The 72089-nt window shown below is 42.1% G+C and overlaps 1 protein-coding gene across 1 annotated transcript; it reads right to left on the minus strand.

Annotated features, from left to right (window-relative positions):
- Window positions 1-625: 625 nt before the first annotated feature.
- On the minus strand, window positions 626-48998 carry LOC121441358 (small muscular protein-like). Its single transcript, XM_041642485.1, has 5 exons — window positions 48631-48998; window positions 44709-44765; window positions 32322-32408; window positions 26520-26670; window positions 626-960 (listed from the first exon to the last, which is right to left on the minus strand). The coding sequence occupies exons 2-4, from the start codon at window positions 44745-44747 to the stop codon at window positions 26536-26538; spliced, it is 261 nt and encodes an 86-aa protein (XP_041498419.1). The 5' UTR covers window positions 44748-44765; window positions 48631-48998; the 3' UTR covers window positions 626-960; window positions 26520-26535.
- Between the last annotated feature and the right edge of the window lie 23091 nt (window positions 48999-72089).

The following is a 72089-nucleotide window of genomic DNA, read 5'->3' on the forward strand; positions in this document are numbered from 1 at the left end:
CTCTCTCTCTCTCTCTCTCTCTCTCTCTCTCTCTCTCAAGATGGGACCTTGATTTGTAGCCCAGGCTGGCTTTGACCCGGTCATCACACTGCCTTAGCCTGTACATGTTGGTATCACAAGCCTGTGTCTGGATGAGTCTCCATCTTGAAAAGATACATATTTTGCCTCCTTTGCCCAGCTATCGTCTGATCAACCCCTCTCTTTTAATCTCATCACTCAGCTTTACTTTACTGGGTATTAAAATGAACTCTGTTCCTTCTAGAATAGGAGATTTCTGAGCCCCCGTGGATCTAATATGCACTCACCATCCATGTCTTCCTCGGATGGGAGGTAGCAGCAGTACAAAATTACTCATGCAATATTTAAGCTCATATGCGATGATCAGTCAGCCATAGTGTTTCCCGTGGTGCCTAATAATTCTGAAGGCCCCACTTAGGCAATATGGAACTTGACTGCCTCGTACATCATATTTCTCTCCACTTTAGGGAACATGTAGCTATCTGAAGGTATGAAAATTCATTTAGTCTAGATTCATATTTTACATTTACTCAAATATTTATTTGAACTCATAAAAAGTTAATTGAGGTAATTTAAAAGGTGAAGAACTAAAAGACCTCTCAAATATTGACCAAGGGACTCTGAGAAGCAACTTCAAGGACTTAACATCCAGATCACTGCAGGCACATTGCCATAGCCCTGCACACAAGCACATCTCTCCTCAAAACCATGCTCCCCAGCTGCTGAATCCATGGGCTGATTTGCTCTGCAAGGTGCCAAAAATGTAGCTAAAGTGAGAAATGCAGCCAACTATAAGGAAGAAATATAAATGTACAAACAGGATATTTTTTTCTAGAGTCTTGGGAATTCAGAAGGTTCATAATCGTCATACGAATATATAAAATTTTTAAGGAGTGCATTTATTTTAATCCATTTTTTTCTCCTTAGTTCTTCACATCAACCCTGCAAAAGAAAAGGCAAACATATCATTAGGTTCTTTCCCTCCTTGATTTTATTAAAATATGACTAACAAACAGAAACTGTATATTTACAATGTGATGTGATGTTTTGATATATGCATACACCATGAAGTTATTAAATCAAGCTAATTAGCATCTATAACAACTCACACATTTTTTATGGTTAGAACACTGACAGTCTACTCTCAACAATTTCCAAATATGTACTACCTTATGAACAGAAGTCACCATACGGGACAACATTCCTGCATGTAGCTGACATTTTGTGCCTTCTCAACATTTTCACATGTCTTCAGCGCCATAGAAACCACCATTATATTTTCTCTGTTTGTGCAAACTCAATATTTAGATTTCACATACAAGTGAGGTCATATAGCAGCCTTCTTTCTCTGTCTAGCTTAGTTCACTTAATGCACTGGCCAAGTTCACTAATTTAGTTTTCATGTGATATTTTTAGGAACACCTTATATACCAAAATGATTAGCACAAGTTAAATGAGGTATAAGACCCCATTTTGACTTACAAATGCATCTCTCAATTCTAAGTATGCAATGTGAACTGCGGGAAAAGTATAGTATAGCCATCAACTTTGGTTCTAGCGATTTAAGTAACTGTGGACGAAATTAGGATGGTGCTCCTTGAAAGAATTAAAAATGCATGCAGAATTTAAAACTATGACTTGGCAAAACCTAGCCTGGTAGAAATTTCCATTCGTGAGTCTAATTCAGCCCTTTCTCTATCCATTTCCACTGTCATGTGACTATAGTTTCCTACAGTTGTAGGTAGGGTGGAAGCCCTAATGCCTGGGTTTGAACGTGTGATTTTCTTTGGCCAAGGAAATGAAACGGAAGTGTCTTTACATGTATTACATGATTTCGCTTGTTTGTTTGTTCCTCTGTTAATGCCATAGCATGAGTAAGCCCAGGCAAGCCTTTTGACCCCCTAAAGAATGAGAAACCTGTAGCAAAGAGCTAAAAGACTTGAAGACTCCTACGTGAGTAACAGCCAAGATCAGCTAAACACAAAACACATGAGCCAGAATGAAAACATCTTTTGTTTTCATCATTGGATTTGGAAGCCATTCATTATGCAGCGATAGCTAATAACACGGTGCCGTTTCTTTCCAAAGTTCTTCCTCAGCAAGTCTCACACATTATTGACACATTTGTTTCCCATTAGTCTTTAGTGCCATTCTTTGTGTGCCTTACTCATGTGAATGGGCAGATTGTTTCTAAGTAGAATAAATAGCTTTTTTATTACCAATGGCAGGATTTAAAAAAAAAATCTGCAGGCAAAGGTGACATGACTGCTGGTGCAAAAACTAAGACTTGGGTTCTCTCCGCAGCCCTTGCTTTCTTCTCCATTTCAAACGCTGGCAAGCCAAATGCTATATTTCTCCATCTCTCTCATAGCTAGTGGGAGTCGCAGAGCCCAGATATGGCCCGTGAGCCCTGAGGAGAAGTGTACAGCTGACATCTTTTGGAAAGCTTTGCTTCACAGTATGCATCTGTAGAGCTCACAGAGCCCTACGTGGCTCTGAACATTTGTAACATGGCCGGGATGTAGGCTGTACTGCTCTCCTTGCTGAGATGAAATGCAGAGAGCTTCCAAAAGCAAAGGGACCTTGCTCAAAGCCTCACCTCTTCTAAATGGAAAAAAAAAACGGATTTTAACTTAGGTGTCCAGACTCTGAGGCTCTTTCCAGTCTACTAACAAGGATGATTTGGATGGCTCTTTGAACTAGAGGGAAAAGCAGGAGGCCATTATGGTTGTAAACTGAAATGACCTCTTGAATTTCTAGAGAATTTGATGTTTGAATTGTAGTAAGACCACAACATGAGATCTACTCTCAACAAACATTTAAGTATAAAATATGTTATTGTTGGCTTGGGTAAAATGTATAGTAGATCCCTACAGATAATTCATCTTGTTTAACTGAAATTTTATATCCACTGGTGTGTAACCCCTTATTTCTTCCTGCCACCTGCCCCTAGCAAGAATCTTGGCTTTTATGGGTTTGACTAGTTAGGGATATCATATAAATGAAATCAGATAGTGTATGTCTTTCTGCGAGTAGTATGTTTCACTTTGTATAATGCTGCCCAGTTCATCCATGACCTTTAGTGCAGAATTTCTAGGCTGGATAGAATTGCCTTGTATATTAACAGTACATGTTATTTATCCATTGCACTGTTATATAGTTAAGGTTTTTTTTTTCTAACAGTTTTCAAAAGTCACCAAGAGTAAGTAAGATGCTGCATTTGTCCCTGTCCTGGGTTTCTAGATGAGATGGAGATCACTGACTGGCTGCCTCACGTCCCCACACTGGGCACCATGCCGGTCCTGTCTGTAACCATCCTCTCTCATACTTCAGCTCTCTGAGCTCACCAAATCACGCATGCACTGCTTCTGCAACATGGCAAGGCCATCAGACTTCTTATCCCTTGCTAACACATTGAGACTGTCACCCCACCTCTCCATTCTGCTCCGGGTGGCCCCTGAATAGGGTAAGTCTGCTGCTATGCCTCATCTTCATCCCCTTGCATTTCCCACTAGAATTCTCCTGTCATGGGCTAGAACTTTCTGAAGGATTTGCACATGCCCTATCCATTTCCATTTCCATCCGCTGGCCTCTCAACTGCACCTGACACAGAAGCCTCGGGACTGATGAATAGGGACCACTGGAGAAATGATAATTGAGTTGGAGTTACAGATAGCCTCACAGTCTCCAATGTGAGATGGCAGGAATGAGCAAGGGGTTGTAGATTTAATAAACCAAGACTGATGATTTGATGTGCTATGTCCCCACTGTGCTGTCAATTCTTCTCTAGACCCCAGACGGAGTCCCATCATGACTAGAGTGTGCTATATTCAATTTATTGCAGTGAGCGCTGTGTTGGGTGACATATGGCCAGCCTTTCTGGCTAAGTGAGAGTCCATAACAAGCTGACCTTGAAGCTAAGACATTCCTTGGACTTCTCTGAACAGCATAAAAGGGGTGGTGATCCATATCAAATTGTCACTGAGGCATATTCTGTGAAGTGTGATTTCTCTCTGAGAAATGTCCAGACAGTGAAGCACTGTCTACAGCCCAGAGTCGATACCATTTATATGACAGCCTTGATGCCGACTCTGAACACTCGGCATCTTCCTAGCTACGTGGAATCATGGCTTTCCTGGGAAATATTATTTAGATGGCCCTAGCCTTAAGGGAAGTAGACTCCTTCTCCTCAGCCACTGTGCCTAAGAGCCAAAGCAGTCTGCAAAACCCTGGTTAAAGAGGGGGATTCTGGGTCTGTGCCATAAGCCTGTATTTCAATGGAAAAAGACAAAGAACCGATGGTGATGCTACCGGTTTTGGTTACCTATTATGTGCTAGGCACTCCAGTTACTCCCCTCTATCTACAGATTGAGCCTGGTTGTTCCTAGAGGAGCCAGGCAGGAAGTAATAGGACGGTGGAAACACCCCAATTGCCTTAGAAATCACCCGGTAGCCCACCCTGTTCCCTTTCCCATAGAATTTAAGTGAGGCTGGGCACACAACTCTGCTCACGGATGAAGTCAAATATAATCTCCCCCGGACTTCAAAGCCCCAGAGGAGTGGAGTCTGTCTCGCTGGTCTCATGGGACTCACTGTGTGCTGAGAATCCCTGGCTGATACCAGAATACAAAAAGCCAGGAATCCAGAGCCCAGCACTCTGTTCTCTGAGTCAGGGCTCTAATTTAGAAATGGAATCAGTGGGAAGCTAGCCAGAGCTAAAACTGCCCTTGCTGTAAAGCACACTTGTTTGTTAGGGTGTTGGAATGCAAGTGTGTTGGGCAATCACCAGGGCCATGATGCTTCACCACCTAGAAAACAGTCGTCAGTGACTCTGCTGTGCCCTAGCCTCAGGACAGGAAGGTGAAATACCCCGATGAAAAGTCACTTGATAGCTAGCTACCCAACACTTCTCTCCCCTAAATTTGAAAAGCCAGACACCCATCCTCCAATTTCCCTTTGGCCAGGGCCCATTTTGGCTAGTATAAGAAATATACCAAAGACCTCCCCTGTGCCACTCTAAGTCCAGGCTGAGGATCATGTGATGTTTATGCCTCCCCATGACCCATTTATAGCTGTCTTACTCATAGTCACTGTGGTCCCACACACATCATAGGAGAAATGGAGTCCACTCAACACTTGTCTGCGTTTCTTCCTTTAGCCGCACACTCGGCGGGTGCTGCAGCAATTACTGCCTCCTATGGGGTGCCAAATCATACAGCCATAAACACGATGACACTCAGGAGTAGTAACACTCAGAGAAAGGCAGGGCCTTGTGCTCCAGTTTCATTTGCAATGGCCAACTACCCTCGGAGCACACCGGTTCAAGCCCTCGAGTTCACTAGAGGTTAGCAGAGTAAAGCAAGGTCCTGGCATCTGTGGAGTCTTCTAAAGTATGCAAGGCACTCGCACACATTGTCCTACGGAGGCATCATGATCACGCCGTGAGGTTGGTAGTGCAAGCTATAGCAACAGCACGGAAGAAACATCATAGACCCACAATGAGAGAAGAAGGCATGTGCCACTTAGAACTCTGTCCAGGCAACCCGAAGCCCCGTAATCTTTTAAAATCTGAAACAACGAATTCGTGATCCTAGAGAAGCTAAATAAGAAGGTGAACCAAAAGAATAACATATAGTTATCCTCCTGGATATTGGAAGTAGACAAGATTGCCGGACAGGGGTTGGGAGCACGGGGGTGGGGGTAGGGTGGGGATAAGGGGAGATGAGGAGAGAGAAGGGAGAAGGGGAGGATGGGGAGAGCCTGAGGGAATGGGATGGTTGGGATGGAGGAGGGGTGGATGTGGGAGCAGGGAATTAAATATCTTAATTAAGGGAGCCATTTTAGGATTGGCAAGAGACTTGAATCTGGAGGGGTTCCCAGGTGTCCAAGGAGATGTCCCCAGCTTGTTCCTTGGGCAGCAAAGGAGAGGGTGCCTGAACTGGCCTTATCCTATAACCACACTGATGAATATCTTGCATATCACCATAGAACCTTCATCTGGCGATGGACGGAGATAGAGACAGAGACCCACATTGGAGCATGAGACTGAGCTCCCAAGGTCCAAATGAAGAGCTGAAGGAGGGAGAACATGAGCAAGGAAGTCAGGACCGCGAGGGATGCGTCCACCCACTGAGATGGCGGGACTGATCTGATGGGAGATCACCAAGGACAGTTGTACTGGAACTGATGGAGCATGGGATCAAACCGGACTCAATGAATGTGGCTGACTGTGGAGGCTGATGGAGAAGCAAAGGACAATGGTGCTGGGTTTTGATTCTACTGCATGGATGGGCTTTGTGGGAGCCTAGTCTGTTTGGATGCTCACCTTCCTGGACCTGAGGGGAGCAGGGAGGACCTTGAACTTCCATAGGGTAGGGAATCCTGACTGCTCCTTGGACTGGAGAGGGAGGGAGAGTGGGGGGAGAGGAGAGAAGTGGGAGGAGGGGAGGAGGTGGAAATTTTCAATTAAAAAAAAGAAAGAAAGAAAATAAAATCTGAAACAAAATCCTAAGTCAAATTTTAGAAGTATTTTAAGTATGTGACAAAAACCTTCTCCACCAAAGCAGAGCTCAGTGACCTCTAGTGGGGGACAAAGTGGTAAGTTGAGGGGGCTGCAGTCTCAAGAAAGATTTTTTTTCCAAATGATGAAGAAAGCCTTGTATCCTATGTATGTCTTATCATCTTAGGCCTAGAGACAAAGGTGTTTATATCAAAAGTACTCAGAATGTTCTTACAGCTGCCAAGCAATGGTCTGTGGCAACTGTAGACTCGAGAAAAAGCCAAATGGATTGCCAATGTCTTGACATATAACCAGTGGAAAATACTTTTCAAAAATACAGCCTCCCTGCCTTTATTTAGTAGTGCACAGTTGAAAACCATGTTGTCCTAGAAATCACCTTAAAACTGAGGGACTGTACAGTGACAATGTGCATAACGAGCTGATCAAAGTCTCAGCATTCAAATAAAAAGTAGGGCTTGAAGGCAATGGGAATGGGGGAATGACTCATGTTTTTAAAAATAGAAAATTTAAATCAAAACTGGTTGAGTTGTAGCTAGTTAACAGCTAAGAATCCTTTCTCCTACACTAAATTATTTTTCAAAAAATGGGAATAAGTAACCAGTACAGATTATATAGGCTGCTGTACGTTCATCAGTGCAGTCTTGGAACAACAGGCACAAAGAAATGCATATGTTTGTATGGATAATAAAGAAACATATCTGCAGTGTATCAAGACTTTGACTAACAGGCCTGGGGAGATGGCTTCATGGTTAAGAGTGTTTGCTGCCCTTCCAGGGGACATAGGTTTGGTTGTGAGGACCTGAGTTGGGTTCTCAGCACCCATATCAGAAAGCCCTCAACTGCCTATTAACTGCAGCTCCAGAGGAATCCAGTGTCCTCTTCTGGCTTCTGCAGGCATGCTTGCACACACACACATGCATGCACATGCACGCACACACACATACTCACATACATCGAACTTTAAAATTTTTTACTTCAATATTCTTGTACTTGTTCTAATGAATACTAATATATTTAATGAATAAGTTTTTTGCCTTCTCATAGTTTAGCTGTGTTCTTAAAACAGTACAAATAAACAAATACCGAGTTAATGGTTTGATGGGGCCTTCTACTTGTTTATTCTCATGATACTTTTTGTTTTCTTGAGGTTAAAGGTTGAACACAGGGCCATGCACCGGATAAACACATCATCTGCCATTAACTTACACCCCTCCCTCTTGATAAGACTTTTCTTAATTTATGTATAATCTCCAAATTACAGTGGCTGGGTTTTAATGTACAATAGTATAAAATAGTTGTTTGCTTTTAGGCCTTTGAAAAACATTAAGAAGTCAATCCAATATTAAGCAAACTGGTACAACCACTTGAGGAAATATAAGAGATACAGTGATATGAATGAAGAAGAAACGGAAAAAATCTCTCAGAGATCCACCTGCCTCTACCGTCTGGCTGCTGGGGTTAAAGCATGTGCCACTATGCCCAACTTCACCAAAGTATTTTAAGTACATAATTTTATTAGTTAAAGGGTCAGAAAAATATGCTTATGGAAAGGAAAAGAATCGTATCTTAAAGGGTCTTACAGGCTGTTGTAAATCACTCCTAAACTGTGCTCATTTTTAAACTCAAAACAGGATATCAAAGAGCTGTACAGGAGAATCACCTGGAGATTTATTTGCAATCCCAAAGCCCAGATTGCCCTTGAGCAATTACATCAGCATCTCTAGGGGTGCAATCAGTAGTTTTTACAGTTTCCCAGGTACTCTGATGTGAAGCCAAGGTTGACAACCACAGGTCTAAAAGGGCTCCTCGCACTTCTATGTCCAGATGCCCTAGGGATCTTATTAAACTGAGGGTTTAGACTTTGTAAAGTCTGAGGGTGGAGCTTGAGTTTGTGTGTGTCCCCCACCTTCCTAGAAGACATACATAGCTGTTGTTCCATGGACCATCCTTGGAAATCAAAGGGGACTCGAGAAGTGATTCTCAACAGGGCTTGGTACCACAGACACATGACAATGTGTGAAGACGTATTTAGTGATTACAAACAGTAGGAAGGGGTGTCTGTGGCATAAGCAAGTGTCTTTGAGCAGAGTTCTCTGGCCCCAGAGTTAACAGGATGGAAGAAGAGAAACCCAGATCTAGAGAGAGCTGTTTCTGGTGAAAGACAATGCTTCCAAACTTGAGCCAGAACAGAACGTTTGGTCTCTGGTGTAATAAAAGCTTTCTTCTGGGAAGCACTGCCAGTAAAACCTGAGAGATTTTCTGATAAACTTAATGAGATTAAGAGTCCCTTCTGGGAAATTAGATTTACCTGCTCTGCCTTGTAACAGAGTTTAATGATCACTTGTACCTGGGCTCACAATGTTTACTAGTCCCATTTTTTTTCTTTTTCCAACATTTGAACAGGGTTTCTGAAGCCTCTTTAAGAAACTCTGAAATGAAGCTTTGATTAGTGCCTGTAATCAGTGCATCAGAGAAACTGCTTCAACATCCTTAGCCCAAACTGCCTCCCAGCTGAGTACCAAATGAGCTCCTGACTATAGATTTGGTCGTGTTTTCTGCGTATCTGTTATGGAGACCATGCCAAGCCTTCACATCCCAGCTCTCCTGCCTTCTACCTGTGCACCTTGGACAAGTTACCTAACCTTGTGAGCTCCAATTTTTTTAATGATAGAAAAATAATAGTGTCAAGTTCATATGACAGTCGTGAGGATAACGCATTAAAGCGTTTAGCAGATGGCCTCCCACCTAGTGCAAACTGTGCCAATCTTCTCAAAGACCCACACAAAGCTTATAAATCAGCACATCCTTCCTCTGTCTTCCAAGCAAGGCTTTCAATCTGTGTCATCTTATTTTCCTGCTTTTAGTGGTGCTTATGGTCGGGAGAGATCTAAATGTACTGAGAGGAGAATTGAAGGGAGGTAACGAGGGCTTGACAGCCGTCAAGATGACTCAGCTGTCCCGCAAACATGCTGTCCAGAGTTCAATCCCCAGAACCCACACGGTGGAAGGAGAGAATAGACTCCTGGAAGTTGTCCTTTGACCTCCACATGGATGTCATGGAATATGCATACACATACATCTGTGTGCGCATGCGCACACCGCCACCACCATCACAAGAGTAGAATAAGTGAAACCAAATCATATTTTCAAAAAGACATGAGTGAGCTAACATTCAGTTGAAGAAAGAAAATAATAGAAGGGCTTGGGGGCTCAGCAGAAAACTGGGTCTCTCAGAAAAAAAGCATTTCAATTCTAGATCTCCAGATGCCTTGGAAGGCTAAAGAAAATTCCTGCAGGTGATGGAAGCATTTCTTGGAGTAGTAAATACAAGACAGTTCCTAACTGACTAGATACTGGGGCATGCCATCAGAACTAAGACTGAGCTCTTTCCCTGCCACTTCAAAGTACTTCGAGGGCTAGGAGGGCTTTGTCTTGAAATAAAGTAGAAATGGACAGTTTCTTGGATGTCATAGCTTAATTTTGAACAGGGGAAACAGGCCTTGTGAGGGAGACAGAGCCATTCCTAATGATTTAATCCTTAATAAAACACTTCTATAAATGGAACTCGAGAGAAAAGGTAGCTTGTCAGAGGGCAAAGGAGCCAGCTCCATTAAACAAAATAGGTCAGGCAACGAGGAAGGTGTCGTGTCTCCTGACTAGATAATTTGATCAAGGATGACAGGCCTTGTCATTTTTGAACTGACTAAAAAATGAGAGTGGATATACAAGAGGTTGCTCGCGTGTCTCCTTTCTTAGAAGATATCTATATCTAACAGAGTCTTGGAAAGAACTGATAATATTTACCACAGCTTTGAATGCTGTCCTTAAAAACCTGTGTATATGTGGGTGTGAATGTGCTTGTATATGTTCAGAAATAAGTTTTCCAGGAAAAAAACCCGCTGTGCTTCTTGTAGAGAGTTCTTAGAGGAACCAGCATTTTGGTTTCACTGTTTTTGCTTATTGTTCTGATTTTAGCCCTCAGAAATCAAGAGAGAGGGTAAAATAATACTGCAAAGTAAGCAAGTTAAATAAGGTGAAGAAAAGTTAAAAATCTACCCCTCTCTTATGTAAAATTTAAGTTCATGTTTCTCTCTCTCCTCTCTCTCTCTCTCTTCTCTCTCTCTTCTCTCTCTTCTCTTTCTCCCTCTCTCTCTCTCCCCCCTCTCTCTCCTGCTCCCTAAAGATTCATATGTGTGATGAAATCATATCCCCTACTGTTCAGAGTCTGCACTTTGTTTGGATATGGTTTATAGTGCTGTCATCTGCTAGAAGCATTAGGGACAGCAGCTTCATGCTTAAAAATAATCTTTCCCACTGGGCAGTGGTGGCACATGCCTTTAATTCCAGCACTCAGGAGGCAGAGGTAAGCAGATCTCTGTGAGTTCGAGGCCAGCCTGGTCTACAAGAGTGAGTTAAAGAATAGGCTCCAGAGCTACAGAGAAATTCTGTCTCGAAAAACCAAAAAAAAAAATCTTTCCCATCTTCATAAAGATAAACAGAATTTAGTGTTTGAAATACATATATGAAGTAGTAAGCCAGACGTGATGATTCATGCCTATAATCCTGGGACTTAAGAGGCAGAAGAAGAGACAAAAGGATCAGCACAGTTAGAGACTGACCTGGTCGTCATAGCTGGCTTCAACATAAAACTCAGGACTATAGAGAGATACCCTATCATGAAAGGAGAAAGAAGAGGAGTGGGGAAGGAGAAAGGAGGAAAATGAAGAGGAAGAAGAAACAGGAGCCAGAAGGAGAATGGAGGAGGAGTAGAAGGAGGGAGGAGGAGGGGAGGAGAAAGGAGAAGAGAGTGGGGATAAGGATGAGGAAAAGGGACAAGGGGAGGATAAAGAGGAGGAGGAAGGGGAACAAGTAGTCCTTGGTGAAGTTGGCAGTGATTAAGGATTATATAGAGATAAAAACACAGCAAAGACATTACTGTGTGTATCTAAGATACGACAAACATCTATATGGCTTTGGGAAAACTTCTCTGGAACTCAGTTTTGTCACCTCTAAAAGGAAACACACCCCCAAATAGCCCCCAGTGATCTTTGCTCTTGGAGTTCACACCCCTATGAAGTTCCCTTCAACACAAAACAGGACTGACTTGTGAAAATCAATTATGCATTGCAAAACTGGCAGAGTGACTTGCAGCACTAGACCACAACAGACTTCCCATGCTTGGATCTCGTGCTCTGTGGCAAGCCAGCTGCCATGGCAGGAAAGTAGCCCAATGGGTGAGGTCCCCCAGCGAAGGCACCATAACCTACTGATAAACAATCATTGCCAGCTAGCCAGCAATGTGACTGAGCCACCCTGAAACCAGACCATCTGGTTCTGTCAAGACTTTGTTCCAGCTGATATCTTGACTATAGCATTTGAGGAGGAGCCAAGACTTGGAATCACTTACCTTAGCCCCTTCTGAATGAGGTAATAAGCATCGTTCTCAGAAGTTGCTATGTTGGGAGTTCCTTGTTGCACAGCAATAGCTAATATCGTTGGCTTAACTAAGTTCAGTTGTTATATTCGGTCACTGAATAGGTAATTCTTGATAAGAATCATGAAAAGCTAATGTTACATCTGAAGGTCAGAAGTATAATCCTAGTTGCAGGATAGAATCTAACGGCTTTGGGCACTTTTTGAAGGGATGGAAGAAAGAGACAGTCAAATTTTACAGAGCCACAATTCTGAGAACTGAAAAGTTTAACCTTATAAAAGCAAGCCAACCCAACTGGCTTTGTTAGAGGGAAATAAGTTTTGATAAGGCTTAAAGGTTGCCAGATTTGTGGTGAGACTCAAGTGATTCTCCAGAGTAAGGGACATGATCTGGAAAGCAGAAAGTATAGAGCAGACCTCAGCATAGGTCTGGTCTTGGGCTTTGGTTGGAAGAAGTGGCACTGGTGGTCTTCTGACCTGTGAGGCTGTGTGGATGGATACATGGATGGACATGTGACAGAATGCTGATGAAGCACAGCATGCTGTGGAACTCGGATGACTTCAGCTCCCTTTCAGCACAATCTGGCTATTGTTTGGACTCCTATGTCAATCTGGATGCCTCACTATCTTCCTCCGTGTCTTATCCCAAGAATAAGCCAGGCTCACCAATGAGTCACTGTGTACAAAGTTTACATCTATACCAGGAAAGCGTGGTTGTTTTTCACATTTGGAGACTTTCATCCCAACAGCCTTGGTATTTAGCCAAAGAAGCACTTTCCAAATCCAGAATGATCTCAGTCTGTTTGTCAGGAGAGAATGTGATAAACAACTTCTAACTCAGTTTTTCTCAGACAAGCATCAAAATCACCTTTTGATGACCAAGTCTACTTTTCCTTAAAGAAGTGGTTGGTAACCAGGCACATCCCCATGGCTCTAATGTGCAGTCAGTACCACAGATAAAGGCTCCGACTGTATCTAGCATTTTGCTCTGATGTGAAAATAATTAGAGTAAAAATAAGTGATTCTTGCCCAGAGCCCAAGCCTGGACAACTCAATTGCTCAGAAATCAGCTTCAGTCCTTAAGTCATAATATTTTTAAATAAACTATAAAGCTGGTTATCATTCGTCCAAGTAGCTGAGATCCTTTGGTTCTGTCTGCTCTTGGACATGAAAAGTGTTCAAATTTAGAACCTCTTTTATGTTTTGCTTCCACTAGTTGGACAGTCATAAAAGAATGTTTGAACAAAGATTATCACAGCCAACTCCTTTGTATTATTGTATACCTGGAACTCAACAAAGCCTTCGTTAGACACATTTTCACATAGGGCAGGGAGATGACTTAGTCATTATGGTGTCTGCTTCACAAGTCTGAGGGCCCAAGATGCCCAGTGCCCTCATAAAAGACTGGCATAGGTGTAACCCCAGCATTGAGGAAAGGAGAGAGCAGGTAGACCCTTCCAGCTCATTGTCCAGACAGCCTAGCTTCATGAATGAGCTCTGGGTCGAAGGTATTCGCACACTCCCATACAAACACCACACCTGCAAAATTAAAGAATTATTTTCACAGAGGTTTGCAAAACTGATTTCTCGTCTTCTCTGTCATTTTATCCAGGGATTTGTCTGTGTTGTTTCTTATATATCAATCTAGAACACTCTTGAGAATTTTAGAAAGAAGAGTCAGTGGCACACTGAGCCCTGGCTTGCCCACCTCTGATCTAGAACACTGTTTGTAGAAATTAAGATTGTATCTATGAGTCTAAGTGGCTGGCAGATACTATAACCCTATAACACTGGTAGAAGTCCTTATTATTTACATGAGGATTGTCTCTTGGGATATACAAAGTCTACTAAACCACATGGGGAGAAAAAGTGAAATCTGAAAAAAAAAGGGGGACTGTCCTATCTGCCACATGGAAAACCTGCTTAGGATATGATTGAGTGTTGCACAGCCTGGATCCCGGCTGCCCCACTGTCTAGATGTGCCGTGTTGGGAGAAAGCGTGTTCCTGCTCTGTGCCTGTTTTCTCATTTATACAATGCCATCCTTACACACATTTTTTTTAAATTTGAGTCTCACAGGTCCTTAGTGCCTGGTCACTCACTAGAAATACTATAACAAGAATTTGTGATCCCTGCTTTACTGAATTTCAGTGAAGAAGTCTGACTACGTCTCTTACTATGTATTTGAATCTTGGCTATAAAAGTGGGGTGGGTGAAGGGCCAGGCATGCTGCATATCAGTGGCTCTCAAAGTGGAATCCCCAAACCACCAGTAGCAGTAACAGCGGCCACCATGAAAACTTGTCGCAAAAACACTTTCTGGGACCCATTCCAGACCTACTGAATCAGGAATGCGGGGCGGGGGGTAGCCTGGAAGTCTGAGACTCGACAATCCATCCAGATGATTTTAACATTAAATGTTGAGGGACTGTTTGGGGAAAGGAAGGAGACTTATGTATGAGCAGAGGGCATCTGTGGGAAGGGAATAAGGAGAAAATGTGATCTAAGCACAATATTGAATATGTATGAAAATGTCATAAGGAAACCCATGATTTTGTGTGCTAAGTAAAAAAAAAGTCTTTAATTGAAAATCATAGTTCTCATCTCAGAGTTTTCTTCATACCCCAAGACCACTGCCAAAAATTCTGTCCTTGGTGCTGCTATGATCCCCAGTCTCCTCAAGATCTCAGTTAAAAATAGGAAAGGGCTTGCTTCTTGAATGGCAGCCCAGCCATGCAAAGTCAGCCAGGAAGAATAACTACACCATTGGATTCTAGAATCTAACCCTGCAATGATCTCGGCAGGTTGGAAGTGTCTGCCAAAATTCACAGCGCTGTTTGGATTTTTAATGGAGACAGCTTTATATTTCATGTAACTCAAGTTTCTTGGCATTTTACCGCCTACGTGTGCAGGAGGGTTGTCGTAGCATGGCTGCGCTGTGAGCTCTGTGGCCTCAGAGCATACCATGGTGAAGGCTGCAGAATTGCAACAGATTATGCAAAGCTGACCTGTGGTTCAAGAGGTGAAGCCCTGGCGACTACCGCTTGATAGATCAGAATTTGACTAGTGAGAAAGAGTGTTCCCCAGGAGAGAAAACTGAGTGTAGCTTCAGCGAAAGAGATGACAGCCGCAGGCTGTATTAAGGGCTTCCAGAAGCAGTGTGCTGTAGTTGCATTTGCCATTCCCATTGGTCACAGGTTCTCATCCTGTGAATCATGACCCCCCATTTGGAGGTGGTCAAATTGCACTTTCACGGGGGTCACTAAGACCATCAGAAAACACAGATAATTATATTATCATTCAAAATTACAGTTATGAAGTAGCAATACAAATAATTTTCTGGCTGGGGGTCCCCACCACATGAGGAACTGCAGTAAAGGGTCGAAGCCTTGGGAAATTTGAGGACCACTGCTCTAGAGCATTGTCACAATTTGGACTCATTTGGGCCATGAGCTCCTCTTCCTGCCCACCAGGGGCTCTGAATCCAGCTGGGCTGGTGGAGTGGCGAGCTCCTGGCAGTGGAAGCAGGCCTATAATTGGCTCATTATTGGATTGGATTTGGCACAAAATGACTTCCAGGCTCTCTACTTCCTGACAGGTAATAAGCAGCAAGCTTTGTATATGATGCTGCGGGGAATCGAAGATACCTGTCTTTGCTGCTTCTGCTGCTGCTGTTGTTGTTGCTGCTGCTGCTGCTGCTGCTGCTGCTGGAAAGCTTTACAGCAGAATTCACTTTTAGAATGGCGATTTAGGGCATTTTGAAGTAAATCTCCCTCCCACCCCCGCGCGCTATTGTTTTCTACATAGTACTTCTGATTTAAGACATTCACCTAATTTCCATAATCCTGGATGTTTTGTGTCAGTGTGTGTGTGTGTGTGTATGTGTGTGTGTGATGCTTTGCTGCTTGCATGTGAGTAAATGTTGCACTGAATTATGATGTTTTTACATTTATTTGTACATATGCATGTGACTAGACCGCAGCTCACATGTGGCAGCTGAAAAGCAGCTTTAGGGAACTCTGTTCTCTCCTTCTACCGTGTAGGTCCTGGGGACTGAACTCAAGCTGGAAGGCTTGGTGGCAAGCGCTTTTATCCACTGAGCCATCTCCCTGGCCCGAGTATAGCTCTTTTTAATTTACACATCAGGGTCTGCAGCCCAGTGGTGGAGCATTAGCATGTGCAAAGTCCTGGGTTTGATAGCCAGTACTAGACACAGGAAGCAAATAAACACTAAATATGGGAAGAAATAGATATGGTACATTTCTTTTGAAATACATCTGTCATGACACATCATTATTGGTTAGAAAGGATTATTATCCCCTATTGCATGGGGACTTAAAATAGATGTACTTCATAACCAGTCTTAAAATTCCCTTCCACTGATGGGAAATGACAACACATCCCACAGTCCTCCACCCGGTGAAGTTGGAAGTCACATAAGAATGAATTGCAGATCTAATTCCTATCTGACTGCGCTCACAGTGCTGATGAGCGGCTTGAAATGGAATGAACATGGGAATACTTTTGAATTCTCAGAATCTAGTCTGGAGACTTGCTAATGTCTTTCCTACTGCTAGGCCCCAGTTAAAAGATGAAGGGTTTTTTCTACAAGTCCCACCCCCCCCCCCCCCGGCAAAAAAAAACCCTCTTTTTCTTTTTTTTTTAATTTATTTATTAAAGATTTCTGTCTCTTCCCCGCCACCGCTTCCCATTTCCCTCCTCCTCCCCCAATCAAGTCCCCCTCCCTCATCAGCCCAAAGAGCGATCAGGGTTCCCTGCCCTGTGGGAAGTCCAAGGACCAACCACCTCCTTCCAGGTCTAGTAAAGTGAGCATCCAAACTGCCTAGGCTCCCACAAAGCCAGTACGTGCAGTAGGATCAAAAACCCATTGCCATTGATCTTGAGTTCTCAGTAGTCCTCATTGTCTGCTGTGTTTATTGCCTGCTTATGATGCCCCTTTAAGCAGACATTTTGCAAAGTCTGTAGGTTTTCATACTATTTAGCACGTGTATTTGTTAGTGGCTGGCTGCCTGCCTGTCTCCCTTTTACTGTAATGGAACTATCACTTAACTGCCAAATTCAGAAATGCAGAAAGAGAGAGGAAACCCTCCTGTGGGGTACTAATTGGGTGTGAGTGGGGCGTAAGGTTAGAGCAGGATGTAATAGAGAAAACCACCAGGGTCTGTCTGGATGATCAGACTGAAATGATTCTCATTTTATTCCCAGGACCAGACTTCAGTAGTGCATAGTCTGTGCATGAGAGATTACTCTAATAGGTGAGATGCCTCTTTCTGTTCTTCTAGGCCTATTCGAAAAAGCACAACAAGGAGTAAATGAAACTCAGCAGCTTTTCTTTGACATCAGAGAAACAGCAGCTCGATCGCCCAATGTTCCTAGCACGGATTCTCTTTGGAGGAAAGTCCAGAAACTACAGGTCATTTACTCGTGGAAAACTGGGAGAAGAGGAGAAAAAAAAATCCCTTGAAGTTTCCACTAGAAAATGAAAGTGCTCTAAAGAAATCCTGGTGCTGCCTTCTGGAAGAAAGGGCTTTGGAACACTGCCGCCAAGCAGCCTTTCAAAACTGGAGCTGCACTGCCTCCTCCAGGAAAAAGAGGACCCTTGCAGCCTGAAAATCAACTCACAGACAACAGAAGCTCTGGCAGAACAAAGTAGGTGGTGCCTGAGACACAGGTCCTCTGGGATGCTTAGGAGCCTCTGGGTGAGCTCAGATTAGTCACAGATAATTAGTGCTTTTTCATTTTCAGCACACTTTCTTCCCGATCTCTATAGAAATAGGCTGAGCTACTCTTTAGAGGGTATGTTATTTAAAAGCGAAACAAATCTCAGCTTTGGAAGCGAGAGACAGAGTGCAGGGACAGCAAAAGGAAGAAATGTTTCCTCTACGCTTGTTTGTCTTCGGTGGCCCACCTGAAACACCTCCCTGGCCTTCGGATTCCACCATGTGGATTCCTGTTCATAGATTCAGCTCAGACTGGTCACAGTATCACAATACAGCACAAGTGTGTCCCATGCTTTCCAGAACAAGTAGCATCTAATGGCTTTGTGTTAAGTGGGAAAATCTGAGCCCTGTCCACACCATCTTGTGCCGTCAAACCGACTGCTATAATTGCCCCCCTACTCTTTGCTGACTTGTTTCTTCACGTCTCCTGTGAGCAAATGTCCCCTCTCCCATCCGTCCCTAACTACGCCAAGTTCTTGCTATCTACTTCTAGTATACTCTTGCCTGACACAGGAGGTACACACATACCTTAAGTTTTTTCCTGGTCAGGCATAGTTTAGAGTGATAACGTGCATTTTTGAAGGAGAAAAGCTGATCCAGTTAGGATAAATTCCACCTAGCCCATGTACAAAATGATTAAGAAATGAAAATGGAATCTAAACAAGTGGATGTTTGAACTCTTGGCATTTAGTAACCCTGCTTGGCAAGTTTTCAGGAGCTGTCTCTGGAACTAAAGGCCGGCATCTTTTGTACTGATTGAGACTCAGGCAAGAGCTAGACAGGAAGAGGTGTAGTGCTTGCTTGTCCGAGGCTCAGTTGTCCCTGCTGCATTTCAAGGCAGATCTTCTGACATGGAAAGAAGTACCACTGACCCTCTAACAGGAGGCCCCCTGGGGCTTTCTGGCAATAGAGCATGCTTGCAGAAATGATGGTTTTTAGCAGTCAAGAGGAATTGTTCTGAGCTGCCTTGCTGCCACCTGCCTGGATGAAAGAAACTCTAATTTGTCGACTGCTTAATAGAAAATTCACTCAGTGGGAAGCCAATTGACCATCCCCGCCTGGGATTAAACCAGCTACCCCCTCACCATCTGCATAAAGCTATAAACCAGAGCATGTGGACTGAGGAGTTCCCAGGCAGGGGACCCTGGCAAGGGAGCATAAGTAAATCTGCAGGTCTTGCTTTGCTCCTCGCGAATCCTCCTTCTCAACCGCCACAGCATGTGCGGGGAGTTGAAACGAGCAGCGAGCCGCGTTGTCACGATGCAGCCAAGGCTGATTAGACAGCCCAAAATTCACTTTCCTAGTTTTCTGCGTGGGCTGCACACAGCGTGAGAGGGGATGAGAGAAAAGGCTTCATGGCTGGAAGACAGCTACAGTTGAGAACAACACGGCCCCGCCTAACAAGCCCTTGCTTATACTGGGAGTAAAGGCAGCAATGGCAGAGGTCAGGATTTTCTCCTCAGCAGCTGTGTTGAACCTAGTAAGGGACCACACCATGTCCCTGTGGTCACAATCTTATACTACTCTGTCTCTTCTCCTCCCCCTGCACTTCCTTTCCTTGCTTTCTTTACCTTCCGGTCTCTTTCTTTCCTGCTTTCTCTCATGTTTTATAGGCTTTAACATTACATTTCCTTCTCCTAAGACCTTTAAGGGAGAGCAAATTCTCTGTGTTGTCACGCAGTTTTTCACCTATTAACCGGTTAACCGGGCTACCCGCAGTACCCGATGGTCTCTGAGCCCAGGGAATCCTTTACGGTTACTGCTTTGCTGTCGGATTGAATGAATGAATGGGTAAACAGACAAGCAAAGAAACAAACAAGCTAGCATGAGACTTGTGGCTCAGTACCCTCTTGGCGGGAGGGAGCAGTTTCTGATGTCTCGTAGCCTTTGCTTGTTTCACTCAGAGCTGGCATAGTAAAATATTCGAAAGAACTATAGCTGACTAGAAGGACGCTTTTTCCCAGAATGCAGCAGGTGACCATGATTCAAAGGACCGGGGGGGGGGGGGGGGGGGGGGGGGGGGGGAGTACAGCAGATGCTGGAGCGACTTACAAGCTGGGTGACTCTAGTATCACTGAGTAACCTTAGCTTTGACTCTGCATAAACAAACTAGCCATCCCTCGCAGTCAAGAAAAGAGGTAAATAAAATATATATGTAAATCACAGGATGCTTCATCGGCCATCCCCAAGCATATAATAAATGGGGCTGCTCCTGGTGATGAGGAAACCGTAATGCTGCTATTGGCACAGATATTTGTTACTAATACTTAACATTGATTTTTAAAAGTTTGGAGAACTGCTGAGATAAATACTATAACCCAGGTAGGTATATACAATTATAAATATCTAATTTACTGATGGGTAAAAAAAAAGTGTATCTGAGTGTCTTATTTCTACAAATCTAATTATGTATAAAACTATACATATTAGGTAGTTAATTCCTATACTATACTCCTTTTTATTGTCATCTTAATTTTTATAAAATGCATTGGATAGACTGCTTAGAAAGGGAAGTTTGCGAGATGAGACATGAATTTCACAAGTAGAAAATTGGGTTTATTCTTTGCTAGCACTACTGACATTTGAGGCTGGATAATTCTTTGTTGTAGGGACTGTTCTGGACATTATGGGATGTTTAACAACATCCTTGTCTTCCTCCCCACCCTGCACATCAGTGTGTCCAGATATTACCAAATGACCTCTAAAGGACCACACCACACACACACACACACACACACACACACACACACACCACTCATGTATCCTAGGTTGTAAACCACACCTTAGGACAGAGACAAGCATTCTACAGTACTGAAAGCAAAACACATGCCCGTCATGATTGCCCTTGGGCCCAGGAAAAGATATATGCCAGCTTACACAGATCTGCAGAATCTGGTCCTGAGCCAACTGTTTTTATGCAGGTTGTAGACAGGTCCTAGCACCAATTTTTGCGAGACAACAAAACAAATGAATGAAACTCTGATGTGGTTCAGGACCACTGAGGAAACTCCCTTTCTCCAAGTGCAGAGTAGCAAAAGGAGAATTACAAATCAAAAGAGAGGCAGCTTCACTAAAGAGTTAAAAAAAAATCCTTCTCCAACCATTTCCTTTAGAGAGAGAAAAGAGCCTATGTAATTGGGTCAAAGCCGAGAACACATCAAAATTGAGGACAAAAAAGAAAAATGCCCAGCAAACTACAGAGAAGACATTAGGGGAAGCTTTTAGGTTTTGTTTTCCTTTTTTTTAACATACAGTTCTACATAAATCAATAAATCAGTCCCCTGTTTTCTGGCAGAGGGACTAGGTTCTGAAATCATGATAAGTCAGACTATGAAAAATGAATCATGTTAGTCCTGGAGGCTGCAAAGCAACATGAAAACAATCACTCTTATGATAAACTGTATGGTGGGAAAAGCAATATGCAAAACTCGAAATGCAATGAATGATGGCGTGTCCGGAAAAAGAGGCTGCAAGAACCCATTCTTGCTGCCTGAGTCATTGCCTAGCTCAGGCATTGTGCTTACATATCCTTTTCTAGAAGCAGCCCCTATGCTTCAAAGCTACCACATGCAGGGTATACTGTTTTCCACTCATTATAAAATTAACAAAAGAGGCATTTAACTCAACCTTGCAAAGATGGAAGGAAACAAGACCACATCTTTATGACCATATTGTTAGCAACTCGGCTATAAACTACTCCCTATTTACAAGTAGAGAGCGAGAGGAAAGAGATCCAAGTATCATACTAAGAGGGGCCATTGTTTGGTGCAATTACCTTTTACTCTCCAGATTCGATTATTTCTGTAGGTTCTTGGGGGACGGTTTTTTTTACATATAAAATTTGGTTGCTTGTTCTGGGTTTTAAGGCAAACTTGCACTCTTTAGCCCAAGGTGACCTGGAGGAGATCACAATAATTCTCCAGTCTCACAGTCTCCTAAGTGTTGATATTATAGGCATGAGCCACCAGGCTTTGTTTTAGGGTCTATGTAGATTTTAAAACCTATTATTTTTTGCATTTGACAGGGTTGTTTCCATTCACAAATTAATATTAATCACATTTCCCAAATACAGAGATATCATTGATTTGGTTGTTGATGTAAGACCCTCGTTTTTAACCATGTCTACATGGAAGATCTCTCTGTAAGCTCTGATTTCGCTGCATCCCAGACTTTTCAGTAAGTTGCAGATTTTTTCCTTTAATCTAAAAGGGGCTCTGATTTCTTTTGTGATATTTTGGTTGATTCATTAGGTATTTTGAAATATGTTTTGGAGTTCCACAAATTTGTGACTTTCTAAACTTGACTCGGTTATTGAGTCATAATTTTAAATAATTTGATCCATCATGCATGACTTCAATCCTTATTCATTTATTAAGACTAGTTCTATGTTCAACCAAAAGTACATGGTAGACAATGTTCCTTATGTACTAGAGAAGGATACATACTCTTGTTCAGTACAGTGCTCTAGGTGTGCCTATAAAGTCTAGTTGATTTCCTTTGCTGTTCACATCTTCTATTTCCTGTTACTCTTTTACTAAAAGTGGGATTTCTTTGAGGCAGGGTTTTACTCTGAAGCTGCCCTGGAGCTCACTGTGTAGTCCACAATGGCTTTGGATTCATGGCAATCTCCTTTCCTCGGCTTCCTTAGTGCTGGGATGATGGACGTGAGTCACCATACCCACCTATTAATGCACATGGGGAATTTAAGTCCCCAGTTATTATGTTTATTAAATGTCTGTTGCTCAGCTCAATTCTGTCAGCTTCGGCTTCATGCATTTTGGGGGTCTGTTGTTAAGTCCTAAGTGTACTTCTAATCAAGCTTGTGGGTCCATCCATTTACCCTCCTGTCAACACTCTCACAATTAGCACTTGAATAAACAGGAGTGACAGCGAGGCAGAATGTTTAACATTTAAGAGTAATGAGTACCTTATGTTCTCCTTTTCGAGAGATGACATATCTCTGGATGACTGGTTAGCAAATATGTCTTGTCTAGATATAAATGCACTTTGAAAACTAAAGCCAACAAGTTGCTGAAAATTAAATTTTCTTTGATTTTGTATATTTTGTTACATATGTATATAGTAAATATATTTGCAGTCTGGCAATGGTGGTACGCTCCTATAATCCCAGCACTCGGGAGGCAGAGGCAGGTGGATCTCTGTGTGTTCGAGACCAGCCTGTTCTACAAGAGCTAGTTCCAGGACAGGCTCCAAAGCTACAGAGAAACCCCTCTCAAAAAACCATGCAAATATACCTATGTTTGCATTAGTAAAACTGAAAGTGTCTTCCTTAGTTGGTAATTACAAATGGGATTAATTCTGCAAATTATTACTTTCATACATTACCAAAATCCATGAAGTGAATTACTAACAATTACAAAAAGTCTTCAGTTCTAAAAACATTTATTTTTATTTTATAAATGTTTTCCCTGGGTGTACATATGTGCACCATACACATGCCCGAGGAAGAGGGCAGAAGAGGCCCACCCCTGGAACTGGAGTTGCAGACCACTGTGAGCTGCTGTGTAGGTGCTGGGAGCACCACGATCCTAGGCAGGAGGAGCAGGTGCTCTTAACTACTGAGTCATCTCTCCAGCCCCTAGGTTACATTTTTAAAATGAAATGATGTGTGTGGTGATGGATGGATATACAAAGAAAACGTGAAATATAGACACAGTGGAATAGTATTTGGCCATAAAAAAGTGAAAATCTATGTGATTTAAAGCAATATGGATGGAGATGGAGAACTTTATGTTAAGTGTTTTACAAGCAAAGACACATGGTTCTAACTCTTATGTGGAAGCTAAAAATATTTGTTTCATAGAACTTGATCATTGAGTAATGGTTGCCAGAGATTAGGGAGAGTAGGAGGAAGGTGGACTAGAGAAGGGTTGTATAATAGATAACTAAGCTCAGTTATATGAGAGTAATGGGTTCTGGCATGCTTCAGCATAGATGAATGGCGACACTTCCTCAACAGTCTATTAAATATGGTATACAGAGCAAGAATGTAAAGTCTCCCAGCACAAAAAGTATAAGCATTTAAGGATATGGTGATTACCACATCATACATCATAAATAAGCATATATGCATTGATTTAAAAATGACAAGCCACACCCAGGCAATGCTGGAGTATGCGTTTAATCCCAGCACTTGGGAGGCAGAGACAGGCAGATCTCTGTGAGTTCGAGGCCAGCCTGATCTACAAGAGCTAGTTCCAGAACAGGTTCCAAAGCTACACAGAAAAACCCTGTCTCGGAAAAAAAAAAAAAAAGATAAAGGACAAAAGTTACCCAGAGTCTCTAGCTTAATATGTATAATAATGTGTGAAGTCTGCCAGCCACAAAGCCTGTGGCCACACTGAGTAGCTGAATACCTTCGATCTCAGAATAATGTTTTCTCTCTAGAGTTTCGTCAGTGCCAGGGTTTTCAATTGCTGCTCTCTTGTTCCTTTGCGTAATTGTAGAATTCTTAGGTTTTACCCCTCTAAATCATTTCTTGTAATTGCTGTAGTGTTGCCACCTTAATATTTCCATTGTTCCTCTCTGATGTTTTGTTAGCAAAGAGCTCTTTTACCACTGGGAAAATAAGAGCTATTATAGACAACTTGTAGAGTCTTGTTTGGCTCTGTTCTAAAAGTTTTTGCAGTACTACCTAAAAGGAACTGTTTGGTCCTAACTCACACAAATATGCACATAACACACACACACACACACACACACACACACAGAGAGAGAGAGAGAGAGAGAGAGAGAGAGAGAAAGAGAGAGAGAGATTCATGTGCTTAAACAATTTTGGTTGGGTGATAATAGGAAATATTACAAAGAGTTCATATCCCTTTTCTGGTCTTTCTCAGCAAGAAATTCTATATTTTGCTCAAAAACCTATTTGAAGATTTCATGTCAGTTTGGCAACGCAAACAGAATTGAACATGACACTCAGCCATTAGTTGGTTCTACTATTTTATAACTAGCAAGTTGATGCAGTTATCTGCCAGATTAATTCCCACTCCAGGTCCCTGAGCTTTATACTGTGGTTTCATTCTCACCCCTCCCTTCCGTTCTATAATGGGGCTAAGACACTACATGTTGTCATTTTACTTTAACTCAAAATAGATTCTAAGATGAGCATCATGATACATTTCTCCTATCCCAGCACTTGATACGATGAGGCGTGAGGATAGTAAGTTTGAGGCCAACCAAAGCAATATAGTGAGAATCTGTCTTAATTAAAAAAAAAAAAAGAGGAGACGAGAGGAGGGGGTGAAGGGAGGGTGGGTGGCCAACTCCTCTCTTCTCTAGGAAATCTTTTCAACCAAACTAGTTTGAAAATATCTGTAGAAGGTCTATGTCAGTATGCCATAAATGACGTCAGGACAACCCAATGGACTGCCTCACAAACCTCCTGTTAGTGTTATCTAGAAAGTCAATATTCAACTCCAGTGCGAGGAGACTGTGTGCAATCAATATGCATGGTGTGGTGAGATGTGGGACTTGAAGCAGTCTGACAAGCAGATAACTGGCAGAATCAGTTTCCCTAGGACTCACTCCAAGAATGAAGGTCAGCAGGGCAGAATGAAGGTCAGCTGGGCAGTGGTGGCGCACGCCTTTAATCCCAGCACTCGGGAGGCAGAGGTAGGTGGATCTTTGTGAGTTTGAGGCCAGCCTGGCATACAAGAGCTAATTCCAGGACAACGAGGGCTGTTACACAGAGAAACCCTGTCTCAAAAAAAATTGAAGGTGATAATTCAGTATTATGAAGCTTATAAGAAACATAGGAGCCAAGCATAGTGGCCCATACCTCTAATTCCAGCACTAGAGAGGCTGAGGTAGGAGGATTGCCATGAGTTTGAGGCTAGCCTAGGTTGCAGAGAGTTACAGCCCAGCTTCAGCTTTGAATTAAGACCCTGTCTTGGGGGGCGGGGGGAGAGTGGATATAATGTTCTTTACATAGTGGCAAGTGACAAATATTACTGCGATCCATAAGTCTTGATTAAAGGGATGGATAAATGAATGACTGGACAGCCAATGAGACAAAATGCCTATTGCATGTTCCCATGCAGATTCCCTCCAGACTTGTGTTTAAGGGATGGAGAAGGTCATGTCCGCTGTTTAATACTGCTGGTAAAGGACAGGTTTGCTCCTAGCATCTCCTAGGAGAAAGAGCCATGACTTAGTGAACCCATCTGTTGGCAGAATTTTCTATTCCAGTTAATAGGAACCAGATCTGCAGACAGACAGTTGGTTGTGTTCTTACAAGGGGATCATTACTGAACAATTAAAATGAAAATAAGTATTTTAAGTGCCTTGTTGGAACAGCCTGCACAGCTTTGAACCTACTCTTTTTACGTCTGACCCAGGGCTTCTTGGTCTGCCTCACACATATTCTGGTGATTTCTTTTCTTTTTTTCTTTTCTGTCTGTCTGTCTGTCTGTCTTTCTTTTTTGAGGCCCGAACGCACAGAGTGTTGCCTCCTCTCACTTCCAAATCTGCACAGCTCCATGTTTGTCAGATCCTCTTGCCAAAGCAATAGTTCATTGTTCTTTATGGTATATAATAGGGAAAAACATGTGCCACGACCTGCCCTCACCTAACGTCAACCTCCCCTAACTAGAAGAATGGTCAGAAAGAGACCAATGGGCAAACAGCCCCACTAGTTCTCCAAGCAGTAATGGAATAAGACAAACCCGTAGGCGTGGCTTTCCCTGCAAACCATACACAAAATGCTGTCTCCATTGAACGCTCCTGGTGGAGCTTCCTCCTCCTGATAATGGTCATTTTCAGATAAAGAGACTAGTTTTCCACTCACCTTTTCCCCCTTAAAACTACTGTTCCATTTTGGGGACATATTTCAGTTCACTTTTAATATTCTGGATCTCCGATAGATTGACAGCAGGTCCTGGGAGTTTCTTTGCTCCAGGAATTGGCTTCTTCTCTTCCTCCGAAGTGGGAGGAGCCCCCTGAAAAAAAAGGAGAGAAACCAAAATCCAGGATATTTCATCTCTCTGGCTCATGGCATAGAGCAGGAAAACAAATATCAAAAGAAAACGTCAGAGTGTGATTCTAGCATGGGGACTTTCTCCTGTACCTATTATTCAGATAGCCTTAGAGTTTCAACAAAATTCCCTGCAAATTGTACAGAACTGTAAAATAATGTAAGGGGGAAAGTCCTTTCCATATGTCTTAGGACACATTAAGCAATAGTTGAGTGTCTGGTAACTAATAAACACTGCCAACAGTTAGAAGGGGCTGAGCTTCTCACGAAAGCATATTCTAAAAGCGACTCTGATTTAGTATCATACCATCCTCAGACACCTGATGGCAGAAATCTGTAAAAAGTCAGCGCACAGCTAGCCCCAATGAGTCCAGGAGTCTGCAAAAGTTTGCTCAGAGTGTGGTGCCTGTCAGCCTTTTGTCCTATGGTTCCTTTAGGAAACAAGCTCAGAAGGAAAGAAAACATCTCTGAATATGGGAGGGAAGGCCAGAAGCCAACCTTTGCCTGCTGCTTTGAATAGTTTCAATTTCATATCATCAAAGGAATCTCAGTTCTAGGGAGGGACATACAGCCTTTTCTTTTTGTGTGTGGCTCCTCGAGTACCTGAGGACAGAGGCTCGAATGTATACTTGATGCTTTGTATTTAACTGGTTTATCCCATAATCAACCTACACCTCTATGTGTGTGCACCTAGCACATACAGAAAAGGACTATAAAGCATTGCGATCAGCTACTGTGTGTAGCTCCATCTAGTTACAAGAGACGAAAACTGCATGCTAAGCCTGTTCTTCCTACTTGCCTGAAAGGAAGATATTGGAGAACATTTGATCACCCTAACAGCCAAGGTATCATCCCTTGGATCAGATTACTTCAGGGGTAACTGAGTGACTGCCCTAACTCCTTGTCAGTAAAATCCATCCATCACCATGCAGAGGTCACATTTACCAGATCTGCTGTCAACAAATGATTGAGTACAGCAGCATTCCTAAAGTGATGGCATACCTGGCAGACAGGAACTCCACCCAGGAGAAATTTAGGCGGGAGAGCTGGGCTTCGAGTCACACTGAGGTCTGTATTTCTCCCACCAAGCCCTTCTGTCTTCTTCCCCTGCATCTAGGCCTCAGCAACTCTCCTGTACAAGTGTTTCCCCTAATAAACACTTTGTACCTTAAATGTCTATTTGTTAGAAAACTCCAACTAATATAGTTCCCCGTGCAGAACTGTCCATAGCTCCATCTGCTCAACCAAGAATTGGGTAAACCAATTGTGTGTGTGTGTGTGTGTGTGTCATGCATGTCAAGGATAAGAAACTGCGTATTTGCCTCCCATGGAGACAGTGTTAAAGCTAATACTGTTAGTCCAGGTATAGTGCCTGCCTGTGTCTCCTTCTCGAATGGGTTAGCACCTAGAGGAAGAATGTCCAAGCTTCCCCGAACTCTGACAAATCACTAGGTGGATGTGTCCCTTATAGATATGTTTTTAAATTGTTTATTGGGGAGGATGAGTAGGCATAAAAGAGTGAGGTATTATTCCTCTTGTACGGGCTAACGGGACTTCCTGTAGTTATTTTCTGTGCAGTTGGTACAGTGCTGATTAAACAGCTAATATGTCACCCCCACGAAATTATAAAGTAACTCGATGAGGATGTATCTGTTGCAAATCCCTGAGAGATAATGTTTCCGTAGGTCCAGGCAGAGAGCCGTAAGCCTGGTTTCCGTTCTTCACACAAACACATCCATCACTTACAAGTGCTGATACACAAAAGGTCATTAAAACTGTAAAACACCCACTTGAAGAACCAGGTATTCCAGACTGTTCTTTGCTGGGCTTTCGGGAAGGGATTTTTAACAAGGCTATAAAGGGTTGCTTCTTCTTCTTTAATATGTGTAGCAGTGAAATGAAAAATGCTTCAGCACTGAGAAATGCTCCTAAGGTTGGAGGTGGGTAGATCTTAAAGAAGCGCAAAGAGAAAAATGTTTCCAGATCCTTCTGCTAAGTTCCTAGGTAAGTCGTCTCCACTGCTGGCACATTTAACACAAACAGCCAATATCTATGCTTATGTGTCTGGGGTGGATTTATAAGGTGAACTTACACAGACTAATAAAGGAATATTTAATGCTAGGCATCTTCCTTACATTATTAAGACCTCAATGGACTAGTTTTTTTTTTCATTTTTTATTAAGATAAGGCTTGACATTTGATTTAGTGAGGTGGCATATAATGGAAATTGTCATGATTAAGAATGTGATAGTATGATATTATTCAGGATGCATTTTTATATTGAAGTTCTACCACCTTTAAAAACATAATGGAAATCATATTCCTCTACTTCTGTGAATTTATTATAAGAATTACAGTAAACTAGAGCATGAATAAAGAGGCTTCTATGATGGAGGAAGGTCATTGGTTAAATAAAAAGAAACTGCTTGGCCCTCATTGGTTAGAAGATAGGTGGGAGGAGTAAACAGAACAGAACACTGGGAGGAAGAGGAAGTGAGCTCAGACTCCACAGCTCTCCTCTCGGGAGCAGACGCCTCAGAGAGATGCCATGCTCCCAGCTCCCAGGCAGACGCATGCAATGAAGCTCCGACCCAGGATGGACATAGGCTAGAATCTTCCCGGTAAGCGCACCTAGGGGCGCTACACAGATGATTAGAAATGTGCTAAATTAATATGTGAGAATTAGCCTAGAAGAGGCTAGATAGAAATGGGTCAAGCAGTGATTAAATGAATACAGTTTGTGTGTTGTTATTTCGGGCATAAGCTAGCCAGGCAGCCGGGGTGCTGGGGACACAGCCCCGCCGCCCTTATTACTACACTTCCACTTGAATCATGAAGGATATCTCAAGCCAGCAGATAGCTAGAGGCTATTGATTCTTCCATACAGCCAAAGAGAGTATGAGGGAAACCTTACCAACCCCAGCAACATCCCCCACTTTGGTGAGAGTTCTGTGAAGGGAAGTGTCTGCCTTGAAGATCACAGAGGAGTTGCCAAATGCTGCAGCATGGAGAAGCCTTTCCAGGCTACCCCATCCCTGCCATTCTTTACTACCAGATACCCTCCTGAGTTTTTCCCAAGGCTCTTACTAACTCTATAGAGCTTGACTTACTCATTCAAGTTCAAAACTAAAAACTCACTGCTATCAGCAAACACTACTAGCTGTTCTAAGTGCATGTGCTAAATTATTTAATTCTCACACCAACCCTACACATTTGCTTTTATCCCTACCTCACCATTGAGACTGAGGTATGGAAAATAGAACATTGCTCAAAGCCTCAGAACTCGTAAGTGATGAGACTAGAATTAAATAATATGTTTGGATCTTGGGAAGAGACAAGATAAAAAGGAAATATTGAAAAGAAAGTCCCAATGTGTAACATAATGAGGATAATGATATTTAAGTTAAAGAGTGAATGGGAGACTTAAAAATAGCTCACCAGAACCGTCGGATTACTTCAAACAAGCAACTGCTTTTCTTGTGCAAAAGTATTTGGATAGAAGACCCATGGGACCCCGTGCATGCTTATGTCTACCAAGCCAAGTATAGAAGGTGCAATCCATGTTTGTAGGCAAGGCAAAGGGCTGGTCAGAAGCCACAGGTACACAAGAGACAGCCAGCGGTCACAGACCTTATCAGAAAGCCAATGACTTCGGGTCTGTTTTTGATGGGATGCAACCCTTTGTGCATTTCTTAGAGGATGTCAAGATCCAAATACCTTCTGAGTTTACCTGGGGTTCTACTGGCTAGGATGGAGGTGAGCTGTTCTGGTTGCTGATGGTGTGCTACAAATCACACATTCTACTATAATTCTGTTAGCATGGAGCTCAGCAACAAATCTTCAGTCTCTGATGGTGAGCAATTCTTAGTTTGCAAATACAGATTACACTAATAAATGTGGATATGGGAGGAATTGTGAATTCACATTCAAGTTCCTCACTCGTTATAATGCCACTGAAGGCAGCTGGGGCCTCAAGCCAACCCACAGAAATCCTATTTAATGCACCTTGTAGCTACGACAAAATACCCAAATACCCTTGTGACGTTTCTCTGGGAAAATTATTCAGAGGCCCAAGTCAGAATTTGAGCCATGATGTCACTTCTTCCGTCAAACCCCACAAGCCCTAAAAGTCCTTGCTTGTATTGGATAAGGAACAGCCTTAGCTCTCTGCTCTACCCGTTGAACCCCAAGATCGAGGAGTGGCACAATGCATAGACCACCTCTACAGTCTCAGGATCTCTGTGAATATCTCCTTCTCTCTACCCTGGGAGGAATATCAACCGGCCATTTGAACACATGAGTGCTTAGAAAGCATACTTTTACAAACCAAATGATATAGGCCCTTGGTAGTTTTATACAATGTGTCCAAACCATCAAAATAGGGACAAAAACAGACTGATAGACAAGTGCTTCCCTAGTGTCCTAACTGAGAGGCTCGTGTTGTGCAGGGAAGAACCCAATGCTGCCCGCTCCACTGATGGAAGAGAAGACCTGAGCCCAGCACAGCTGTGGTATCAGCCAGTTTCACGGAGAAAAGGACCAAGCTACTTTCTGACTATTTGTTGTCATAGTGACAGAGAGCTTAAAAGGAAGGTGAGGAAGAAAAAATGTCCAATAGCAAATTAATGGAGGCGAGGGCAGAGTGCCATGGCCATCCCTTTAAACTCCCCATGCCTCTCTCTCTTAAAAGCAGAACAGGAGCTCTGGAGTCTTTCATTAACATTGGATAACCGGGAAGATTTCTAAAGAACTGCGTATTCAGTTTATACTGTGTCCATTCTTTCACTCATTCATTCCTGACAGCAACCCTCTGAGGGATGGAGGAGACCCTGTTCGACTAACCCAAGCTCATGCACTTGACCCAAGTCCCAGACAGAATTAGTAGCTGAAATTTCAAAATTTGGTAATTTTATTCAAATACTCCCCCTTCTTATTCAAAAAAAAAAATCTCTTGATCAGAGGCTAAAGCCGAGGAGGTAAGATCATGATCAGGAAAATGCATATCATTTTAGGAAAGTTTGAGGCAGTGGGCCAGATATAAAAGCCATAAAAATCCTTACCCTTTAAAATGCCCTGATTTTTGTACTAATGAAATTATCTAAACCTTTAATCCCACCTCCCTCAGGAGGGTACTTGTTTCTGCTTGCTGCATTTGTTCATTTTCGTCTCTATTGCATGATATCTGAATTGGGCTGGGAGTAGAGAACAGGGAAATTCAAGGAGGGAGACTAGACAGACTCCCTTGGAAAGCCTTCCTTTCAAAGGAAGATCAAGATGACTGAACTTGAAAGTAACTTAATGTGCTTTCTTACTGGGCTCTCATTGAGGTTAATCTCCCCTCAGAAGCCACACCACACACAGCCTGCTCCGTTTAATCATAGACCCTAAGTAAAAACTTACCAAGCAAGAGACTAGCGCTAACCCCGAAGCACCTGTGTACAAAATCAGTCAGCAACTGAAGTCAAGCTTGGCATCTTCAAACAACTTTGTCAGACACTTAACACTGGCTGAAATGGAAAGAAGGCCCAGAATGTCCCTGCTAACTGAGAAACCTCGCCTCTGGGAAGACTCTGGAAGAACCAGGCCTTGCTTATCTCTGTTAGCTATCTTCCTCACCTCCTCTGCTTCAGGAGTGCACTCTTTCCTTCTGGGAGGCTGACCAGCTCCTGGTCGGAAGGCTCCCATTGGAATATTGATATTTGCCTAAAAGAGAAAATGGGAAATTTAGCTTAAGAATAGGAAGAAATTGCAGTGACATTCTAAGACAGCAATCATCGTGAGGAAAACGCTTCTGAAAAGTACATCCTCAGTGCTTTTTATCTAAGGAAAATTGCTGTAACAACAGCACAAAAATATGCAACAGAAAATGTCCCTTCCATTTATTCCACCTTCCTGTATTCATCCTTGTATCTCTGCAGTGATTTTATAATTCCTTACTGGATGGAAGAATTTTTGAAGACAGTCTGTTCTGGCCGTTGCCCTCCTGTGGCCCATATTATTTTTCCCCTTTCGGTGATGAGGAATTCGCACATAATGATAGCAAAGTGGCAAAGAGCATCCACAGAAGCGATACCACATTTAGTCCTTCATCAGTTTCCTTTCTATGTACAGTGATGAGGATGCTTTCACATTTCCTGAGGCTCTACCTCCTTCCTGTAGCATCCTAGCACTGTTCTGGTAGCACCTCAGGCCTCTGAGTGGACATTCTTCTAGCTTCTCCCCAACACTATCATGTGTGGGACAGTAAAGAACAGAGCTATAAAATCAATTTCCTTTTTTTAATAAAAATTAATTATTATCCTTTATTCAAATAAAACACTAATTTCCTTCAGTAGCAAGCATAAAATACCTTCTTGTAAACATGAACTACTTCAAACACTAAAATATGTAAGAATATATTGACACACTAATTTGAACTTGAGAAGATAGTATGTAAATTTAAATTTTACCCATGTTTCTCCAGACATCAAAAGGTGAAAAGATTTAACACATACCAAAAATGTCTTCAAACAGTGGTATCACTCAAATAAAACATGTTTTAAACAGTTTTAAAAACTAGAATGCACTTTTCCACTGCAGATAAAATGTTGCTTTAGAAGTAAGATATATGGGCTTTAAAAGGTTAAATTTCATGTTGATATGAGTGAAAACGATGTCGAAGCAAAAGAAGCAAAATGTGTTTGCTGACTTTTGACACAGTGGATGATTTGGGTACCACCCCAAATGAAATGAAGAAGAACATTTGGAGGACCTGGTATATGCTCTCTCGCCAGGGTAATGATTAACCTATAGTAGAGGAAATAGCCAGTGTCATTGCTCACATGATGTGGCCTCCAAGGAGAGCGGGTTTGCAAACTCTCCCTCGTGCTAGAATAATGCTTATCCCACAGAAAGGAAACAAATTGCAAAGTGTTAGTGGCAAATAGCAAGAACGGTACATCATTTTGATTCCAAGAAGTATTTTTTATCATCATGTATCATAAGAGAGACACATAAGATGGAGTGAAAGATGGATCTCATGGCCTAGAAAATATGGAGCAAATGTTTATCAATCTCAAGAGATCATAATTTTACTCTGTGGCCCAGGCTGGCCTCAAACTCCTACACTCAAGTGATCCTTCAGCTTCGGCTTCTCCAATAATTGGAATTTCAGGAAGGCATCATCTCTCCAGGTCACCTCACAATTTCAATTGGCACAATTCCTTTGTTTCTTGGGAGGACATAAATTGATGCTAATCACTAGGGGTGTGTCTCAGCGATAGAGTGCCCACTTAGGACGCCTGAGACTCTCAATTAGATCCAGCACCACAAAGAGGCAAAACTGAATAAAATTCAGGAACAGTATTTCACCTTTGACAGTATTTAGGTTGAATGACATACATCAGGCTTGAAATAAGACCAAAACAATGTGAACAGACTCGGAGAAGATGATCTGTATTGGACCAACAGACTACTTTCTCCACTACAATTTGGATGAAAGAAGAAAAGGGTCAAGTCAGTAACTATTTGAGAGAAGATTAATAAATTAAAATTTCAGTTATAGCCATGTGTGGTGGCACAGGCCTGAAATGCTAGCACTTGGTGGCTGAGTCCAAAGGATTGTGAGTTTGGAACCATCCTGGGCTACAAAAGAAAGACCCTCAACTCCCCTATCCTGAAAAAGAAGTTTATTTAGAGTGCCCCATTCAACCCACTTATTATGAATCTGTAGAAGATATCTTCCTGGTAGTTAAAATCCTGTTTCTGGAAGATTTGGCTTTTAAGTCACTTGATCAATCTCTGTAATCAAATGTAGTTTTCAGAAAGGAGACATGCAAAGGTGATGTTATGGGGTGACATCATTTTCTTATTTGAAGATTAATTCTAGAACCTCTTGTAGCCCTTCCATAGGTGGTTTCGAAGAGTGAAGCAGAGCTGGTAGTTGCTATAGATTCTTTCTAATTGTAAAAGAGACAGCTGTCCTGCGCCTCGGTATCCACATTTGTAGTAGAAATGATGGGCTCCTTCATGATTTTTAACCATAGAACCCTTCCTTCAAGTAAAACAATGCAGGGATATCTAAAATACGAGATAGTATTCATCAAAGAAGCTTCTCTTTGCCACAGACAGAGGCCATTACAGAAAAGCACAAGTAGTCAAAACGCAGAGGACAACTGATCATAGGGTGTCCAGTTCTTACGGATACATCTACAATACGACGCCTGCACCTAAGGCTCAGACATCACAAAGGAGAGTGAAGAAAGTTTGTAAAAATCAAAGGACCAGGAAATCTGCTGTTAGGTTGTATCTCCTAGAAATGGCAGGGGAGCTTCGTGCAGGATACCTCAGCAATATGGCTGCCTAAAGAAAACCTAAACAAGGACAACACCAATAGCCATGCTAACACTGAAGGAAATCTCAGAGTCCCAGCCCTAGACAAAGAACTACAGGCAAGTAAGGAATCTCAGACTTGGGGAAATAGTCTTCCCTAAGAATGAGCTCCCTAGTTGGTTATGTGATATCAAGTGCTCAGCCCTGAAATTATATATATATATATATATATATATATATATATATACAAGTAACACTAAACTGGACTCAACCAGCTATATTTATATATTTATAGATATGCAACAACAGCAATTAAAGAACAAACGCCATGGATTTGAGGGGAATCAAAGGTTGAAGAGAGGAGAGGAAAGGAGAGAAATTATGTAATTACATTTGAATTTCAAAAAATTAAAACACGCCGGGAAGTGGTGGCGCACGCCTTTAATCCCAGCACTCGGGAGGCAGAGGCAGGCGGATCTCTGTGAGTTCGAGGCCAGCCTGATCTACAAGAGCTAGTTCCAGGACAGGAACCAAAAGCTACGGAGAAACCCTGTCTCAAAAAATCAAAAAAAAAATTAAAACACATATTACCTAATGAAAAGTTAAATGCAAAAGAGGCAGACAAGGAGGGTTCATAACCTTTTCTTCACAACACTCAGCGTTGTGGAGTTAAGATCATCAGCTTTTATTTTGAAATACCATTGCATTGATGCTGTATGGCTAAATGGATAAAATTCAAAAGAAAGAACTGGTGCATCTTTGATAAATATAATAATTTTTTGAATTATGGAACATAGACAGTGCATTGAAGACGATAAAACTGGTCTTTCTTTAAGAAATAAATGTTCAAGTGGCCAGAGAAGGTATAATAGGATTTAATAAAAGCTGATATTCTTATTTTTTAAAAAAAGATCATCATCTTTGTTTGACTGATAAACAGATTAAACCTCAAAGAGTTTAGAGTTTATGATCAAGGTCACATAAACAGTACAACAAACAAAGGCCAGATTGCCAAAGCAAACTCTTTGAGTTAACCTTTCTGCTGTACCAATCTAGTCTCCCAAGAGTTCTTTTCCCTTGGCTAACGTTAGCTCTAACCAGCTCTAAAATCGCAGGCGTACTCTGAGAGTGACCTTTGAAAAGGAGAACACAAAAGGCATACTTCTAGAATAGATGCCAAACCCAAAGCTGCCTTGAAAAATGAGCCATTAACTCAGTGGCATGACACTTTTTCTTCTTGAAGGCATCACTCAAGAAATCAGGAACCTAAATGGGTTTTGAGAACAGCAAATATTGATGGGAACGAAAGCAGCCTGTAACCATGTTGAGCGTCCAGTCACCCCTGTGCATCAATAGGGGAGTGTAAGAGGAGTGCTTTGTCAACTGTGCCATGCACTACACTAGTAATAAGATAATTAGAGAGGCTTCATTATTATAATTGTAGGGCAGTGATATCTGAGTGACAAATTATAGGCTACATTAGAGCCAGAGGAAAAAAATCCTTATAACTTGAATTTGGTGGGAAAATGTAGACCTATAGATCATTCTTTTATTTGTCATCCAGAAAATTGGGTTACATTCTTGCCTTTTCACTGCCCTGCTCTATGTCTAAATATAAATAAAATACCTTTTCAATCACTCAGTACTTCCATCTGCAAACTAGGTGTGGTGTTTGCTCTTCAAATTGTGTATAATGCAAGCTAAACTTTTTTGAACTTTTTATTTTTTTCAACATAATATTTTTATTGATTCTTTGGGGATTTCACATCATATACCCCCATCATGTTTGCTTTCCAGTACGTCCCTGCTCATACCTCCTCCCACCCTTGTGACCTTCCCCCAGCATAAAAATGTGTAGGTTTTGTTAGATAAATACCCACTGGACCATGGTCAAACTCTCAGTGGCCTTTTCCTTAAATAGAACTGAGTTGTTCCTCTGCCACACACCGGCCAGAAGCCATCTATTGTGGAGGGCAACACTTAGCATCCTATCACAGTTTTTACGAGTTCTCTTCCATGGCTTCCTATTTCGGCTGCTACTATTTCCTTTGTTGGTGTGGGCAGGGAGGGGGAGGTTCGGGTAGAGGAAGGGATCATCACGGAAGTCATCCATGTCCTTATTTCTCCTCTGAGCATCTGCACTCATCGATATCATTGTCAAATCATGAATCATGGTCTCCACACCGTTTCTGGTGTCAGCACAGATCACAAACAGGGCTCATGGTTGCACCAGGACCACGGACCCAGACAAGGCCTCTAGATTCAGCCAGGGACCATGGGCAATCAATTTGCCTTCAAGCTGCAGCATAGATCATGGACATCTGGTTGGCTTTCGGTGATAACACAGGCCAAGAGTATCAACACAGACCCCAGATGCAGTAGGACCATGGACCCCTGGTCTTACTGTGGCCAGGTCTGTATTGATTTATGTGACCATGCTACCACCAAAGCTCACACAGACGTCTGTGATCTGTACTACAGTCTGAAGCCATGTTGATATTCGTGGGCAACGCTACCATGGGGAGGGAGAGCACACTGATGTGGATGACCTGTGCTGCCACCTGGGCCACAGTGATGTCAAAACCCATGCTGCCACAGTAAACTATAGTTTCTGTTTTTTGTTTCTTGAGACAGGGTTTACTCTGTGTAGCCCTGACTGTTCTGCAACTCACAATGTAGACAAGGCTAGCCTTGAACTCAGAGATCCACTTGGCCCTGCATCCCGAGTGCTGGAATTAAAGGCATGCACCACCACCACCTGGCTAGCTATAGTTTTTTTTTTTATAATAGAACAAACAGACACAGAAAAGGCTTGACATGAATAAACCAAAATGAATATTAAGGTGTGAATTTATGTACAATCTCTATAAGTCCAAAGGAAGAGGGTCCTTGGGATTTTTGTTTCCTTTTGCAATGCGACTCTTTTTTCTTTTATGTTTGTTTCTTTCTTTGTTTTGTTTTTTGAAACAGAGTTGTTCTTGTGTACTCCTGGCTGTGCTGGAACTTGCTCTGTTGACCAGGCTGGCCTCAAACTCAGAGATTCCCTGCCTCTGCCCCCCGAGAGCTGGGACTAAAGGTGTGGGCCACCACCTCCAAGCTTGCTACTCTTATTCCTTGTTCCTTTCTGAAGTTTATGCATATCACATATCTTGAAATATGCCCCTGATGCAGTAGACCTGGGTCATCACCTTCCCAAGCCATACATAATTGGTTACATTCTACAAATTGGGAATGGAAAAAAATCTAACAGGTCATTCTGGCTAGAGCAGGATACTGTTTCCTGATATAAGACCTATCTGATGTGAATTTAATACTGCCCTTGATCTCACCAGGTGAAGAAAAGTAGAAAGAATTCCCTGTAAGTTAACTCCACCACTCCCTTAATTATTTGTATTGTTCTCCTTCCTTGGCTCTAGGCTTTGAGCCAGGAGGATTCTGGAAACAATATTCCCCCCTGAGTCATGACTTACAGTGGGTTGACATCTTCTTTCCCCAATGGGTTAGATCTTGATAGCTGCTGCTCACAGGATTCTGGCAATTTCTTCTAAACCTCATTCCGCGGCCACTGATCTATCCACCCCTCCTTTCTCGTCCCCCACTCACTAGCTCGTTTACAGAAACTACTGTGATTTATCTGAACATTGTGTGTTTTGCAAGGACTCCCACACTTACTGATTCTATCTTTCGCTTTCAAATGGCCCAGCACGTCCTGCCAGTATCAGTGGCCTCCTGCGTGCCATTCTCCAGCGGCAGACAGGAAATCCTGTCGGTTTAGATATTTCAGAATTTCTTTCGGCTCTGTCCTGTTCTCGGGCTTTGGCCTTCTCTCCATGAAGTACAACATGGCACTGTGAGGTTTATGGCATCTTTGCTGAAGAGGTGCAGAAAGAAGTGTGCTTTTAGACTAGAAAATGAGATAATTTTTTTTTTTGCTATATTAGCCTAAACTAAGAGGAGAGAAGACACCCACCTCTACCAACTAGAAGACAGCTGATAGGCTTTAAAATAAAATTCTACAGCTGTAGAATGCAGAAAGGCCTAGGGACTTTTGAAATGTGGAATTGATTCAAAACACCAAACTTTCCCACTCAACAGTTTCGAGAAACTCCCACACAGCCGCTCCTCTTCACCCATGCTGTTTCATTCTGCAAGGTCTCCACCCAAACACTCTGTTCTCAACATTTCTTGTTCTCTTCAGTAATTTCCTGAGTGACTCAACGGTAATCTCGTCAGCCATGGTAAAGCAGCTTTCAAGAATGTCCCGTACAGCTCTGAAGACAGTGTGCAGAAGTGCTCGGGGAAGCGGGCTGTGTTTCTGGAGCACTCGTAAATTCAAAACATGACATCTTGTAGTCAGGCTATGACTACTTGCCTCATGTTACAATGTTGGAGCCTTCATCAAAGCATCAGAGAGCATTGGCTGGAGAAACACCAAACCCACTTGAGAGTTAGACTGCACTTTAAAGAAACCAGCATTGGAAATCATAAACCGTGCGTTTGAGTGGTTTATGTGAGAAAGAAACAGTATATCTATGAGCAAAGAAGAGGGCTTGCCTCAAGAGTAAAACAAACATCAAATGAAAGTCAACTTCTTGTTTTAAACTTAAGAAAATATGAAGGAAAGTATGTGTCCTTGTTAAGATTTTGAGCTTAATCAATGATTAGCTGACCAGCCATGCAGGTTGGTAGTCTGCTCCTTTGTAGTAAGGACTGCCATACACTTGGAATCCTTTTCTTAAACTGGAAATCCAACCCAGGAAAAACAATCTACAAGGCCTGTCTATACACAGCCTTTGCTTTGACAGAAGCTGCTTTCTGCTTCCATGGAGCCTTAATGCCCTAGGCTATAGAGAGTAAGAGAGCTGTGATAACGGGTGGGTAAAATAAAGAAGTACTAAAATGTATGGTGTGGAAATATTCCATTCTGCATGTGGAATGCATAACAAGGGAACCTTTCCCATAATAAGGTACCACACGTCCCTAACAAGGCAGGGCTCAGACAATCATTCCTTTGAATGTGTGATAAAGGGCTTAGATTTAGGATCACATGAAGCTTGATTAAGTCAGTTAAGCCAGAGGCATTACAGTGGCCATACTTGCTTATATTTCAAGACCACATTCATCATGGAATTATTTTGCTTTGTGCTTTTCACTTCAAACCAACTTGCTTTTAATATGATTGTAAGTGGCTATCAACATCTTCATTCCAAAGACAGCATTTATGAATGTGAGTTGAATTCTTTAGAGAAAAACATAAGTCATCCATAAAAAAGTATTACATCTCAGGTGACCTTGGCACTTGTGGTTTTATCCTTGAAACGATCCACAGTCATTCATCTCTATATAAAGGGTGGAGAAAATTAGCAATAAGACCATAGGACACTGAATCTTAGGATCACAGTGAATGCCTGAGTCATGTGAATCAGCCCTAGGTAATCCCTAGGGACATCAGTTAATTTTTCCAATCCTAACTGGTGATGGATGAAAGTTACACTGCACTGCAGCGGGTACACAGCTGTTGAATCGCTGTAACTAATGTTGTCATACAAAAGCTAAGCCCTAAAAGCTATTCACAAGAGATTCACGGGCTATTAGAGACTGGCTGGGCTCTTAAAGGTCATTTCGCACAACATCTTCTAGTTACAAACCATGAGGACCATTACAATCAACAATGGGATTGTCAAATTGCAATCCACAGGACAAATGCAATCCCCCACTTCAATTTTAAACAAGGATCAGGAAGCAGGCACATTCATACGCTTAGGGCCCTGTAACTGCTTCAGGGAATAAGAGCAGACATGACAGTTGAAGCCGACCAAATAGTTCAAAACCTAATATATTTTACTGTCTATCTGGTCCCTTCTAGAAAATGTTTTGCCAACATCTAATAGAGAACTTTACAAATGCCTTGAAGAGTTCTCAGTAGTCTTGGGAAAATTCAACTGGCTTCTTCAAAATGTTTTGATGCCATTAGCTGAGACTTAATGCAATGGGGGATAGTTCAACGGTCATCTTCAGCAAACATGAAAGATATGTTTGACATGAACGATAACCTACCTTCTATAAGGATAAACTGAAGTCTAACCTCCCTGTTACTCTGGCACATTGGGGGAAACAGGTGTGTGTACGAGAAATCAGGGATTTGTCATAAACTGTCTAGCTTATTCATTGTAACAGACCTGTTATGTAGTAGTACTTGTTCCTATTTCCATGGGAAAGTAAACTAAGGACAATTAAAGTCACAGAGGTTTGTTAACTACTTGACTCTATATTTTCTGCCCTACACTTAAAATTGCCTCCTATGAGAAGCAGTTCACAGTGGCTCCGGTCAGTCAGCCCAGATGAAATAGAGATCTCAATCTAAGCTATTAGAAATTTACACTGTAAATCACTGTTCTGCAAGACTGCTCAGGGAAAAGTTGAAAATGCTTGGAGAGCTCTATCTTCATGAGAAGAATTAGATGCTGTTAAGAAGTAATAAACTCTGAAAAAGTTTCCCAAACAGTTATGAAAACTCCTTTTATTGTTTGGTTGGTTGTTTTGGTTTGGTTTTTCGAGAAAGGACTTCTCTGTGTAGCCCTGGCTGCCCTGAATTTCACTCTGTAGACCAGGCTAGTCTCAAACTCAGAGATCTGCCTGCCTCTGCCTCCAGAATACTGGGATTAAAGGCGTGCGCCACCACCGCCCAGCCAGTTATGGAAACCCTTAATCAAATTATCAATATCCCATGAAACTTAGGGTATCCTATGGCATACACTTTGGTAATTGATAAAAATAGTGATGATGATGACTGATCGTAATAGCCATTTATTAAGCAATACTATCATTCTAGGCTAGCATCTACGTGGATTAAATTCATTTCATACTTGCAGAAACACTGTAAATCATGTCCTGCAACTCACTCCATTAACAGATAAACCAAAAGATGAAAGACAAAGAGGATGAACTATTTGCCTAAAGTCATGTAGTTAGTAAGTACTGCAGGCTAGGAGCTTATCAAGTATAGTGGTGAGGTATCAACCAATTGTTGTGCACCCTCCTCCTGGCACATGCTATGCCCCTTGAAAATGGCACTTGAATAGATTGGAGATGAGTATAATAAAAAAGAGTTACACTAGACGGGCTGCTCTTTCAGAAGACTCAGGTTCCATTCCCAGTACTCACATGGTGGGTGTGAGTCCCTCTTCCGGGTTCTGTGGGCACTGGGCACCAGGTACATATTGTGCCCATACATACACCCAGGCAAAGCATCCACACACATAAAAAGAATGTAATTTTTAAAGAATTTGAAGTGACTGAAGCGTATTGATTAGACCATCTAAGAGCATCCAATGATACTTACACAATCGGAGTGTTTTCTCATCCGTTTTTGTGTTTGCGCCAGAGAAGATCACAATGCAATATTCCTACTATGAACCATTTTGTATTGTGTCACCACTTTCATATTTGGTTTTTATGTGCCGGTTTAAGGTTAATGTGAAGATGATAGAAAAATATCAGATAGTGCGACACTATTTAGCCACAACAAAAAAAATCTTTCATCTGAAAGTGCATTAAAATAGGTCTTTCAGTGAAATACCGAATATATGGAAAGAGACAACATCACAGCCATAAGGAACCACTGATTGCCCTTGTTGGTAAAGTGGATGGATTTTCCTTAATGCAACATAATAAAAGCCATAGAAAAGGGTCAATAGGAGCTTTTTAAATGTTTCAGACCTTAAAATACATCAAGGTCAAATTTAGTAAATAAAATGCTAATGAATTTTCAGCAGAGACTGGTGTGAGCCAGAGGGCACTAAGGAAGAAAAATCAATACACTTTCAGATTTAAAAGGAAGGGATGAGAAGGCAGCTTGATAGTGTTTTGAAAAATAAAAAGGGAAATTTTGTGTAGCTCTTCAAGAGCTTGGAGTGCAGTGATCAAAACTCTGATACCAACTACCGTTGCGATCAGAAATAGAATAGTGGCTGTTCCAAATGATAACTTACTGTGGTGTTTTTAGGGTCTTGTTTGTTAATTCCTAAACAAAACTACTATTAGCTCCATTTCACAGGCTGGAAATGGAGGTCCAGAGGGGTAAAAAAAGCAGAAAGTCCTTGTCCGTGTTTCTGCAGCAGCACAAGATGGATTCAGGACTGCAGGCTGTTTCAGAGTCCGTGCTACAATTTGAATATCATGTAAAAGAGAAGATTCAAAGGCTCAAGGTTCACAGGTCCAGGCAACAAAGCGATGCCCACTGGCATTGTCAGCATACATGAAAAACTCACTAGACAGAGCTACCAAAATGTTGGATGTCAACAAGTGGAAGGCAATCCTTGCCACCGGCGCTGGCTCCTCCTTGAGCTTGCTCAGTGACAGGTTTCCAGACACTGGTATACATCCTGCCACTCAAGAACTCCATCAGTTTAGGGGGATGCATTAGGCATGACCAGTGATGGTCTGTCTCTCCAGTACCCTTCACTGCTGTATACTAGGATTTCTTAAACCTTCAACAACCTGTTCTCAGCCTGGCCAAACGTTCACTGCCACGTCAAAGCTCAGTCAGCCTTTCCTGATTATGTTTATGCTGTGTTTTGTGCATTGGAATTACAATACTCAGGAGCCATCGCAGGCCTGGTAGCATTCAGCAAAGTCCAGGAAGGGAAGAGAGGTTTCTTCAGAGGAGGCACAGCTAGATTCTGTGCTGACAAAAGGCAAATAGAATTTGATAGTAAAGTATTGTGCCCAGAGTCTCAGGGTAGGAGCTATTTGAGAGTCAAAACTCAGAACCCTCGAAAGAAATAGCAGATTAAGTCTTGAGTGAAAACAAATCCTGGAAGTTATTTTCATATTGTATCTACATTGCAAAATGCCTGCTTCTCTGTGTCCTCTTTGTGGATGGCACTTAAGTCAGTTTCAGCAACCCAAGAGTTTGTTCGAATGGCATGGGGAAAATGAATAACATAGGAACTTAAACTCACAAGGTTTTAGAAGAACACTTGGCTTTAAAAGGTTATTGTTTAAAGAAAGATTTGTTTTATTTTACTAGTACTGGGAATTGAATTCAGAGCCTTACGCATACTGTTTGTGTGCTCTACTACTGAGCTAAACCTCCTGCTCCCAAAGATGCATTTGAAACAAATGAGTCAAGCATACTGTGACCTATTGTTAGATCTGTAGATCAGTTGATTATAAAAGTGAAAATTGGATACTCTATTCTCTATCAATGAGCATATAAAAATACCATAAAGACAAGCATAATATATTTTAATTAACTTTTAATAGCTATATATCCTTATTTTAGTAGTATATTTAATACATGCATACCAGATATACTGGTCAGATCAGATTAAGTAGTGTTTTCTATGCCTTGTTATTTTGGAGCCTTCTGGGGTCTCTCTCTGGTTCTTCATAAAGGATAGAATAAGATATTGGGAAGCTAGTGCCTTTTGCAGATTACAATTCTCATTTATAAACTCAGATTGTCTTACAATTCAGAGCAATCAAAAGTAGCTCCGGCTCTTAGTTATGCCTTTTCAGTCTTAAAGCCCTTTGTCGATTCTGCCCCCTAAGTCTTATAAAGGGGGATTTTCCTTTTCTTCTTAAAGCTAATAATCAGTTAGAGATGAACAGTCGCAGTTGGTGTGACTTGTTAAGGAATCAGACCAGAAGCCACAAAGTTGATGGTAAAACATAAATATACCTACTTACCTGGATGGCTCTGACGTTGGAAACTGGCTGTTTCGACATATTCACAAGATCTTATCCCTAAAAAAAAAAAAAAAATAAGACACTGTTAGAGGTGGCAGCCTTCAGATTCAAGGTCTTGATAAATTAGAGTTTTAACTCATGATTCAGCTGAGCAGTTGCCCCTTTCACTGGCCATATATTCTTTCAGTCTCAGTTTCTGCAGTTACTTGGAGACTCTCCTTCGCAATGCCTCAGGGAGAGAGAACACTAGCGCACCTTGATAAATCATTCAGAAGGAGATACACTGAGACGCCTTGCCCCTGATGCAAACGATAGGTGAAGAGAAACTTGAAAGGCCCTATCATCTCTTTCCCTGCCCTCTTGACCTTCTGCCAAGAACAGCAAACCGAAGAGGTGGTGGGAATAAAACACCTTTGTTCGGCCTCAGAGGCTCTCGGCTTGAAACTGAACTTTTGATCTGTACTCACCGTTACCGGGGCAGCTACTCAGTTCCCCAGGAGCAGGTATTCTCAGTAGGCTACTCAAAGATGTCTCCACTTCCAAATGCCCTCTCTTGGCTATAGAAATGTCTCTTCTCCTGGAGACTCTGAAGAACTGAGTTGTTTAATCCTCACATGTATCCTTCCTAACATTCCCAGCAAGCCTAAAGCCTAGGTTCTAGAAATGAGAATGTTCTAGAACTGTCTTCTTTCAGTAGAACTATCTTAGAAGACAAGTAAAACTGACTACATATTGGACCTCACAAATGTAGAAGTGCTTTCTTCCCCCTCTTTCTTTCTTTCTTTCTTTCTTTCTTTCTTTTCTTTCTTTCTTCCTTTTTCTTTTTTCTAGATATGGTTTCTTTATGTAACAGCCCTAGCTATCCTGGAACTTGCTCTGTAGACCAGGCTGGCCTCAAACTCACAGAGATCCACCTGCCTCTGCCTCCCTAGTGCTAGGATTAAAGGTGTGTGCCACCACCACCCTACATTCCCCAACTTTCTTTAAACGTGTGAAACCTAACTTTGAGCACTGGAACCAAAGCCCATCTAGGGATGTGGGCTATGCTTTGCTGGAGCCAAAAGAACAAAGAATAACAGTGAACCCAGTTCTGGCCGGTTTTTTATAACTGTCATTAAACATCAACTAGACTAAGTAAAAAGTTAAAAACTCATTGAATTCAAAACATTCTCTGTTCCAAAGCTTAGGTGAATTAACTGAATCTGCTGGGAGCTATGTATATGTATGTGCTAACATGTGGCTGAATGAACACAAGGCACCTGAAGCTTGGACAATGTCATTCAATGTTTCTAGATGTATTTCTTCTTCCTTAAAATGGCCCTCCTTCACAGCTGCTGGGAATATTTGAGTGCCACAATGCCTCCAGCAAGGCTTCCTGAATGCTGAAGCATGGTGTGACTGTGTGTTGTTGCATTGTTGCCAATGGCCACAGCTGATGACTTCTGGGCGTTATGCTCATCTGCAGCCTTAAGTATAGAGAAGAAGCGAAGGATGCTCTTCAACAGAGAAATGAATGACCAGAGAACTTTGGCAAAAATGCAGGTGTTTTTATTTTAGATCTTAGCTTCCATGCTATGAAGATAAATAATTGTATTTTTATTTTTAAAATATCTACAATTATTGTATGTCAATATATAGTTTTGGGAGATATGATCAGGAAAACAACAGCACTTTTAAAGTTTCATCTAAATGTTTTGCTAGGATATAGGTATTTCTTCCACAATAAGGGTCCAGGAAAAACCGATTTAATAAAGTTAAAAATTAAGTAAGAATAACAGATTGAACAATCAAGGATCATTTTCTCTATGATGGGTTTTAAGTTGGCTGCTACCTTCTACTCAGCATCAAAGAGACCTGAAGAACATTCTAATTTGTCGTTCATTCTAGGGTCCACAGCTCAAACCCAAAATGATATGCTTAGAATAGCTTCATTTTTGATGTTTCCACTTGGCAAAGTTAAGAAAAATAATGCAAAAATAATTATTATTCTAAGACTTTAAGGGCCTGACCAGTGGTCACTATGTGTACAACACAATTAGACTTGAATTAACATATTTTTGAGACAAGGTTTTACTGTTGTAGCCTTGGCTGTTCTATAACTCACTCTGTCCACCAGGCTGGCCTCGAACTCACAGAGATCTGCCTGCCTCTGCCTCCCCAGTATGCCACCACCTGGCAACATTGCTTTGTTTTTTTTTGTTTAAGTTACTGTATAGTCATTTAAATCATGAGGATTAGGAGATGCCCTTATGTGATTACAGTATTAAGTTGGAACGCAAGGCAGTGAACAATGAGGGGTTTTACTTAGATTACATTGATTTTTGTCTGGGACTTATTTTTTTCACCGACAGTTTGCACTAACTACTGGATTGCAATATTTCCTGGGACACCCGGAGCCTAACAGACGCATGAACCTTGTCTCCCCTCTCCAGCTTTGGCATATTCTCATTTGTGTGTGCATCTCTTCTTAATATCTTTGTCCCTCTTTGGTAGAGACATCGCCAGAAAGTCAGTTCGCTTCTTGCTCTCATTTCTCACCATCAGGCTAGAGAATATTTGTATAAATCAGTTCAGCAGCAGCTGCTGCTGTCCTCATTATTTGCAGTGAAACCAGGGCAAAGCAGAGGGGGGAATAAAAATAGACAGTGTTCCCTGGCTGTTTCCCTGGTCGAGCATTCACCTCCGTCAGGATGCGGAGTGGAGTATACCTTCCCTCCACATCCACATGCTCCTTGCATGGATGGGAATGGCAAGCGATGCCCTCTAAACTCAGCCCATCACCACCCACTTCAGGGCCAGTGCTTCTTATCCAAACAGGTCCTCTTTACAACATGCACTTGCTATGTCTGTCTCCCGGATCTGGCTAAAAAATTTGAAACACTGCGAGTTTGACAAGGCATACATTGACTTTAATAAGCTGGTGAGGCTTGCCAACTGGACACAGGTAAGTTTCCCTGACAGTCTGTGGGAACTTTTAGTGATCTGTTTGCTGAGTCATGGATGCTAGACACCCCCCCCCTTTTGCTTTTGATTGGGCAACACCTAATATCTAGCTTCTAAATAAAACCCTTCAACTGTTTAAAACTGGTGAACATTAATATCACTAATTTCACAAGAAGAGATTAAGGGGAAAATCAATCGCTGTTTGGAAAGAAGAGCTGTGTGTGTTCTTTTGAAAGGTCAGGAAAATGAGTAAAGCTCTATCTCAAAGGGATTTATCTTCTATCCTGAAGCTAAAAATAATTCTCAAGGAGGGGGGAGAACGATGCTCTGACCACTTCACTATGCTGGGAGGGAATAGAGAGTCGGCAGTTCCATACCTTGGAATCTGGTGCCCACGGAGATAAGGACACTGAGTGCTGCCCTCTACCCTGCTGGGTACAGGAAAACAGGGACGAAAGCAAAGGTCTCAAAAGGATGATTCTGTCTACACAAGTTTGTTGTTGAGACCAAGCCCGGCATTTAAGGAAAAGAGGAAAGGATTCTAAACTTGCGCCGTCTAACTCTTTCACAGTGGTTTTCATTTGGCAAACAAACACACAAAAAGCTAACATTCCAGCTTTCCTCTGCCCACAGCTCTGATTAATTCTCAGAGCCTGTTAGCAGTCTGCAGCTGACTATAACACTACCCAGCAAAGCCTCAAGGTCACAGTTATCATATCTGGATTGTGGACGTTTTCTTAACATGTCTGTCAATGAAAACCCTTTTAGTTCAATACACACGCGCATGCACACACACACACACACAAACACACACACACATGTACACACACACATTTACTTTATAGAATCAGGGTGACCACCAGTGAGTGGGCAATTGACAAAGAAGCTACAGCCAGTACTTAGCAAACTACAAAGTTATGAGGGATTGAAGAAATTTCCTCTAGAAAGCTAAGAGCCAACGCTGGGTCCTTCTGCTTACCTGCTCTCTGGATTTGTTTACTGCCTAAGGACAGTCCCAGGCAGTCAGGTGCAAAAACACAAAGCTCTTTAGAGGGTAGAAGGGACTCCCAGTGTCGTCTGAGCTGCGATCTCAATTCCAGTGCTTTTCAGGTGGCTGGAATAGCTGGAGTGCTCTGTGTCTCTCCGGTCCTGAGAGCCGCTCCTGGCTTGGGGCTAGAGGGGAACTCGGTTTAAGGCTAAGTGTTAAAGAGAATTCCTGTCATAGCTCACAGTTGTTCTTCCTAAATATAGAGTTTGATACAAGCCATAGGCTGGCTGCCTCCGAAAGGCTTGTCCGTGTAGAAAGCAGGGCTCAGATATCAGCCTGGAGGTGGCTGTGTTATCTTACTGCCCTCCTAATCTTCCTGAGGAGGCTGGCTGCATTCTCTCACATTTTTTGAGGGGTGTAATGAACTTCAAAACGTAGAAGTCTATCTTTAGCTGTATCATCTAGAGGCCAGAAAATGAGAAAAGGTTCATTAAAAACCGGGGAAGCAGGGGTGCTGATATCAGACATTGCTTGAATCCAAGCTTGGTCGCTTGGGAGCTGTTAAAGTTATTTAATAATTGGCACTCTGTAAGCAGTCACCAAATAATAGAATTATACCATTACAGCAAACTATAGGACACCGTCCTAGCTTGTAGGTCGAACATGGTTAAAAATGGATGGGCTGGCATGGCTGCCGGGCTCAGAGTCCTTGCTAACTTGGCTCTACTGCTTTTATTGATGCATTGACCTTAGATCTTGGCACACAGAAGAGAACAAAAAGAAGGGAGATGTCTACTTTTAGGTTTGGCAAGGGCCAAGATTAGGAACCTGGAGGAACATTTTTCAAATCCGAAGGCTCATGATCACTGTTTTGAACATGGCTCTGTTGTTGAACTTCTTCAGTATCTGAAATTAAACTCATATAAATCACACCTTTAATCCCAGAACTCGAGAGGCAGAGGCAGATGTATCACTGTGAGTTCAAGCTTACTCTAGTCTGCGTAGTGAGTTCCAAGCAGCCAGGATGATGAAAAGAGGTCCTGCCTCAAAAAATAAAATAAAATAAAAGCCAACAACAACAAAAACCCAAAACAAACCAAAAAAAAAGCCTCCAAAACAAAATGAAACCAAAAACAACTTCCCTTTGGTAGAAATACTCAACCGAGTAAATAGACTTAAACCCCAGCCCCTGGGTGAGCCCACTTGGGACCACTGAGACAGGGCATTCTCAGCAACAGCAACAACAACCATTCTTGCTATGTGATTAAGAGAAGCTTCAAATGTTCTGAGTCAACCACCCCCTCCCGGCCAGAGGTGAAGTCACCAAGCATGGTGGACATCAACGGGGTCCAAACTTGTGGAGTGGAGAGTAGTTGTCACCTGACCATCAGTCCCAGCTGGGGCCTCTCAGAAGCACGAAGAAGACAAGCACCTTACTTGACCTCATACCACGACCCTTCAAATTCCCAGGCCTCCTGTCAGCTCGAGGCTCCCGTTGATGTCCGCAGCTGCCCACTGGCACACTCAAGCACCCACTGGGGTGATGAGTGACAGTTAAGGAGGAGGTGCAAGGAGACAGGGGATGAGATTTGTCTATTTCTGATGGGGACAGTCAAGATGAGGACTAGGTAAATGAGACAATGGGTCTCGCTCAAAGTGTGGAAAATGCGAAGCCAGAGGGCACTGGACATTGGAGGGAAAGCATAAGATTTTGGGGCGTATTTCAGTAAAAATTACTTAAGAGGAGAAGGGAACGGCGTTGTTCACAAAAACACAGTTCGCCAAAGTCCTTTTTACCTGCATACATTCACCTCTCCCACCCCAACACACACACATTACAGTCCAGGAATTGCAGGCTATCTAACAACACAATACATGTGCACATCCCTAGTTCAGCTAAAAGTGCTTTCTCTGGAATCATTTTATTGAGTCCTTTCAACTCTTCTGTGAGTTTAGTGCCATTGTGCTTATTGTAGGAAAAAAGCAGGTGACAACTCATTCTACTGACTCAGTCAGTTCTTCCTAGCTTTTAGTTTTTAGACAAGGTCTCAGGCAGATCTGGCTGGCCTGGAACTCACTAAGTCGACCATGTTGAGCTCAAAGCCATTGAAATCTGCCTGCCTCTGCCTCCCAAGTGCTGGAATTAATGGTGCCTTCCACACCTTTAGCCTATTCCTAACTTTCAACTCTCAAATTCTTTCCTAGTATACAAAAGCACCTCAAGGAAGCACGCTCACATGTGCACCTCCACGTAGGCGCGTGTAAGTACAGCACCTGGTTAGGAAACATCCTTGCGCACTAGTGAAGAGATGCAATTCCAGGCTCGTGCAGAAATTCTATTATGTCGAAAGTGATGTGGGAGTGTCATATATCAATCTGTTGATTTCATTGGTTAAGCAATAAAGAAACTGCTTGGCCCTGATAGGTTAAAACATAGGTGGGAGGAGTAAACAGAACAGAATGCTGGGAGAAAGAAGCTGAGTCAGGGAGTCGCCATGATTCTCCCACTCCAGGCAGACACAGGTTAAGATCATTCCTGGTAAGCCAGCTCGTGGGCTACACAGATTATTAGAAATGGGCTAGTCCAGATGCGAGAGTTAGCCAAGAAAAGGCTAGATATAATGGGGCCAGCAGTGTTTAAAAGAATACAGCTTCCATGTAATTATTTCGGGGCATAAGCTAGAGCTAGCCATGTGGGCGGCCGGGTGCTGGGGATGCAGCCCGCTGCTCCTAATTCAACACGAAAGACCCAGGCTCTTTCAAGTTCAGTCACTTTGCCACCCTGAACAAGTCAGTATTTTATCAGCAAGGTCTCAATATGACAACCATAGCTCCAAGAATCAGGATCTGTCACGAACATCCAAACAAGGAGGAGGAGCAGTGGCTGCAGAAAAGGGGGAGGATCAGTGGCTGCAGAAAAGGGGGAGGATCAGTGGCTGCAGAAAAGGGGGAGGAGCAGTGGCTACAGAAAAGGGGGAGGAGCAGTGGCTGCAGAAAAGGGGGAGGAGCAGTGGCTGCAGAAAAGGGGGAGGAGCAGTGGCTGCAGAAAAGGGGGAGGAGCAGTGGCTGCAGAAAATGAGGCTTTTATTCTCCCACAAAAGAAAATGCTTTCTCAGTTCTCCAAACCAACCTACCCTTACATCTTTAAAACAAACAAAATGATAATGGGTGCAATAGCTGCAAAGGAGATAGATAGATGGGTAGATGATAGATAGGTAGATAGATAGATAGATAGATAGATAGATAGATAGATAATAAATAAATGACAAAGGTGAATGAAGTAGAAATGATAACAAAAATCAAACATCCTACAAACTGGCATGCCCTTAGCAATGAAAAGACAGAATGATAGTGATGTAGATAAGGTCTGCACACATATAAAAGGCTTCATATAAGTGTACTTTCCTACACATGACCTCATGCAATATGCACCACATTACAAAGCAAATGTGTATTTTGTAAGTGGCAACATATTTTTAAAATAAATATGAAGGGGAAAAAGTCAGTGTAAAAACTCTAGAATCACACTTCACAGGATATACAAACATGAATCACACATAACTTAAAGACATAGGGTTTTTTGCAGTAGTTGTTGCTGTTTTGTTTTGTTTAAAGATGTATTATATTGTCTCATCGCGTGTGTGCACCCACATGCCTATGGAAGCCAGAAGAAAGTGTCAGATTACCTAGCGCTGGAATTAAAGATAGCTGTGAGCTGCCTACCATGGGAACCATGATTCCAAGTCAGGTCCTTTGCAAGAGATGTATGAGCCCTTAACTGCTAGGCACCTCTCCAGTCCCAATGCATAGCTTTAATTCTAATAATAATATAAGGGATATTGAAATATGGAACAGCTTTTAAAGTATACTATTAGCACCAAAAAATGGGTCCATGGAATAAATACTGATACCCTTTCCAAATAAAAATTTAAAGGGCCTGTGTAGAATAATAAAATAAGTACATTTTCTGTATACACATTTGTCATAGAATTAACCTGTTTATATAAAACATGCTTTCTAATCAAGAGGAAAAGCAATGGTAAACTTGGATATGGACCACAAAGGATTGAAAAGATGGCTAAGAGTTTAAGAGTTCATACCACTCTTGCAGAGAATCCAAGTTTGGCAACTCACAAGAGCCTTTAACTCTAGTTCCGGATCCTGTGCCCTCTTCTGGTCTTTATGAGTACTGCACACATGTGTGCAAATCTCTCCTCCCCCCCCTCTCTCTCTCTCTCTCTCTCACACACACACACACACACACACACACACACACACACTTAAAAATAAACCTTCAAAAGGAAGATATACAAATATCTAAGTGTCCAGAGCCAGCCGGAGAGGTCAGTGGGTAAAATAACTTGCTGTCAAGCCTAATGACCTGAGTTTGGTCCTTGAGACTCACATGGCAGCAGGAAAGAATCAACCCCACAAACATGCCATCTAACCTCCACATGTCCCCCACAAATAAATAAATAAATGTAATAAAAATGTTTAAATAATCAATTTTCCAAAGTATATAATAATTTAATTTCAGAATTCTGCACGTGTATAAAATGCCGTGTATTTATTTCCATTTTGTAAGTGACAGAATGCACTAGAAAAAGTTCTGGTCAAATTCCTAAAGTGTGGCTGAGTCAAAACACAAATGAAATTATAATATTCATCAAAAACTCATGGATGATTTGGAAAAAATGGTAGAGTATCAAATGTCAAGGCCGACAGGAAGTGGAAACTGGATCTTGTCAGGGACACTGTGAGCCAATCCACTTCTTCCCTTAGCTCCTGGTTCTGTTCAGTGGCCATATGTCATCTCTCTCCTTAGACCTTAGCTTCATTCCACAAGCACCCACAAAGAGGAAACCTTTCTTTTAGAAAGAAGCAATGTGTAGAATTGGAACTCCACTCACAAGCAAAATACTTTTCATGTAGTTTTGCACAGAACTTGAGCATCTCCTTCCTCCAAAATCTATTTGCAAAAGGAATGTTTGCTTTATCCTTATAGAATTTGACAACTTGCGTCCCCAAAATATTCTCCTTCTGTAATAAATGAGTATTCTGCCTCAGAAGGGGATTCAGATTTTCATCCCAAAAACACACTACCTTGTCTTCTGTCCTTAAAGAAATGACTGACAACCAACTCTCAGTTGTCCTGTGCTTTTAACTAAGTTATCTTTCAATTTTTTTATTAACTTTGTGTATATATGTATATATGTATGTGGGTGTATGCAAAGACACATGCCACAGAGTTCATGTGGAAGATAGAGAACATCTGTCTCCACCTCCCTTGCAGAATTCAGTGATAGGATACAAGCCATCTTGTATCACACAAGCACTGAGCTACCTTCCTAGCCCCAAGTCACCTTTTAACAGAAGAATAACTTCATTCACTCATCGCTTGTATTAGTGTTGTTTGTTGTGATCCTGGAACTGTTCTAGAAGTTGAGGACTTAGAAATGAGGAAAATATGCTTCTCTGAACCTGTTCACCAGTCTTGTAGAGAAGACGAATAACAACCTAGTTGTAGTTTTCGTGTGCTATGGGAAAACTGACCACACAAACTGCTATAGAGTTCATAGGAAAGTGCCCTGATGCTCACACCCAAAGGATAAGGGCTTTACAAGGGGGGAAAGTTACAGCTGAATATCCTGAATGTCTACCAAGTGTCACCATTCTTCCTTCCCCACTCTTGGGGTAGGGAACAAGGTACAAGACCGAATAGCTTGCTCATCACCGTCGGCCCTCAGAGCTAAGCAAACAAACTGGAATTAATAAATCCTCTTCAATCATTTATAAAAAACAAAACCTGAAGAAGAGAATGAGGGGAGGGGTGGTGGGACAAGCATCTCTTTAAGAAATTAAATTGATAAGGTGAGAAGGGACCAAGAAAAACAACATTCCAGAGGGCCGTGAGCATGTCTGTCAAAGCCCTGGGATAGGAATGTACGACCCCAGGACACAAAGCCTAAACATACGAGAGATTGGCATGAGATGAAGTCAGAAGGGTAGGCAGGGACTAGTGGGCTTTTTGTGGGCTATTTTGGCAAAAGATGCTAGCTTTTTGGGGTTTTTTTAGTGCAATGGGAACCCTTAGAAGGTTTCAGGTAGCAGACTTGCCTTGGCTTGAGCCTTAATGAGTTCACCATTGCTGCTATTACTATATAGAAAACTCTGTGCTAGGAAAGGTATGGGAATAGAGAATGACGGAAAGGCTGCAGGTGATGGTAAGCTGAAGGAAGAGGAGCAGAGAATTAAAAATGTGCCCTAGGTATACACTCAAAAGATGTCTTATAAGGCAGAAGTGACAACCTGGTGCTTAAGATCACTAAATGCTCTTCCAGAGGACACAGATTCAATTTCCAGCATGCACATGGCCAGTTCGTAGCCACCTGTGATTCTATTTTCGTGGAAGCTGATGCCATTTTCAGGCCTCTGTGGGCACCAAAACACCCATACACATGATTTTTTTTTTCTAATTTTTAAAAAGATGATCTCTTATCAACAGACTAGATGTGGTAGAATGCCAAAGACAAGTGTCTCCTGAACCTGGATCAAAAGCTTGGGTCATGATACTTCAAGGAACCGATACAGGGGAGGAGGTGTGAAGAGAGCAGTAACCATAATGTGAGCATACTTGACATCAGATCTGGCACACAGCACGCTCTTATTCTAGGACATTAAGATAACAGACCGTGGATTCTGGCTCAACCTACCTCCTTTGATCTACCTTGTCTCATGTTGGATCAGAAGACCCTGTTCTCTCCAGAGCAATCTTGCCCCAGAACCTGGAGGGAGGGTTGCTACAAACAAAGGCTGAGGAGAACCTGAACAGACAGGCTTTATTGGATTTCCCTCGTCGGCCTCCTATCAAGCAGGAATTTGCAATGAAGTCTTCAGAAAAACTCCAAAGGTTAAGGTTTGCTGCACTTCCAGCTAGCTCCATGTGTGGGGGTTCCAGGGAGGACACGGAAGCTCTGCTCTATTCCCACACCTTCCACTATGCCTGGCATCATCTGTACCCAAAGTCAGTAAGTGCATTTGCCCTGAGACCTGTGAGACATTCAAACAAATTAAGTAAGTATAGGGGGTGAGCATTCTGATTCATATCTCATGGTCAGAAGCCCGGGTATAAACATCTAAAGTAGACGGAGTGGGGATCATGGGAACTAAACCTTCCACCCACGGACTCTGATGTATTTCCAGGTATACGGTGTCAGAACTAAACTAGCCAGAAGACAGACACAAAGTTGGCATCCACTTCAGAACGGCTTGCTTTTTGGTGGTGAGCAAACCCCACGCATTTTTGAGGTCCCAGAAGCTATCTGTATTGTTAAAATGTACTGGCAAAATCTGAATGAGAGTTGGAGTTAGATTTTCCTTGCAGAAATGAAAACAGAAAATGCCACTGTTAAGCTCAGAGAGATAAACGTGTCAATAGATCGTGGGTGCTGCTTGAAAGCGAGGCCATGGCTGGGAGGGCCGCACAATTAGGAAAGTGTCGCTGAGGAAGCATGAGGACCTGAGACAGACAGACACACACATACACACACACACACACACACACACACACATGATACCCGTGGGGAAAAAAAACTAGGCATGGTTAGCACATCCTGGAGTCCCAGTGCAGGGAAGGCAGAGCCAGGGGGACCCCGGGAACTTGCTAACCAGTCAGCCTAGTTAAATTGGTGAAGTCTAGGTTCTGTGAGAGACCCTGATGGAAAAAAACTGAGGTAAATGGCTCCTGAGGAACAATACCCAAGGCTGATCTCTAGCCTCCATACACGAGCATGTATATACACACACACACACACACTCAGTGTGATTAAAGAACTGACGCAACATGTAGAAACAGCTCTCGTGACACCCTTGATTAAGAAGAAAGTAAGAGGACCGGTTACAGTACCTTAGTCAGGAGGCTGATGGAGGAGGATTACAAATTTGAGGAGACCTTAGCTCTTAGCAAGAGCTTGTCTTAAGCAAAAATAAATAAATAAATAAAAAATAAAAAGCCTCACACAATAGGACATAACTCTATTCGCAACACGCAGACCGTGGAGGAGAATCAGGAGGCCAAGGTCATCCTCAGCTACAGAGCAAATGGGAGGCAAGCCTGAGGAGATGCATGAGACCCTGAAACCTGTCTTAAAAACAAAAGCCCGAGAGAAGGCTGGCAAGATGGGTCAAAAGGTAAGGGCACTTCTAGCCAAGCCTTAAAAACCCTGGTTCGATTCCCGGGACCTATATGGTGGGAGAAAACTCATTCTCAACGTTGTCTTCTGACCTCTGCATGGGTACTATGGCATGCGTGCATTCACACATAAACACATGTACAATAAATAAATAAATTCAGTAACTTTTAAGAAAACAGAAAAAGAAGAGAGTGAAGTTATTACTATGTTTGGTGCTATCCAATATGTGTGTGGGGGTAGGTATATGTAATACCCATCTGAGCACCACTAAAGTTTGGTTTAAGCCAGATTGAGGAAAGTGGGAAAGGTCAAGAGGAGGTCATTAAGAAGTAAAACATAGAGGAAGGACTGAAATACATCCTCTAAAGGCAAAAATAGATGTGCTTTCTTCCGGTTAAAAAGCTGAGCTAGGGAGGCAGGCGACACAAAGTTTATGAAGCTCTGCTGTAGTTTGGGTCTGGAATGTCTCCAAAGGTCCATGTGTTAAATTTAGGTTTGATCTAGCAGGTGTGTCTAACCCTCAGCCTGCAGGCCACATGCATCCCAGAATAGCTATGAATGGACCAAGCATATTTATAGACTACGATATCAGGTCATACTATCAAAGGTGGGATACCCCTAGATGCAGCCTAGCACAGAAGGGTCCGACTCTTAAAGATGTGAGCCTAGGAAAGGCAGGAAGTTAAATCATTGGAAAAATGCCCTTGAAGCGGATACGGGGTCCCCAGACTCTTTGTTTCCTCTTGCATTCAGACCTCTGTGTATTAAGCTGTAGATCCCACAACTCCCTCCCATGACGTGCTGTCCTACCGTAGACTCAGAACAGCAGAACCAACATGGACTGAAATCATGAGCAAAAAATTAATCTGCCCTCCTTGTAAACTGATTATCTCAGACATGTGTTACAGTGATGGAAAGCTAATTGACGTAAGGCTCAGGTGTTGAGGGATGAGGCACAGGAATAAGAGATGACCTGATGGTCTGCCTCATTTTTCTCGGGGTCTTAAGAGGAAACAAGATGTGGGAAATAGGAAAAAGCTGAAAGGATTTTCTGTCAGCTCTTAGACTCTGCAGAGGCCCGAACCTGCAGCCTTGTTCACGGACGCTCCATCAGCATAGGGCTTTGCTTTACCAGGAACTGGTTCTACAGAACATGCCTTGCATGCTGTAATCCCAGCCAGACCTTGTCTCAACAAGAGTTAAATAAATTAATAATTAAATTTAAAAATAGAACATGTCGTTAGTTGAGTTCCCCCAAACCAGATCTTTTGAGGAAATTGTGAGTACAAATGTTTTATCAAGAAATTGTTTCATGGACTGGAGAGATGGCTCAGCCATTAAAACCAAAAATATCACAACCAAAAATATAAAAAATTATTATATAGCAATAGTGCAATAGTGGCATTTTATCAGAAGGGTAACAAACAGTTGTCGATTTGGAATCACGGTCTGCTCAACAGGTGCCCAATACTGTAATGCCCGATACTGGAAACTACCTGTATCTGGAGCTGGAGAGACCATAGACCCTAGACCACTGCCATGTTCCTAAACCAGTATAATTTCTAATTTTACCTTTAAATAGTTATCCTTATACCCGCAGATAAGTGTAGTACTCAACCTTCATCAAAGACACTTCTTGGGCTGGAGAGATGGCTCAGTGGTTAAGAGCATTGCCTGCTCTTCCAAAGGTCCTGAGTTCAATTCCCGGCAACCACATGGTGGCTCACAACCATCTGTAATGAGGTCTGGTGCCCTCCTCTGGCCTGCAGACATACATGCAGACAGAATATTGTATACATAATAAATAAATAAATATTTTTAAAAAAAGACACTTCTTTTCGCAGAGATCCACAGCTGATCAAAATGCAAAGAATAAGTGACCATGGGGTGCCCAGCTCTAAATGATGTACCTACAATGCTACCCTTATATTTTTTTATGTTTGACTTCCTTTTTCTTTTTTTATTGGACATTAAGAACATTTTTAAGAATTTTTTTAAAGATTTATTTATTTATGATGTATACAGTGTTCTGCCTGCATGTGTCCCTGCAGGCCAGACGAGGGCACCAGATCTTATTACAGGTAGTTGAGAGTCACCATGTGGTTGCTAGGAATTGAACTCAGTACCCCTGGAAGAACAGTCAGTGCTCTTAACTGCTGAGCCATCTCTCCAGCCCCCTAATTTTTTAAATTATTTTTATTGCGCTATTATACATTTTTGTCCACTCTGCTCCCTGCCTCTCCCCTCCTCTTCAACCCTTTCCCACAGTCCCTACTCTCCCAATTTACTCAGGAGATCTTGACTTTTTCTACTTCCCATGTAGATAAGATCCATGTATGTTTCTCTTAGGGTCCTCATTGTTGTCTAGGTTCTCCAGGATTGTGAATTGTAGGCTGGTTTTTCTTTGCTTTATGTCTAAAAGTCACTTATGAGTGAGTACATATGATATTTGTCTTTCTGGGTCTGGTTACCCTTATACTTAAAGCTCGGAGAACACTATGGAAGAAGAATGGGAAGAGAGATTCTAAAGCCAGAAGACCAGGGTAGCTGCTATGAGAGAGTGTCTTCTAGATATAACAGGCATGCTGCACTTATGAAATCTCAACACCATGGTTGCCTAATAGGACCTGTATAATGACAATGCCAGATGTCATGCCAACTTAAGAGGGGGAAATTGCACAAGGCCCCACCCCTAAATGACGAGCAATCAATGGCTGCAGAGAAAAGGAAAGTCAGTCTACCTCAGATTATCTAATCCCAAATTGTCACCCCTAAACACAAATACATACAAGCAACACTAGATGGCCTCAAAATATAATATATATGAGTGTGTGTCCTGCATATATACTATATACTTTATATAGTATATTATTGATATATCAATAATTGTAGGAATAGGTCATGAAGTTGAGAGGGACTGCTGAGGACACAGGAGGGGATAGAGGATAGAGGGAAAGGTAGAAACGATGTAAATAGTACTCATACATGAAAGTATCACAATTAAAAATTTTAAAAACGTTTCTTGGAATCAGAGAGATGACTTAGCAGTTAAGAGCACTTGCTGTGCTTGCAAAGGACCCAGATTCAGTTTCCAGCACCCACCGGGAAGCTCACAAATGGCTGTGATTCTGGTTCCAGGGGATCTGGTGCCCTCTTCTGGCCTCCCTAGGCATAGGCTTGCAAATAATCTACATATGTATACATACATGTAAAATAAAAATAAATGAATCATTTTTAGAAAATAAAAAATGCTTCCATGAGAAACTAGGGAGTAAGGATTCGATTCAGTCTCAAGTCCAACAGAAGTTATCTTCTGTTTAACCCAACATAGGCTAATCTGGACTATCTGCTAACTGTGGAGTTGTCCCAACAGTCAAAGGAGCAGAGGCTGTTATATCCATATGTCCAGCAGTCATTGCTTAAAGGCTGCATAGGAGAATAAATTCCCAGGGCTTCTTGTTTCCTTCATTGAATAGAGAGGCTCACTCCAGAATCCCTTAGGGCAAGCCTCCAAGTGAGAGGTGAGGTGTTAGCAGCAAGGGCACTTTGAAGGCAGGAGCTGACAACACCTTGGAAAAGGAATGTGAGAGCATGTGGGTGCGTGCATGGTCATTATCTGCCCGAGCCCTATTTTCCATTGTGGCACACGAGCCCCAGTAAACTACATTGACATCTCATTTCAACAAAGCCTAATGGGTCTGAATAAGTGTTACAAAGCTCAGTTATTGCAATGCACTTTAGCTTTATTGGGCATTTTTTTCTCGCAAATATTAAAATGGGCTATTTTTGCAGAGTTTCGACAGCTGGTAAATATACTTAGAGATACATTTTCCTGCTCTGTCACATAAGGGCTCTATATCCTGGCTCTGTTTCAGATCTGGGGTAATTCTAGTCCCTTTGGTGACACACAGCAGATGCAGTAAGAGGAGATCTTTCTTGTTGTGTGCTCTGAAACCATAACAATAACTACTCTCTGGCACTTGTGCCAGAGATCTGGAATGTATCAGAAACATTACTGCAACCTATGCGTCCTTGAACAATTCTTCTTCCTCAAGGTCGGGATCTGTAAAACAGAAGAGAATCTCAGCTGTACTACGCAGAGCAACTCCCCAGTCTCCTTTCCCCACTGTCCTGCCAAGGCTTTCTTGGGAAAAAAAATTAATGAAATATATGAACACACAAGCGAATAAATTCATAAACAAAGCAAAACTTAAAGCATGCCACAGTGACAGTGTTTGGAGTTGAGGGCATGCTCCCCACCCTGGCATCTGGAACAGTTTGTCAGACTTATTCACAAATGGATTAGGGCCCCATGACTGGCTTCTGACCAATAAGCACTGTAAGTCAGTGCTTCTTGAAGTGGGGCTCATATAACCAGTGACCATTTGCAAACTATCATCAAAGCTAAACCCATTCTTCAGTTTATGACAGAATTAGCATAGTGTGCTTGGGGGGAAATCACAGGGGCTGGTGGTAATATTTGTCCTGGGTCCTCTCAGCCTATGTCTCTGCTTCTCAAATAATTCTCTTGTTAGGGACTGGATGCTAAGATATCAAGAAGAATGGACGAGTCTCATATGTCAAGAGTGCCAAGTTGTAAGATTTTGTTGTGTCTCTCCTGCGCCAAACCTCTGACTTTATCTTCCACCTTAATTGTATGCCCTTTATAATGTTCTGTCTTCACCATCGAGACCACTGCAGGATGCTGTGCCTCTGCATTAAAACATTAGGGTGATCATTCCAACCTCCATGAACAACATGCTCACTTTCTCTGGGTCTCTCATTCCATTTCCTTTCACTCAAATTGCAGTTTTCCTCACTGAGTAATGAAGAGAAGCAGATTTAGAGGTAGAAAAGAAAATCGGGCTTGGATAATGTGAAGTCTGTGATGTCTATTAAATCTCTAACTGGAACGTTCCAAGAGGAGAGAGATCCATATAAAAAGTTCAAGGAAGACATCTAGACTCTCATGAGAATTTGGAGGTCACAGTTGTAGAGATTCTGTTTAGAACCAGGGGTTTTGATGTGACAGATCACCTAGAGAAGGGGTGAAACTACAGCAGATAGACAGAGATGGCAGTTCCCAACAGTGTGAACGTGCACTGTTGCACGATCCTACCCTTCCATGCAGTTATGGTGGTCTTTTTTACCACCTGCCGTGTATTTTACTGCTATCATTCTTGGGTTTTTTTAATGTTTTCTTTATTATTTATTATGTATACAGTATTCTGCCTGCATGTACACCTGCAGGCCAGAAAAGGGCACCAGATCTCATTACAGATGAGCCACCAGGTGGTTGCTAGGAATTGAACTCAGGACCTCTGGAAGAGCAGTCAGTGATCCTAATCTCTGAGTCCATTTTTGTTAACAGTAAGTGGAAGAGTGATCAAGTTGAACACTGCAGAGAAGCGACTCAGCTGCTAGTTTTGCCAGTTTGGAGTGCAGGTGTGACCTCCACAGTGCAACCAGTATAGTTCAGTTCAGAGATACAACCGGAGATAACGAGGAAAAAAAATGGAAAAGGCAGCCTACGATTAGGGCACCAGAAACTGGAGTCAGGAGTTGGGAGTGATCACAGGAGGCACGTGAAGAGAAAAGCAGCACATCCCTTAACCTTAGAATGCTCCAGAGACAAACGAGCTCCTTGTCATAGCTGCACACAACTCCACGTTTGGAGTATCCAGGTTCCACTAGAAGGCAAGGCAAGCAGCGGGCTGCTCTCCATGGGAACAAAGCATTGTTGCTGAGCTGTATGTCAGGAAGACACCCAGATGCGTGGATGTGCAGGCAAGCAGCTGGAGTGCTGTGCCAGGAGGTAAATAAGGGCATGGATTCTGATGGAAATAAACAAGATGGACAACAAAGAGGGAAAAGTGAAGACGAGATTTGGGAGTTTGGTGTGGGGTTTTGAACACCACTCACGGAGAGATGGAGCTGGGACAGAAAATGCAGCAGTGTAGCATGAGGGCCTGCTTGTTGGGCTGGATTCTCCCCCATCAATCACCAATTAAGAAAATGCTTTACAGGCTTTACATACAGCCTGATCTTATGGAGGATTCTTCTCAATTGAGGATCCCTCCTCTCAGATGACTATAGCTTGTGTCAAGTTGACATAAAACTGGCCAGCAGAAGAACGATTACAAATGTTATTAAAATGGAAATTTCTTAGACCAATTAAACTTAGTGTAATTCATTTAAGCAAAACAACGCACCCAATTTGAGAACCAGGTGCTCCTAAACCAGAACAGGTTTCTGGGCGCACTCTAAAGTCAGGATTATTTATAAGAAGATGGTGATAAGAAATAAAAGCTTCTTAATTGGGTAGAGTCTAGTCAATCAACCAGAAAACTGGTTACAGATTAACTGGAAAATTATTCATAACTTAATAAGTTAATTGACTACAGTCCTCCTGCAACCAACCAAAGCTCAGTTATATAATTAAACTCTAATACTTTGATCTCCTGGGCCAAGTGTAGGTGCCCAGTTCAAATCCATGGTCTGTCTCCTCAAAATAAAATTAAAGGGTTCTAATATTAAAGAATTTTTTATAATGACAATTCTTCCAGAATTTATAAAATAGCTAACTAAATTTATATAAAAGATTTTAATATTATAGTTTCTGACTTGATTCAGTATACATACATATACATACATAACTTTGTGTATGCATATATATGTACAGTATTACATGTCATGCTACATTTTCTTAATTTTATTAATATATTCATTATACATAATAACAGGTTTCATTATGACATTCTCATGCATATATATGTGTTTTGATCATATTGACCTCTATTACCTCTCCACTCCTCCCAACTGATTCCCTTCCCTAATTTCCCTTCTACTTTTATGTCTTTATTTTTTGTGATCCCATAAGTTTAGTTAGGGTTACTTACAGGAAACAGGTCAAGGGGTTATTTACAAGAGCTTAGACAATCTGACAGTAGCTGCATTACTGAAGAACATGTCTTTCCCTCCTGAAGAACAATTGATGGCGGAAGGTCATTGGTTAAGCAATAAAGAAACTGCTTGGCCCTCATTGGTTAGAAGATAGGTGGGAGGAGTAAACAGAACAGAATGCTGGGAGGAAGAGGAAGTGAGCTCAGACTCGACAGCTCTCCTCTAGGGGACAGACGCCTCAGAGAGACACCATAGCTCAGCTCTCGGGGGCAGACGCGATTGAGCTCCGACCCAGGATGGACGTAGGCTAGAATCTTCCCGGTAAGCGCACCTTGGGGTGCTACACACATGATTGGAAATGGGCTAGTCCAGGTGCGAGAGTTAGCCAAGAAGAGGCTAGATATAATGGGCCAAGCAGTGTTTAAATGAATACAGTTTCCGTGTAATTATTTCGGGGTATAAGCTAGCCAGGCGGCCCGGGTGCTGGGGACGCAGCCCCACCGCTCCTATTACAACAAACAATTAACTGCCTATAAACCCTCAGGGAAGGGTAAGGTCTTAGGAATTTCTCCTTTCTTGGTGACAGGATGCTAACCAGCACAATTTTGTACAGGTCCTGCTCAAATAATCCCAGCTGTGGTAAATTAAATGGTGATGACCAGAAGATAGCCATGTCATCACCTCCGGCCAGTGCTCCACCACACTCCAGTATATCCTTTTAAAATTGAAACTCTTATTATCACTATTATTAAAAATAAATCATTATTATTATTAGTGTGTGTGTATTATGTCTGTGTGTGAGTGCAGGTACATGCATGCTTGTGTGTAGAGGCCAAATACAACTTTCAAGAGTTGGTTCTCTCCTTCCATCTTGTTGAGACAGGAACTCTCTTGTTTCTAGCATTCTGTGCCCTGAGGCTCTCTCTGGCTGGCCTAAGAACTTCTAGGCAATTCTCCTGTCTCTCCCTCCCACCTTGGTGTAGGAGTCCTGGAGTTACAGATGGGCCTCACCAAGCTTTTGTACTCAGGTTCTGGAGATTACCCAACTGGCCATGCTCTTCCATCCTTCCAACCCTCTCTTCCAATACATCCCCTGAGCCTTGGGGAAGGTACTACAGATGTCCTCTTTAGGGAAGAACACTCAACACTTACTTACTTTTAGTTCTTTTGCCAGTATAAGTCTTTACAGTAGTCACTGCCAGCTGCAAAAAGAAGCATCTCTGACCAATGTTGACAGCTGTCCTAGCGTACGGGAATAAATACAGATAGGTAGAAGGCAATTTGATGACTACACCATGCCCATTTAGCAAAACAAGAGCAGCGTCTTCCCCACTAGGACCTATGTCCTCCTGAGCCATGGATTTTTCAACCACAATTTATGAGCTGGATGCTGAAGAAGGAGCCTGGAAACTCACAACAACAAGAAAGAAACAGAACTAGTTTATTTGAAAAACTCTAAAATACTCTTCTGAAAAACTTGGGATTTTCTTCAAGTGGGCATAAGATCAGTGGCAATGGGTTTTTGATCCTACTGCACGTACTGGCTTTGTGGGAGCCTAGGCAGTTTGGATGTTCACCTTACTAGACCTGGATGGAGGTGGGTGGTCCTTGGACTTCCCACAGGGTAGGGAACCCTGATTGCTCTTTGGGCTGACGAGGGAGGGGGGAATTGATTGGGGGAGGGGGAGGGAAACGGGAAGCGGTGGTGGGGAAGAGACAGAAATCTTTTTTAAAAAATATTTATTTATTTATTTATTTATTTATTATGTAGACAATATTCTGTCTGTGTGCATGTCTGCAGGCCAGAAGAGGGCACCAGACCTCTTTACAGATGGTTGTGAGCCACCATGTGGTTGCTGGGAATTGAACTCAGAACCTTTGGAAGAACAGGCAATGCTCTTAACCACTGAGCCATCTCTCCAGCCCCAGAAATCTTTAATAAATAAATAAATTTAAAAAAAATAAAATAAAACACGGAGAAAAAAAGAAAAAAAACTTGGGAACTTGGGGGCGGAGTCAAAATTGAAATCACAACACATTTATACATTAAGAGTAGTGAAAGCAATGCACACCCAGAAGAAAATTCCTAACATGAACGATTTAACTCCTGATGGAAAGAACTCTAAAATAATATTCCATTTCTCTCCATCAACCACAAAGGCAAAAATTGGGCAGATTTGGCACAATAACTGGGAAACCATTGAAGTGCATATTTTCTTACTTAAATGGTGGTTGAGATCCTATTTAATAGCCATACATACTTTCTGCTTAGGAAAGGATGACCAGAATAAGCGCCAGCCCTGATGATAACTTGGTGCAAAAATGTTCATTAGCCTCTTGTCCTGTCCAGCCCATAAAACATCTTGTCTGACTTCCAAAGGATTCTATTTTTTTTTCTGTTCTTTGCCCACTGTGCCTTTTACATAAAAAGTCCTTTTCCTTTGTGTTTGGTGGGGAACATTCAACATATTGTACAGAACTATCCTCCTAGCCAAATTGCCACCATCTCCGTAAGACCAGTCGTGCCTGCTTGTGAAGGATAATCACAACTGGGGTTGTTGATTGCTTACATTCCTCCATAAATAGGAGGAGGTGGGCAGGGTGATAGGAGCCTCCCCCAAGTATCCAACCACTCCATACAACCAGTTGGGTGTAATTCTCCCCTAAGTGCTTGCGGTCTCAGATTCTCAACAAGAGGCTGGGAAAAAGCTAGGGTTAGAGGTCATTTACATAGTCACTGGGAAGTTATTGTTCTTGCTGTTCATAGCCCTTCCAATGTGCCTGTTGTAGGGCGAAACATTTTCCCACCAGTAATCCCTCACCCATACTCTTGTAAATAAGCTTTAATAAGCTCATTAGTTCTCCATGGTGAACTTTAGTGAAGAAGAATTTTGGTTTTTCATTGGGACCATATTAAAAGGTGGTAGACATTGTGTAGCACCCTCAGAAGAGAACATTATTGCAGTAAGTAATGATGGTCCTCATGTACCAGTTAGATACACATGAAGAAAGCCTTTTACTCCACCCTAAGTCTTTTGGTTCAACTGAAATGTCTTTAGGAATATGTAAAACTACTCAGCATAACTATGAAGATTCTAAATGCATACCAGATTCATGGAACAGCTGCTGGCAATAATCAAACGCATCACTGGGACAGGTGAATTGGGTAGGCAGTAAGTACATTTAGTCATAGGACAGGCACTGGTTGAATTTAAGAGCACGTCCAGGCACTGCACAATAATATATGGAGCATGTCAGTAACATACTTAGTTTGGTAGAGTCTCTTCTACAATGTTCATTAAAAGTTTTACCTTCAGTGAAAGAAATAAAGTTGAAATCTGGAATCATAAAAAAAGAAACATTCACTGTGAGTTTATTTACAATGTGTGGAAGCACTGAACTCTATAGTCTTTCCAATGCGTATGGCTGTGTCTTGGTTTGAATGTAATTTCCACCATAAGCTCATAGGGAGTAACATTATTAGGAGGTGTGGCTTTGTTGGAGTAGGTGTGGCTTTGGTGCATGAAGTGTGCACCAAGGAGGTTGACTGTGAGGTTTTGGACATGCTTCAGCCACACCCGGTGTCTCAGTTCATTTCCTATTACTTGCCAATCAAGATGTAGGACTCTCAGCTCCAGCACCATGCCTACCTGGACACTGTCATGTCCCACCATGATGATAATGGACTAAATCTCTGAAACTATAAGCCACCCCATTAAATGTTTACCTTTATACGAGTTGCCATGGTCATGGTGTCTCTGCACAGCAATAGCAACCCTAAGACAGACTGATTCTCCCATTCTCTGCTGCCATTGATTGCCTGTGTCCTTCATCTAGGAGTGGGGCTTTGTGAAATGCTCACCAGCCATGTCGGCATGTCAGCTAGTGTCATCTTAATGCCGGTAACGTTAGGAAGCCATATTGTTGAGAGTTCATGGGACAGCAGGCCTGTCCAGAGATAATATCTTGCAATGGTACCTTGGTCGTTTGGCCTTTACAGTCTTTCTACCCACTCTCCTATGATGCTTCCTGAACCTTCGGTGTCGGGGTTGTATTGGAGATATAGCAGCTGGGGATCAGCATCCCATTATCACTTAATGTCTGCATTCTGACTGATTGTGGATCTCTGCAGGAGGCTCCACATGCTGCAAGAAGTGTCTTTGATGCGGAACGAGAGCTATGCTGATTTATGAGTATAGGGGTACATATTTGGAATACAGTTAGAAGCTATACTGAATCAGAGCCATGTTCCCTCATTCATCTGCTCTCTGCAGCTGCTTTCCTCCTACAAAAGCAAGCGGTTACAACAGAAGTGCCCCTGGCCTGCAAATGCTGAAATATTTCTGTCTTCTCCTTACAGCAAAAGATCACCTGACACTGGTATGCTGCCATGTACATCTTCTCCGGGTTGCCCTGACACCGATATGCAGTTGAGGGCATCCTCTCCAGGTTGCTCGTGTGTGAGTCTTTCTTCACCCTGTGGGAAATGACAGTGTTTGTTTTCACATAGGAAAAGACTTCTCAAACTCAGAAAGATCCTTTGTCAACATGTGAAAAACAGGCAATGGTTTTTTTTTCAACTCTTGCAACAATTCAGTATTACAGAATTATATTATTGCTTATTGCTTTCTATGTTACCAAATTACTGGAAATAAAATTGAGCTTTTGTGCATGAAAAATGTATTCCACAATGCGATAACTTGCCTTTTTTAGTTTTATAAAAATGAAAGCCTTTTTTCCTCTTAAATTTTGACAAACTGTGACATAGAAGAAAGAACTGCTTTGTGTTGAGGTGACTTGATTTATTCTGTTTTATTATTGCCAAGCAACCTCTTCTCAAATCCCAGAGTTCTGACTTCTTTTAATAGACATAGAGGCATTATCTGAGTTCCAAGAATTTATATTAAGCTCTTACAAAGTGTATTACGAATGTAGCCCACACAAACACTGAAACATAACTCTGGGACAGCTGCATTAGAACCATGACTGGTTTTGGTTACCATTTACTTTTTGAATGTAGCAAATACTCTGCAGTGGAAAAACCCTTCAAGAAACTAAGACACTAGTTGGCACTGGATTAATCCTACAGTGGTATCTGTTCTCATCAAAACCCTGGAGCTACTGTTATGGGATTTAACTAGGATGTTAGTGTGAACCTGAACTTTCTCTTGCCTTGTCAAGTATCATTCCATATACATTCAAAGACATCATCCGTCCACTTAAAAGTAACAGAAGTGCTACCCTTCGACATTCTAATTGGGTTCTAGGGGTGGGAATTTTCATTTTTATTTTATTCATTTATTTTATTTTGTATGTATTATTGTTTTGTTCACATGTATTTATGCTTACTGTGTGCATACCTGATGCCTGTGGAGACCAGAAGAGGGCATCAGATTCCCTGGAACTGGAGATAAAGATGTTTGCGTAGATCATGTGGGTGCAAGAAACTCAACCTGGGCCCTCCACAAAAGCGGTCAGTACTGTTATCTGCTGAGCTATCATCTCTCCAGCCCTGTATTTGTTTTTAAACTAGACACTGACAAACCACTTCTGTGGTCCGGAAGAAGTCAGAACTAGGAAATGTCCCCATTCAAAACACACTAGGCTATGCTCTTCGCCGTCATCTTTGTTATTGTTTAGACCCATCGCCCCTCCCATCCTTGCCTTCTCTCCTAGAGCTTTTCTTTGGTTAGTATCCATTAAGAAATGTGGGCTGGGAAGTAAGAAAGTGTTAGTTCACTTGTAGCAAAAGATGATATTGTACCAAAATAGACACTGAAGTACAGGGTCCTGTTACCTACACCCACGACCTTCCCATTCACCTTCTATACCTTCTAACATTTCCCAGAGACACTGAGTTCAAAGTCAGCCTGAACTATATAAGACCCTGTCTCAGAATACAAAAAAAAGAACAAACATTCCTCTATCACCCACAGGGGAGCACTGGTCTGAGCTCCCAAAGTTCAGGCGAAGAGTGGGAGAAGTGAGAATATGAGCCAAGAGGTCAAGACCATGATGGGAACACCTACTGAAACAGTCTACCTGAGCTAATGGGAGCTCAGCAACTCCAGCTGTGCAAGGAAGGAACCAGCATAGGACCAACCTAGTCCCTCTGAATGTGGGTGACAGTTGTATTGCTGGGGCAGACTGTGGGGCCATTGGTAGTAGCACCAGGATTCATCCCTACTGCTTGTATTGGCTTTTTGGAACCCATTGTCTTTGGATGAATACCTTGCTCAGCCTAGATATAGTAGGGGGGGCCTTGAACCTTCCCCCAAAGCAATGTGCTTTACCCTCTCTGAGGAGTAGATGGAGGTGGGGTGAGGGGAAGGTGGAGGAAATGGGTGGAGGGAAAGGAGTGGGAACTGAGATTGGTATAAAAAAATGAAACAGGATAGTTTGTTTTCTTTCTAAAAAAAAAAGAAAAGAAAAAAAACAACATTGCTCTATACAATAGCTTCTCAATATGGACACTTAACAAAATGTGGAAAGATCATGAAGAAATTATCAACGTTAATAACTTCTGAACATAAACCAAGCCAATTTCTTTTTCAAAAATCAAACACATGATGAATGTGAGCTGTCTCTGGCAGGGCTCACCCATGTTGCGTACTTCACTGTAGCATTGGCTCCGAACACGTAGCTTGTGCCCTTTTCAGTGTGTACGCCTTCACACCATGCCACAAGCATCAACGCTCAGCATCCAAAACACCGCAGCTCAGATCTGAGACTGCTGTATGCTGTGAATTAAAGTGCCTTCCCTGCGCAGACAAAACATTCTGCTCCTACAGAAGCAAAAGAGTTTAATTATGAAAAACAACTACTTTTAATATTTTCCTATGATCATTCTTCAGCATATATCAAATTAGATACACAAACCAAACAATTTACTATATTAAAGATGAAAACAATTTACCTAGCAGTGCAATTGCAATTGCAATTAATGTGCTTCTTTATTATCACATGGAGAATGAATCTGCCTGTAAGATATATAGGCTCTCTCTCCTCTCTCTCCTCTCCTCTCTCCTCTCTCCTCTCTCCTCTCTCCTCTCTCCTCTCTCCTCTCTCCTCTCTCCTCTCTCTCTCTCTCTCTCTCTCTCTCTCTCTCTCTCTCTCTCTCTCCCCCCCCTTAGGATAAGATATAAAACTCCTTATTTACCAAGAAAGCATGTAAGAGCTGCTAACTCACACCCCCGTATTTAAACATACGACTTTCTTACTTTTATAGGAGAGAAGTAATCCGTTGGTCTTAGGAACCAAAAACTTGGTGCAACTCCAAACGAAAGTAACAAACATGATCACATCCTCTATTTTCCTTATTCTCGTGCTTTTAGTCTCCCAATGATCATCTCATTCACTAATACAACAAAACACATTAATTTCCCCAACTACGTAACCCTATGTATTAAATACACATTCTTTATTAGCCTTATTCCCTTGTCCTTCTTTTTCAACTCTGACACAGAACTAATAATTACCAACTGACATTGAATTACCATCGGGTCTATAAAATTCTCTTTAAGCCTAAAATTTAACTTCTTCTCAATTATTTTCCTGCCAGTAGCCCTATTCAACTCATGATCAATTGTAGACTTCTCCATATGACATATGCACTCAGATCCCTACCTAGATCGAGTCATTAAATACTTACTATTATTCCTGATTACTATAGTTATCCTAACCTCCGCTAATAATCTATTTTAACTTTTTATTGGCTGAGAAGGCGTAGGAATTATATCTTTCCTACAGATCGGCTGAGCCGCTGCAAACACAGCAGCCCTACAAGCTATCCTCTACAATCGTATCAGTGATATTGGATTCATCCTAGCAATAGCCTGATTCTGCACAAAGACCAACTCATGAGAACTTGACCTTCATGAGAGACAGCCGAAATATTATCCCCTTAATGGGCCTCCTCATCGCAGCTACAGGTAAGTCAGCACAATTGGGCTTACACCTATGGCTCCCATCAGCCATAGAAGGACTAACTCCTGTGTCCGCACTCCTTCACTCAAGCAATATAGTTGTAGGAGGAGTTTTCCTACTAATCTGACTCCACCCCGTTATCCCTAATGACAGTACTATCTTGACAGCTATACTATGCTTAGGCACAATCACTACTTTATTTACAGCAATCTGTGCACTCACCCAAAATGATATCAAAAACACTGTAGCATTCTCAACATCAAGCCAATTAGGCCTGATAATAGTTACACTAGGTATTAACCAACCTTACCTAGCCTTCTTACATACTCACACACACGCATTCTTTAAAGCCATACTATTTATATGCTCTGGATCTATTATCCACAGCCTGAATGACGAACAAGACATTCGAAAAATAGGTGGCCTAGC

This window comes from Microtus oregoni, unplaced genomic scaffold (genome assembly GCF_018167655.1).
Source record: "Microtus oregoni isolate MIOR12 unplaced genomic scaffold, Mior012 000074F_ref0000038, whole genome shotgun sequence".
NCBI classification, from domain to species: Eukaryota; Metazoa; Chordata; class Mammalia; order Rodentia; family Cricetidae; genus Microtus; species Microtus oregoni.

Bases quoted from the DNA above. Each gene is read 5' to 3' on its own strand.
- LOC121441358 (XM_041642485.1), bottom strand. From the start codon at position 44,747: ATGTCGAAACAGCCAGTTTCCAACGTCAGAGCCATCCAG. The intron at 32,409-44,708 runs GTAAGTAGGTAT...TTTCTCTTTTAG, and splicing joins CCAACGTCAGAGCCATCCAG to GCAAATATCAATATTCCAAT. The intron at 26,671-32,321 runs GTGAGGAAGATA...CTTTTTTTTCAG, and splicing joins GCACTCCTGAAGCAGAGGAG to GGGGCTCCTCCCACTTCGGA.